At 38.6% G+C, this 72,089-nt stretch overlaps 1 protein-coding gene across 1 annotated transcript; it reads left to right on the plus strand.

The window, feature by feature from the left end:
- Nucleotides 1-3,995: 3,995 nt before the first annotated feature.
- On the plus strand, nt 3,996-38,163 carry LOC115336990 (hippocampus abundant transcript-like protein 1). The gene is made up of 12 exons (XM_030004848.2): nt 3,996-4,302; nt 15,239-15,334; nt 19,675-19,737; nt 22,044-22,171; nt 23,067-23,181; nt 24,987-25,205; nt 26,330-26,443; nt 26,995-27,066; nt 29,071-29,183; nt 30,133-30,230; nt 32,081-32,238; nt 36,532-38,163. The coding sequence occupies exons 1-12, from the start codon at nt 4,132-4,134 to the stop codon at nt 36,733-36,735; spliced, it is 1,551 nt and encodes a 516-aa protein (XP_029860708.1). The 5' UTR covers nt 3,996-4,131; the 3' UTR covers nt 36,736-38,163.
- Nucleotides 38,164-72,089: the final 33,926 nt, after the last annotated feature.

The raw sequence follows: 72,089 nt of genomic DNA on the forward strand, positions 1-72,089 counted from the left end.
AATGAATTTGAGCAAACCAGTAATGAATTTTGGCAGTGTACACAGCTAAATTGCAGGATGTGTGCATTCCACTGGTTTTGTTCCTCTTGCCTTTAGTAACACTAAGAAATTGAAGAGGAAAGATGGCTTGTTGGTTCTAAACTCTTCTCACCAGGAACTGTGATATATGGAGTAAGAAGAGGCTGTTTGTGGTCCATAATACCTATAGCTCACATTATTGTAACACATAGCCCAGACTGAATGCAGAAACTATAGCGTCTACCCTGCAGAATGAGCTGGCCCACCTCTTACACACCTTTGCTTCATTGATGGGAGCCTTCAAGTTGTTTTGATTGACAGCTCACCAAGGGAGAGGATCTTCATCAGCACCCTGCCAAGACAGAGCACTGTCACAAACTACAGGGATTGCTTTCTCAAGCTCTGCCTAGCTCGGCCCCGCCGACGACATCACCTTCTGCATTCGAATGATTCTGTAGTCCTTGGTATTTCTTTGATCAGTAACAATGATTATCAGCACTGGCATACAAATGATCATCAGTTTTCTAGAGCATATACACCCAGGGACACAAATGGGGCAGTTATACTTCTGTCAGACCAGCTGCTGGACACTTGCAAAGTTGGTCAGACAGTGCTATTGTGGTCCCTGTTTCAAAGACCCTGAGTCTGTAAGACTGCCAAGAATCAAGCTTTAAAGTAAAAGAGCAGATATGCAGAGCTATGCTAAACTTCCACCTATCCTGGTTCTGAGACATTAGTGTATGCTTACGGAAAGAGTGGAAAATATGAGCAGCAGCAGAGGGATCTTCCAACCAGCTCACCCACCTTCGTGCAGCCAGCAACTTCGGAACTTTTTATTGCTTAATAGCCCTTAATGGAATTTTATTCCACAAATTTGTGTAAATGCTGTTTAAACAACTTGTACTTCTGAACCAAGATATCCTGTCGAAATGAGTTCCATGATTTAATGACAATTTGCCTGGAAAAACACTTGCTTCTGTTTGTTTTAAACTTGTTACCTGACCATTCCATTTAGTGCCTCCTCCTCCTGCATTATAAGAGGATATCAAGTAATGATCACAGACACTTTCCCATACTGTAGTCATATGTTTGAGTTATGGCCTAACTGTGATGATCCTGCTCAATTTAGGGTTAAACATGATTCATTGTCCTTTAAGGACGACCTTTACTCAATAGTTTCACTATGTAGGCCTGGTTACTTTGTACAAACGATGCAACATCCTGCTCCAGAAGGCACTGCAGGCCCAATGATTGCCAAAGAAGCATGAACTAGGGGAAAAGAAAGGCAGCAGGGGGAGATCACGACCACCGACTCAATTCAAGACCTAAAAGACTTAACCCCCCACCTCCTTGAGCATGCGCTGTAGAATAAAAGAACACCGTACTTTTAATTTGAAGAGGAGAAAACCTTAGCCCAATAGAAATGGTGGCAGATAAGCGACTACTAATAATTATTTTGGGGAAGGATGTTGGAAACTAAGTGGGTGAATCTAAATTGCTTGTTTGTTTAACTGCAGGGCGTGCTAGCTTTCTGGAATTACCACCTAGCACCCGTCTTTGCACAAATATGAAATAATTAATGTCTCTCCTGAGTGTGTGGTTATTGGCTCGTTGCAGACCAGGTGACAAATCCACCTTCTGGACAGCAATACCAGTCAGGATTTTCTAATTGCTGTCATGTCATTCCCTTCCTTCAGTTCTCTCTCACATACTGAAGCCATTCCATGACTGCTCATCCTGGCCTCCACGTTCTACTTTTGTTTTTTTGTTTGTTTGTTTAATTACTTCCTTTTTGAGATGGGGATGAGAACAGCATACAGACTTCATGGAGTCATGATATGTCGACATAGTATTTTCAACTTTTTTCTCATCTAGTTATTTCCTAATATTTAAAAATTTCTGCTTTCATTTTTAACAACTTCTGAGTATTCAGAAAACTATCTATACTGTTTCTAGTATCTTTCCTAAGTAGAAATAGCTAATTTAGAGATCTATAAACCCAGTGACTAATTAGAATTCTTTTCCCCTAGATGACCTATATTCATTCATCAACACTTTCAGCTGACATTTTAGCATTCACTCAAGTTCATTGTATTCTTTTACAACTCTTTATTGTTTTGATCATGCTGAATAGCCTTCTGTAATAAACTTTGTACCTTTGTTATTAATCCCTCCTCCAGATAGCTTAAAAATATTGGTTAGGAATGTTCTAAAAAGCATAGAGCACAGAATTGAGAGGAACTGTACTTGTAACACCTCTTCATAAACCGAGTTTTTATTTATTCCTTGTTTTTGTTTCCAGTTGTCTGGTTAACCAGTTCTTAATAAATATTATATACCTAGCTCAGCATGTGAACAAAAGCCTTCCAACTTCAAATTCTGTACAGGACAAGGACATAATGACATAAAATTACTAGTAGTTGTCTATTGAGCCTCAATCAGAAGCCATAAAAGTTGATGGAAGACGTTCTATTGATTTGTATATGAACTGGATTAAATACTTAAGTGACATATGTAAATATTTTAATGCTGAAATGTTCAAAATACAATTATGATTTCAAGCAATACTTTTTACATGAACCTGATGTGGTAGCTAGAAACTTGTCTACCTACAAAAGCTGATATATTAGGCTATAAATTCATCCCTTTCTAACTGAAGAAGCTGTCTGAATTAAAAAAAATTCTCAGTATTTTGAAGCCTGTTAATTAAAAAAAAACCCAAACCACCCAAACCTGTAAGGGATGAAGAACCTTGGTTTTCAAGTCAGTAGAAAAATGCTCAAGACTTCACAGGAGCAAAAATATTACTATATTTCATTGTGGTGACTACTCTTGAAGAAATGAAAGGTTTTGTAAGAGTTTCTAGGCTACCAGAACAAAAAAAGCAGAAGGGATGCATGAAATTCTACACATGATTGGCTTGGGCTGGCTAGGAAAAGTAATTTTTAAGAATATGTGCTGATTTACTAATCCCTCTATAATAGGAAAGATAATTTTGCATATCCATTTAGTTCATGGTATCCAATGTTCCTCTTAAAATGCTGATGTCTACTTTAAACAAAAGAGAGCTTCAAAAAAAGTCACGTAAATGATTTCAAGTCAACACATGCCACCTTGCTAAATGAGAACACTTGTTAAATTGCTACGTAATGTACCATAGAAGATAAATTACAACATGCTCTATGTTTAGCAAGTACATAGCTTGTCATACACAGACAAAACAGACACACAGCAAATAGAAAATGGCATTTTAAGTTAACATTTATTATCCTAGCAAACTGAAAAGTTCTGATCCTGTGAACAGCTTGGTACTTAGCTGAGAATACCTGAAGTACCAGGAAAAACAATGGCTTGACCCCAGTAACACGTCGAGAGGGAAGGAAGCATTTGTAGCACGAAAGCCTCTCAGCGTTGGCCACGCACAGACGTTTTGAGCTCTCTGGTGAACAGCTTATTCTGGACAGGCAACCGGCCTGCTCTATTGATTTTCCAACAGTCTGTTAGTAGCCGTAATCTTTACCGTCAGCACTGCATTATCTCAAAGTACCCCGACTGTGCGCACTGGGCGAACTGAGAGGTAAGCAGCGCTACTTCTTACGGTAACTTGTGATACTTCTTACGATAACCGGCTGGCCTCGTAGCACTTAAGTGAGAGGAAACGGAGCTCGCAGTAACACCCGCCCGGGGACGAAGGGCCCAGCAGGGTTTAGCTAAGCCACGCAGGACGGTAGTTTGGAAGAGATTCACCTTCCCGAGGGAAGCCGGGAGCCGTCACCGGGCGTTCCCCTCGGCGGCAGGCGAGGGCAGGGCGGCCGGCGGCGCCCCAGCCGCTAACGGCGCCGCCGCGCGCCTCCATTCGAACTCGCCCGAGGGGCGGGCACGCGGCTTCCGGCCGGGCGGGCGGCCGCAGTTCCGCGGAGGGCGCGGGGCGGGGCGCGGCGCCGCCGGGTCACGTGACCGCGCGGCCCCGCCCCGCCCAGGCGGCGCGGCGGAGGCGGCGGCTGCGGGCGGGCGCGGGAGGCCGCCCGCCCGCCTCCAGTTCGTTCCGCACCCGCCTCTCCTCCGGCCCGGCTCGGCCCGGCCCGGCCTCGTCGGGAGGATGGTGGGAGCGAGATGAGCCCCGAGCCGGAGCCGCCGCCAGCCCCGGCCCGGGAGGGAGACGACGAGGAGGAGGAGGAGGCGGCGGAGGCGCCGCCGCCCTCCCTCAGCGGTGGCGGCGGCGCCAGGCGGGGCGGCTGCATGATGCTGGTGAAGAGGGTCGGCCTGAAGGCGGGCGGCGGCGCGGTGAGTGCGGGGCGGGGCTGGGGGACGCTGGGCTCCGTGGGGGGCGGCGGGCGGGCGCCGCGGGCCTTGGGGGCAACGCCGCGGTGCGGGCCGGGCCGGGCCGAGCCGAGCCGAGCCGGGCGGCCCGTGGTGGCCAGCGCCCGCCCCGGTCCCCGCCCGTGAGGGGCCAGCAGCCGCCCCCGAGCGTCCTCCGGGTGCCCCCGCGACCCTGGAAGCTTTCTGGAAGTTGGGGTGCGGCGGGTTGCCGGGCTCCCGCCAGCCGCGGCGGGCGGCACCTCGGGCCGGCCCGGCCCCGGGCGTCCCGGCGGCTGCGCCGCCTCGTCTCCGCCAGCCCCGGGTCTCTGCCAGCCCCGGCGCGTTCGTTACTGGTTTTTCCCGGGCAGAGGCGACACCTGTAAGCAGCTGGATGTAAGTAAGTTTCCTTTTAAAATATATAAATCCGAGGTGCCTGGACGTCAAGCTTAGTTTTCCTTTGGAGTTATAGGAGGTGCTTCTGGGTGAGCCGAAACCGTGGAGTTACCACGCCGTTTTAGTAACATGATGCTCTTTCGGTTTCGTTTCTTTTCACTGCATTAAGCGTTAAGATGTCTTTGTGCGAATAAAAGGAGCTGGAAAGGAGCGGTCTGTGCGCTCACTTGAAAGCATCTCTAGAAAGGTTGTAAGTGTGGCAGTGGTGCGTAATTGCTTCCTAGCAGAAACGTCTTCCGAGTGGCTTAAGCCTTTCTCTTTCTACGTGCATGCTCACAGGACGCCTTAAAAACAGACCTGAGATGACACCTCATGAGCTTTCTGCGCTGGGTGGGGACAGGTGATTTGTTTCAGGGAGGATGGTCCCGGCTGAGATGATATAACCTATCCTGTGTTGACGGTGAGCCCAGAGCACGAGGTGGGAGTAGGGGAACCCGGGGGAACACACAAAGTGACAAAACAGATGATCCTGTCATTGACAGTTTTTGAAGGGCTACAGATACAAAACTAGGCAAAGTCTGGCCATGATAAATCCCTTTTGGCAAGTTGAAATCACGTAAATTTTATTTGCAACCTCACTTGCTAGCTCTTTATGCTTTTTTAGACTACATTCATGTTTGGGTGTTCCTGAATAATGTATTTTAATATTAGTTTAATCACAAAAGTAGATATGCTGAAAGCATTGCTTATGCCAAAAGTTTTAAAACACTTACATTTGCGTCAGGGAGCCAACATCTCCTACATGTGTTGCCTACCCTCCCACAGATAAGCATCTCTACTATTGGAGAGAAGATAGTTTACTGTTTTATGTTAATGTGAAGCAAATGAATTTGTAATATCTTTAGCTGAGCATTAATAGTGTAGCATTAATGTGATATCATGGCTGGAGCTCAAGAATGTAAAAAAAATAATCTGGAAACCATCTGTTTGATATCAGTAGGCTCTTTGTCCCTTACTCATATCTGATGAAGGTGTTAAGGTGCTTTTAATATGTGATTAACCCAGAGAAGATGTAAAAAAGTGTTCTTCTATGGAATTCGTTAGTCAAGTTATTTTACGTAAGTTAATTCCGAGGTGACTGTTTCACGCTTCTCGTAACCGATCACTTCTGTATTCGAGTCTTTTCAGTTCTCTTTCAGAAATGGTTCTGTCTTCCAAAAAGCAGGTTGGACTCCTTCAAGAAGTGCAGCTGATGTCTGCTGTATGGTATATTTGCTGTTCAAGGTTTGTGTACAGCAGCTCCCATTTAGGACTCTAGATATGTATGATGCAGTAACCCAATCTGAAGTCAGAATAGGGAGGTTACTCTAGAAAACGCCTGTTAACTTTTTAGTTAAGAAATGTAAGCTTTCAGTTTTATCAGCATGGGTGACATGGTGTAAGAAATAAAGAGTGATGTCATTATATAGAAGAAAAAACAAATGAATTTATTTAAATATGAACAGAGGGTAGGAAATGGAGGGTACCGGTAGAGAAATTAAAAAAAATTAAAGAACTTTGATTTCTCTCTCTAACTTTGAAGAATAGTAAAACTCAAACGGAAAATAAATCCATAACCGATGAGGGTGCTCACCTGTTTTTTTGTTAATGGATGGAATATTTGTTGAATTTGGATTAAGGATTAAAATAATGCTTTTGAGTACTTAAAATATGCTGTTTTATCAGTTTGACAGTTTAGCTTCTAAATGACATATATTCTCAATTTATAAAATTATCTCAGGTTTTGCTTACTGGGTCGGTTTTTTGCACCCTCCCTCCTAGTTGTGCCCTTAAGGGATTTTGTGTTCCTGTAATGCATCTCCTACAAGAGAGAAAGATATGGGGCTCTAGCCTTATCTTCTCTATATTGATATGGCAGTAAAGCAATTATACTTACATCAGCTTAGGGTCTGCTTCACAATTCCTGACTGAACAGTCTGTTTCCTGCTTTGTTACTGCAGTTCCTGCGCTTCCCTGTGATTCTCATGTGGCTGTCATATTGCTAGAACTCTCTCTGCCTAGACTTTATTGAAAGAGCTTATTCAGACTAAAATATGAGGGGCTGGATCATCTCTTTAGATGTAATTGCAGAGATCTCCTTAGTATCAGTGGGTGTGCATCCTTGGCATTTGGAAGTGGAAGCTTGCCCTTTGGGCTGCTGATGAAGAAGTAAATACAGAAGTGAAATTTTGGTGAGCTGCTGCTTTGGTCTGTGAAGGATGTTTTAATTTCAATTTTTATTCTAATTGTTTTGTCACATCAGATTGGTAGTACAAAGTGGAAGAGTATGACCAAGTCTGTCAGGTTGCGCAAGGCTTTCTCCCTTTACCCCTCCAGTTTGGGAGTAAGAAGCTTCTGGTTTTTGATTTATCTGTAACTAGCTTCACCCTGTTGAATGCATTGGCTTCACTGATTCGAAGAACTAAAATATAAATGCTGAACAAATGACTCTTTATGAATTGAGTTACTGGCTCAAAGCTAATAAGAACAATAGTATAAGTAAATTCCACTGGAATTAAATCAGTTTCCGTTGGCTGTATTACTCTGATTTCAGTGAGCTTCAGAAATTGAAGTAAATGATGCCATGGACATTTTGTTACTGGTTGTGCAATCTTGTTCTATCTGAGTTCTGAACACTGGTAGTATAAACCTTTGCGTGACATTCAGAATATTCATACCGCATACTTCATTTCTATGCAACCTATTGTCAGTAAAATAATGCCATACTAAGGAAGCTTTTTAGGAAAATACAGTACTGTACTGTCTAAATAAAGTGCTCTTATGGGAGCAGTCCCCAAATGGGATATCTAAGGAGAAAACACACCTATGTACCTCTTTGAGAATTAATCTTATATTAGTTTCATGTTCTTGGATGCTATAAAATGCCCAACGCCTCTGTGTTTTTTAGAAATGAAATGTTAAAACTGTACATCTTGGAAGTTTGCCAGCCTTTATTCATTAAACTGTTTTACACAGCGGAGCAGAACTGGTATATACCCAAAGAATTACAGGTTTTTACCCTTACTGCTAGCATTTTTCTTTTTAATACTTGCGGTGGTGCAATACTTCGTAAAAAATACAGTATAGTGAAACTGAGGCAGCATGATTAAATGTTACGAGACTTTACTGAAACACCTTTGTCCAGTAAGTCGATTTCTTAAATTTCTTGCTTGTAGGATTTAGATTGAATCGCTGGTAGTAAGCACATTGTCCAAATTGGCAGTTTGAGTGTTTAGTCCTTTGTGGAGCACTATTTTCTTTCACACAAAAATTATTTTTCCTGTTAAATCTAAATAATTGGAGATAAACAGTGTTGCCTTCTCAAGGTTACCCGTGTTATTCTGAATCTTCCCATCATGTTAAATTAACACTGAGTCTGAACCATTACCAGGAGTGATTAGCTGCTGTCTTTAAAAATGAATCACTCTTGGTTATATTCATGCTGAGAGGGCACTTTTGCTGTTCTGAGTTTGCTGGTACTGATCCTCCAGGTTCTAGCAATCTGGAAGGTTTTGTGTCCAGAGAGAAGTATGCTAGGCTAGAGCAATAGAAACTTAATTACATAAATAAGACTGGGTATTTTAGTATTGAAGATCCAAACTTAACCACTGGCCAATGAGCTTGAGTAATTATCTGTCCCATTGAGAAGCATGTGAATTAACTAAGCAGTCTGTGCTTTTAGAGGAATTTCTCGGTGTCATACATCTTTCTACATTTTAGGAAGAAAACTAGAGCAATGGATAAATCAGCTTGCAATTTGGTATAGTGTAATATGCTTGTTATATATTATTTCTGTAAGAAGTAGTTCAATTAGACAATGCAGCACTGTCTAAAGCTGAGCTTTCAGAATGTGGCAGGGCATATGGCAATTGTTCTCTTGGATGCTTTTCCTACCCTCGATGGCCTCAGTGTCAAAGACTGAACCAGAAATAATGTTTTCATATTTTACGTTCCTCAGAAGATTCCTGCTTCATAAGCTTGTTCAGTCTACGCAGGAATGTGTTCCCAGCAGAAAAAATGATGTGGCAAGACATTTTAGACCCTGAGAGTAAACCATGTGAAGCGCCATGCAATTTAAACTTGCTGTCTTGCGTCCTGCTTTACTTATTTCTTGTATTTTAGTGTGAGAAGGCAGTGACAATTGTTCTCTCTTCACACCCTTCATCTCACTACCACTTCAATAAATCCCAGTGGTATCTTTTTGCAGATGTTTTGACAGCAGCTTGGAGGAACCAACTTCAGCATTCCTCCATACCTTCAGCAATGTTCTTTGTCCTTCTCTGGGCCTCTTTCATTTGTGCTTCTGTAAAATAGATTATTCTACAGTGTGTATTGCTTAAAGCTTCTGAACAAAACAAGCAGTCATGGGATAAAAGGGAGGATCTTTACCTAGATCTAATAAAAATGGTTAGAATGCTAGAAGCAGAGGGTTAGCAAGGCAGGCACATCACATGTTTATGCAGTAATATAATGATAATCTTTTTCCTAACAGGGTGTATCTTTGAATACACTTTTGTAAACCACTGCTGAATGCTAAACTGGTGTCTTTCATGGAATGGTTTTCTCCAGGATCACATTCCTTAGCAGTCATCCTGTATGAGGAATTAAAATTGTTTTTTCATGTTTGCATTAGTTAAATTTATCTACATTAATTTTAATCTGCCATTTAATTTGTTTTACTGATGCCATCAACTTCTGATGTTCTTCACCATTGCCCTCTGACTTTTCTAAAGTGAATTGCGTTTTGTCATCAGTGAACTTTGTCACTTTGCTTTCACCCTTTTTATAGCTCAGTTATGAATGTGTTGAACTACATAGGCCCCAGGACAGAGCACTGGGACTTGTCTGGTAACTTCCCTCTGCTGTGAAAAGATTGTTGGTTTTTTTATACTGTTTCTTTTTTTCTTTTTTACTTTTTTTTTTTTTTTTAACTTTTTAATTCCTGTGCAGAGTTTGCACCCTTTTCTGCTTGCATTAAGAGCCTTTGATGAGGGTCTGTGAGTACCTTTACTTGAATTTTCAGATGGCTTATTGATGTGATCTCCCTTACCCATACAGGTTCTTTTGAGAACTCCAGGATTTTTTTATAAGGCACAATTTCTCTTTACAAAATCTGTGCAGGCTTTTCCATTTGGAACTAGTTGTGGTTCTGAGACCTGTGGAATACGATTTAGCCTAGCTTTTTCTTGAGAGAGTGCATCACTATCTTACTGTCCAGTTACAGATCTGCTTAAAGTATTTCTTTTGCAATGGAAATACAAGTTTGAACAATGTATGAGCTGAATTAGTTATGATTTATATTTTAGCTCACAAGGCACATCTAAAATGCTAAAGGCTGTGCTGTTTGTGAAGTGCTTTCACTTGCGTTCTCTGTATTTTTTTGCACTGCATACAAGTTACATGTCTTAGACTGGGGTTTGTACACATAGTCGCTTGGTGATTGCTTCATGTGACAGAGGCAGCTAAGGTCTTCAGGGTGCTTTTTGCAGTTGAGTGAATTCTTGCCAGTTCCAACAAATGGGGCATTTATGGGAATTACCAGTTGGAATTAAGGTGGTTCCTAAGTACTTCCGTTTGAAAATTAGAAAGAGGTAAACACGCAATATGCCTAGAGAGCTACCTGGGTAATATGTGTGGAGAAAAGAGCATCCATAATGTAGTGAGATGGATTGGTAGCATAATATTTGTGCTAGAATAAGCTAAAATGATTAAATAGTGATGTATTGAAGCATACCAGGAAAAGTTTGCATTTGAAATGGTTGAATTTTGGGGGGAAACTAAGAAAATAGCAGTGAAGATAAATATGGAAAGGGAATGCACTTTATAACTTGGCATGAACTTCAAGGTCTGAATGATTCATACATGAAAGCATGTTTCTCAATGTTTTACTGATTCTCCTAGTTCAGTTCTTTGTTTTCTTGAAAACATGAGAGTTGACATAGTGAACTGCAGTGCAGGTGGTTGTGTAAAAAAAAAAAAAAAAAAAAAAAGTACTTGTAGCAGTTACATTTTGAAGGGGGAGAATGTTTCTGTAGATACTATTTTCAAAAGAAAGTAAGAAAACTCTTCATACTAATGCATTTGAATGTTGGTTTACATACTACAGAGGGACAGAGAGTGCTGTTTGCACCAGTCTTTGTACTGGTAGTAGAACAAGCAACTAGCAGGCTCTCCTGAGAGACCCTACTGCTTGGTGGGAAAGAATTTCCCAGAGGAGAGTGTGGGGCTAGAAAGGGGTCATTGTCTGTTCAGCAGTCCGGTTTGAGTTTGGTTGTTATCTTTGTGAGAGATAACAGGTTTATTCCACTGGGGAGGTACCAGGGAGATCTCTTCCTCCTCAGGGCAGGATCAGTTGTTAGGCCTGAGCAGGTTGCTTAGGGCTTTTCTAGTTGGGTATTGAAACCCTTCGAGGTCTGATAACATGTCTCCAGCTCTGGGCATGCTAGGGGCAATGGGCTCTGCTCCTTCACCCTCATGGGAGGAAAAAAGCATCCTGTATTTATCCATTGGAGTCTTTGTCTTAATCTGCCTGGCAGGACTATATGGCCCGCATCAAAATGTGAAAAGTTTGAAAAGGCGCTCTGGAGGACTTCAGGATTTGAACAGTGAGAAGTGGTTTTGTTCTGAAATGTGTATGTTGCTTAAGAGAAACAAACAGTTAAGCATGTTTGAAATTGGATGTTAAGGTGTTTTTGTAGCCATTCGAACAATTTTAATTGTTAAATTACAGACTTGAATTAACAGAGATAGTTACCTAAAAGTTATGCAAATAAATTAATACCGTCAATTCTAGGTTTGCTCTGAAGATTTGGCACTGGCTATAAAATTGCATCTTGCTGTGGAGTATTTTAGGGTGAATTGTACTAGCTCTCCTTCAAAATGTCTAAGATAAGATATTCTTAGTGATACTAAATTGCAATTTTTCCCACTTTTCTATGAGCATTTCCCTGCCAGCTGGATTTATGATCTTGACATCTTCTCATGGGTTTATTAATGTTCAACAGCTGTGTTCTGCTTTAAAAAAAAAAAAAGTTTGTATTGCACCCCAGTAGTTCTCCTTGTTGTCTTCAAATTAACTTTTGGGTTTATTGTGCCTCCAACAAAGGCAGAAGAAAAAATGGTTTTTTTTTAGAACTGGGTATGGGCGAAAAGAAGCACAGAAAAAGCAGAAGGGCAAAACTGGAGAAGTAGCAGATATTTTGTTAGAACTTCTAGGACTTTGGATTTATAATGATGGCCTTAAACTTTTATTGTTAAGCATTTGAGATTATGTAATGTTTTGCTCATTATTGATTATGCAAGTATAATAGCTTGACCAGCAGCTGCATTTGAAAACCATAGTAATGTTCATACATAGTTTTTCAGCCCACACACTGGGCTGTCATATGAAGATGATCTGTGTGGATAGAAAATAAGCCTGTAACAGTTTTTAAGACTTTCCTGAGGGCACTTCATTTTTAACATTAAGACTTTAAAATTTGGGGGTGGGTTGTGATGAAAGCAACTTGTATGTTGACCGTATCTGTGCTATTTCTGAAATTCTAGTTACATCTTTTTAACCATAAAGAATTCAGTAGGTCGTCCCCATATTGTCTAGTTCAAGAAGCCTAAAGCTCTTTGTACTTCAAGTTTGTAACTGTTTTTCGCATGTGTGTCTCAAGTTCATTCTTTATGTAAATTGCATGCAGTTGTGTTCTGTTGCAAAGTATTTTCTCAATATAGAAATGAGCCACAACCATTACTTCTGGGGTAGCTTCATCTTAAAATCAAGTGTGAAGTGTTTTTAGAAAGCTCTTTGATTTTGAAGTGAGTAAAGAGTTTTTGTTGCTTTTTTATCAGTGGTCCAGACTGTGTACGTCATCAGTCATAAGCTATTTTCTTTTCTTGAAAATAACTTGATGCTTGATTAAACATTGAAAGCTTTTGTGGTAAGAGCCTTTAGGAACTACAGGAAAGATGGGCATCCGGAAGTAAGTATCTGCATTGGTCTATTTGACAATGTCAGTGAATTTTCCTGTTTGAATTATTTTAGTTTCCTGATAAAGCCATTTCCACAAGTGTTCTTTAATTAATCTAGGCATTTAGGGCTTTCTCAGAAAACTGAAAATCATCAACTACAGTCTTATGTGGATCATAGATTGGTAGCTATTGGTATATCTGATGTCGAATGCTTGACTTCATTTTGACAGGTGCATGTTCCTTTCAGGATTTAAATTCTACTTTTCCAGGTTATGTCTTGAATCCAAAAGGCTATAGAGATTTATGGGTTTTTAGTACAGTGCAACTATCTGTAAGCTGCATGATACCGCCAAATGATTTGGAGACTGTTTAATCTCCAAGAAATACTAATTTAGGCTCAGTACAGCAAAAATACTTTTCTTCCACAGAAGTTTTTAAATGACTTCTGAGGAAAAAAACGTGCATGCCTTTTTGAATGTGTATGTACGTCATCTTTCTGGTGAACTATGTAAATCTCAGATCAAATTTGCATGTAATAAAAACATTATTAAAAAAAACAAACAAACACTCCAAAACTTCATTTTTAGTGGTGTTAGAACTGTTTGTTGAATACATACTAGAGTTTTATGGCCCGACATCACGCTTAGTGATATAGAGGTGGGAGGGAAGTAAAGTAGAGGCAGGAGAAAGGCTGGGGAGTCCCTTACTCTCTGCTGTAAAATTTGCCTTTTCCAGGGGAAGCTCTTGTGGAAGGGATCTTCAGACTTCAGTGTGATCTGTGTTAAGTGCTAGTCTGAGTGATATACATCTTGGCAAAAAAATACTCTTAAAATTGTTATCCCATTACATTGTGTAGAAGTACTTGAAGTCATCTTATATGAGAAAGATTTTTGACACACAGCCCCCACCCCAGTCTTTGGAATCTTTGCTATTTAGAGATAAAAAATTGCATGGTAACCTACAGAGAAATGTTAATAATGCTTGAAAGTTATCAGCCTCTCACAGATAATCTTTGATCTATGATATTATCATATTGTTTCCCAGGAGAAAGAGAACTGTTTTCTTCAAATCCTCAAGCTTTGAAGCAAGCTGCAATGTAGAAAATAATTTGAATCTTATTGGCTAGAAAAAATGCTGTCTGCATTACTTTTAGTTTGCTGCTACAGGTTTTGATAAACTGATAGATTTAAAAATTATTAGAGATCTAGGCACTTAGACTGTCCAGACAGTAGAGATTCCCTTAAAAATCTTTACTGTAGGCTGTTAGCTTAAATGAATCTTGTAATACAACTGTTTTCTAAACCTGTAATTCCTACCAATCTAGATGAAAGGTACTGAGTAGGGGACAAACACTACATGTGTCTCTGCTCTGCTCTTCGTTGTAGGCTGTCTTGACTTTTTTTGAGTTCACTGGGAGACCCTGAGTTTCATGTTCTCCATACTCTCCACCTGCTGAAATGACAGTCTGGTTGATACTTGTCACTAGATGGTATCTCTTCAACTGATTGCCCAACGTGCAACAGAAGTGTCCTTTTATATTTTGGGTAAACTTCAGGTGTGTATGGGAGTATCAGATCAGAGAGCTGTACTGCTCCTTCCTAAGAACTGCCAGCCCTGGGGGAGTGTAATGGCTTTGGATTTGCTAGAAACACTGAAAAACAATCTTCTACAGGGTAAGGGTGAGGGGAAAGAGTAATTTTAGAACCCAAAAACTTTGTAAAACAGTTACTGTGGCAAGGGGCATATAGAAATGAAAGAAAGCAGCAGTTCTGGTTAAATCTGCTTTATTCAAGGCTTCTGCCTGGTTCATCTAAATAAAAAGATTCTAGATCTCTCATCTGGGATCGACTTTTTGGGTCTTGAATGGCAGCAGTTTCAACAGCATTGTGAGCACTTCCATAGTTTGCTAATTCTTCCTGGCATTACTTACTGACCAGTAGAATAGCTCCTGGGTCTCTAGTCTATGGGCACACACGAGCTATGAGATCAGTTGGTCAGCAGTCAACAGAAAGTTGTACAGATGGCATAAGCTGCCCCTTCTTTTCTTGTACTTTGGGAGTTTCAAATACAAAAATTGGTGCTTTTCTGATTATGTGCATTGTCATAGTTTTGTTGTAATGGTGATGTGATCTTTATAAAGCAGATCTGTTTTGTTGTCAGTTGTGGAGGTAGCAGGGAGAGTTACACCCTTTGTTACACTGCTGTGGAAGGGTTGTGAATAGTGATCAAGGGGGAGTAAGCCTAAAGGCAAACTGGAGGTGGGAGCAGTACAGAGCACTGTCAGGAATGGGGAAAATAATTCTCTTCAGTCAGCAGGAGTTCGAGGGAACAAAATTCCTCAACTTCCCTGGAGATTTTTAGTTGTTTTGTAATAACTTTTCTCCACCCTTGTTTGGCTTATTATTATTCCCAATGGCTTGGTAATAGGTCATCCTGAAAGCTAGTTATAGTCAAAATATGTTTGTAAGAGATCTTTGCACATGTAATGAACTGGATGTGTAAAACCACTGCATGTGTTTTTCTTTCTTAGCAACAAGGTATTGGTCGGCCAAGCGTCTACCATGCGGTGGTGGTCATATTTCTAGAATTCTTTGCCTGGGGGCTCTTGACAACTCCAATGCTAACGGTAAGTATCAGCTCTCATCTTGGCAGTAATGACAAAAGTTAATTTGCTAATTCGTAGGGATCGGGGTTTTAATTTGTTTTACACTTCCTGTTTACCTCATTAACTGAATTCCAGGAGTCTTAACATTCAACACTGTGCAATAGTAATATACTACAGCTGAGATGTGGACAGCTGAAAGACTAAAAGATAGTGAAAAATAAATTAGCAAAACGCTGTACTACTCTAACTTTTATTTGCCTTCTATAGTAACATCAGTTTAGTGTACTGATGAAGGTCTCTCTGGAAGTTCTGGCTTTTTCTAAGGCTTCATAGTTCAATTCATCTTCCAGTTATAACAATTAAATAAACTATGCATCCCATAGTAAACTTTGTACGCTATTGTGGGCTGGCTGTTTTGCCAGCATGTAACTTGAAGTAAAATGTAAAGGCTTTCATGTAAGAAATGGATTTTATAAGTATTTAATCTGTTCTGGAATGCAGTTATTTTCCAGATGAATAGATAATTTGAGTGTTTGGTAATAGGATATGAAGCCTTTCTTCTGAAAACATGGGTCTTACTCATTGAAATCAGGCCTGCCTGAGAGAAGTCATCAAAAGTCTATTAGTCCAGTTTTTCATCAGATAATATCTGAGAGCGCTTTGAATACATGATGAGCAAGGTTTTGTGGGATTTATAGACCTTGGAGTTAATTATTTTCCTTCCCCAAACTCCAAATAAAATCACCGACATAACTCTTGAAAGGTGTTTTTCTAACCTTCCTAAAGATAATCACCAATCTTCTTAATGTACCTTAATAATAAAAAAGTCCCTATAAATGGTTAACAGATTTCCATAAAGTAAATGTCTCACTAAATGATGAGCTTGTCATGCTGTCTTGCTAGTGTCAAAATACGGGGAAGCTTAACTGGGTGGTCTTTCTTGTTTCTTTTTTTTTTTCTTTCCTTTTTTTCATAAATGAAATGCGCAACTTCAAGTTGCCCAAGCTTGACACATCTCATTTAAAGAGATAATGTGCAAATAGTAATTCTTACACAGTCTTCAAAAAAACCCTCACTATAATAAAACTATATGGTAGGTAGATCCTTCAATATTTCCTCAGTAGTGTACTCAAACTGAAACAGTTTCATATGAATTTTTAGTGTAAGTCAAATGCAGCTGAAATGTTAATTCACGAAATTGGTATTGTCGTGGTTTAAGCCCAGCTGGTGACAAAGCACCATGAAGCCACTCGCTCACTTCTTCCCCTCGGCTCTGGTGGGACGATGAGGAGAAAATATAACAAAAAGCTTGTGGATCGAGACAAGGACAGGGAGGGATCACTCCCCACTTATGGTCATGGGCAAAAGACAGGCTCAACTTGGGGAAAACACAAAATCAATTTAATTTACTACCAATCAAATCAAAACAAGGGTAATGAGAAGTAAAACCCAAATCTTAAAAACACCTTCCCCCCACCCCTCCCTCCTTCCCAGCTGAACCCCACTCCCAGTTTTCTCCACCTTCTCCCTCCACAGCAGCGCAGGGGGACAGGGGATGGGGGTTGGGGTCAGTTTGCCACACCTTGTGTCTGTGCCCCTTCCTCCTCAGGGGGAGGACTCCTCGCTCGTCCCCTGCTCCAGCGTGGGGTCTCTCCCACTGGAGACAGGCCTCCATGAACTTCTCCAGCACGGGTCCTTTCCACGGGCCGATCTTCAGTCACAGACGGCTCCAGCGCGGGCTTTCCCACAGAGTCACGGCCATCTTGGGGGGCATCCCCCTGCTCCGGCGTGGGGTCCTCCCCGGGCTGCAGGTGGGCATCTGCTCCCCCGCTCCCCTCCATGGGCTGGGGGGGACAGCCTGCCGTCTGGCCACGGGCTGCAGGGGCATCCCCTCCTCCGGCGCTCCTCCTCCCCTCCTTCCTCACCGACCTTGGTGTCTGCAGAGGGGTTCCTCTCGCATCCCACTCCTCTCCCCCGCTGCAGGTTCCCCTTCTTAAATATATTATCCCAGAGGCTGGTCCGACTTGGAGCCGGGGAAGCTTCCAGCAGCTTCTCACAGGAGCCACCCCTGCAGCCCCCTCCCCTGCTACCAAAACCCCACCACGCAGACCCAAACCAGTATTTATCATTGCACTGTGTCTAATGGGAGTGTATGAAATGCTTCTAATTTAAAGCTAAATTCTTATTTTGACTGAAATATGTGGATTCAGTACAGTCATGGTCTTGAATGTGTCGTATTTTGAATGTTGTGTTTCTCTCTTATGTGGTCTTGAATACTTAAGAGGCTGTTGCATGGGACTGAAAACTTAAATTAAAGCACTGAGTTACATATAATGGTGTAACTTACCTTACAGAGGTGTAAATGACTTCTGTGCTCTAGGGGCTGATCATCTTTATTTGTAATCAGCTTTGCACACACTGAAAGGCTGCCGTTTGTTTTAAATAATCTGAAATCTGGTTTGATACTTCGCACCCTTCTGTCTTGTAACGTACTTGTGGTAATTTACCTTGGCCTGGTGGTCAGCCAGCAGTACTAGAAGTCATGTAGAGCTTTCTTATGGGCAAGGTTCAGCCTTTGAACTGCTAGCTACCCACTTTTGCTCAAGCAGGTTTGTCTGGTGGGAAGGGCAGAAATGGAAATGTCTGGCCTGTTGATCAAAGCTCATGATCACTCAAATTTTTTGTGGCTGTGTTGTGATTCTCCCGGTCACTGTCAACATTAAATCAGATTAAAATGTGTTGTGTATTATCAGTCTAAATGTATGTATTCTGTGGTAGCTGAGATTATTTAAAGTTAATTTTTTAGATTACTTTTTCACTTCTTTTGACATCCATCAGCAAAGCTGTGGTGGTTGTTGTATGACAGTAAGAGAAGAAAAGATTTAAAGTGTTTATAAAGCACACAAAGGCTATTTTGCTCACAGACTGCCCAAAACTTATCCTCATTATTCTTATTTATGGATTTGTAAGCCAATATTAGTAAATCACCGTGAGCAATATTAATCACTTAATGGCATAGTCTGTCTTCAATATAATCTTTTTTTGAATATATAAATATTTCTATTGGTAGAACTTGAGTAAAGCAGCTCCCTCTACCAGTTTGTCAACTTGCATTTCTCTTGTCTATAAAGTAACAGAAATTAATCTCAAAAGCTTGAACCAATATCAGCAGTGGTTGTCTCCCAGGAAGAATACTGGAGAACACTTTGCAGAAGGGTAATTAGATGTGACTCTGTGAGCTTCCTGCTTGCTTTTTTTTTTTTTTTTTTAACTTGGAAGACATCTGCTTTTAGATCTCTAATTTGCACCCTAACTTTTTTTTCCTCCATTCATATCATAAGATCAGTGGTCAAACAGGTGCAAAATTGTTCTAAATATCTAAACAGATGATGAGACCAGGAAGAAAAGGGGTATAAATAAGCGGATTTATCTGACCAGTAGTTAACATGGGAACAACCACCTTTATTAAACCTATGATCTGAGAATCTGTCATCCTTGGAAAACGATGCTGATACTTTTCAGTGACGCTCAAGTATTGTGTCTCTTCAGGCTAGTGGCTTTCTCAATATGCATATAATTTTTGTAGTTGTTGGCACTTACCTATAGATAAAACCAGCAAACGAATTTGAAGTGCGTGTGTGCATACATGCTTTGATGGTTGCAGTATCTTTTTTAGTTGACACAGTAGCACCTGTGAGGCTTTTTAACTCTCTTGCATATTTATGGTAAATCTGTTTAGTATAGATTAACATGCTTGTCCTTGAATTAAGACTGCTGGTAAAGCACTTGAATTCATAGCTGTACTTAAAGAATACATGAAACACTCAGAACTGTTGCTGGTATTTATAAGCATCTACTTGTTCATCAGAAGTGTTTCTGTGTGACTATTGAATATCTGCAATTCATTCAGAAACAGTTAGCACACTGCCTTTTTGGGCTGTGGTGAATATAACACTGTTTATTTCTTGACAGAGTAAGCTAGCTGAATCTCATGTTCACTTCTAATTAGCAACAACTGAGTCAATCTTTTGAAGGAGTTACCTACCTCAAAAATTCTGTGATTTGTACCACATGGGGATGCTTTTTGCTTACATTGATCCCCTTTCTGACCAAAGTACCCCAAACCAAACTATTTCTGCAGTACGGTGCGATCTGTGCCAGCAGAGGTATTTATGCCAATACATTGATACTAAAACCTTGTCAATATTTTCTTGTGAAGACAATTAAGAGTGTAGTTCTGGGATAAGATACTTTTTTAACAAGTTCCAGTAGAGCTATCCTGTTCTACAAATCAGTTTTAAACTTTGAATCAACCTTCTCCTGTCTCTACTGATTCAAATAATGCTTTTTTTCCGTGTCAGGTCTTACATGAAACATTCTCCCATCATACATTTTTAATGAATGGTCTCATTCAAGGTGTTAAGGTAAGATTTTTTTTAAAACCTCTGACCTAGATATTTTGTGTGTTCCTGTATTGTAATTTGGCTCTCCTGCATTCTCCATAAGAATATACAAAACAGCAAGAATGTAATTAATTCTTAAACCATTTTTTCATTGTAATGGTTGTGTTCTTGGTTTCAGTTCAAGCTTTCCTGCTAAATGGTAGCATCTTGAAGCAAGTGGAATATTTCTCAGAAGTTTAAATTCCTCTCATTTGAATAGGTACCAGTTGTAGCTATTGTAATCTTGATAAGGATCCTTCTGAAAACGGAGCTAGGTTTTTAATGTCTGCTTGCTAATGTGAGATGATTTATATCAGAAGCAGATTAATGCAGCCATAATGATACCATTGAGATAAAAAATGAAGCACTTATACACTGTGATTTTGTCCAAGATGTGGTATAAAAGCTCATTTTCAGCAGGGTTGGTTGTGTGGGGTTTTTTTTTGTTTGTTTGTTTGTTTTTTTTTTTTTCCCTGGTCTTTTTTTATCAGTTTTTGAGCATTCTGTGATGGTCAAGGTATTCAGGGCAGCTTATAGCCTACTTATACCTCTGCATTCACACAGTGGTCATGCTGGATTGTTGCCACAAAAAAAGCTTGCAAAATTTCTCTAGCATAACTAAAACTTCAAAGTCTCTCTTTGCTAACTGTTGTACTGAGCAGCTTCAAATCACTTAGTGTAACTTGACTAAGTTAATTTATAGCACCCAGAAATTATTTAGCTTTGTATTCTGTAACAAATCTAAAGCGTTTTTTTAGCTGTAAGAACATGACATCTTTAGGATGGACTTACTGTCTTGATAACTTTCACAGTGGATTGGCAGAACACCATGTGCTAAGGATGTCAGGAAGTCTCAAACTGGAAGAGGAAGTTAACTTCGCACTGATGTCTTAGAAAAACAAAGTTCATGTTCCTCTTGGTGTTTTCTTTCAACTCTGTTCACAGTGCAGTGAACTATGAGTATCACTTAAACGTAGTGAATGGAGCGTTCTCCATATATTTTCTACAGAGCATATCTGTAGAAAAGTGAATGGTCTAAATGTATGTATTGCTCTAACAGGTGTAATACAGGGGAGTATAGACCAGAGTGAGCCTGGACTTCAGTGTCCAGTATTTTCTTTAAACTGCTGTTTATGAAATACCAAAAGGGTTTTGGGTGACAGTTAGCAAAACATGTTAGTTCATAGTCTACTGAAACCTGACTCTAAGGAGCAAAACCATTAATTTCAGCTGAGTAAGGCATTTAACTTTCCTAGCATCTGCTGGTGTGGCTTTATAGCTTTTGCTCTCAATTTACTTACTGAAATCATTGGATTCAGAGTTGTTTATTGGGACTTGGCAGAATAGTGATTTAGTACAGTAGTCTGTACACGTGTTAAACTTGAAGGTGACTATATTTGAATACCAGAGGTTACCTGAAGTTAGTTGGAGTAGACATCCGGTGTATTGAAGTGCTTACAGAACCATGTATTTACTAGTGTTTGGATTTATGGCAGAGTTGGATTGATGAGAGAGCAATATACTAATTAGGGGGAAGATTTATCTGTTCTGGAGGTTTTGCAGTTAACCTGTGAAAGGCTTTGCTTATTTTAATTCTTCTGTGTAATAGAGAACAGATTTGAGGCCTAGATTGTAGGACTTTATGAAATGCTTAAAAATCTAGTATTTGATCCTTAGTCAGTTTTCTCCATGACAACTGTATCTCTAAGTCTGACTTTTGCCATTGGAATATTATGGTGTTCCATTGTCTCAAATTGTCAAGCTTGCTCAAATGGTTCCCATAGCTCTTGCAATGTACAAATGTCCTGTACATGATAAATATGTAGTATAAAGCAGTATGTGTTCACCTCAATTTGTTTCAGAGTACAGTTATGTTACCCAAAACTCCACCTTAAGACAGTCCAAATTAGAGGGGAATTTGTGTTTGGCATCTAGTACTAAGTCTCGTGATGGAGGCTAAGAAGATGTCCTTTGTGAAACTAGACTGCAGATTTTAGAAATTTTTAAGTAGCTTTTGCAGTCTGTGGTACTTCTATATTGAATCAAATTGATCTTGAAAAAATGTTTTCCTTTTTTTTTAATGCACTCAGGTTTAATAGATTTGAAACATAAAACATCAGAATCACAGAAAAGTAGACTGTGGAAGAAATTGTGTACAATTTCAGTTATCTACAATTTTGTGTTTAATTTAAAATCAAATTTCAATTTTAGGCCTTTTTTATATTGTAGTTAAAGTGAAACTTGGAAATATAAATATAGACATATTAATTGTTTTTCTTCTGTCACAGGGTTTTTTGTCCTTTCTCAGTGCTCCGCTAATAGGTGCTCTATCAGATGCATGGGGAAGAAAATCTTTTCTTCTTCTTACAGTTTTCTTCACCTGTGCCCCAATTCCATTAATGAGAATAAGTCCATGGTAAGTGATACAGACTGCAGTAGCAAGCTGGTCAGTACAGCAGAAGTTCAATCAGAGGAGTAGGCTGGGGAAGTGGGAGAGGGACAATAAGACAAGAGGAAAGCCACTTTGCTTTCAAGTCGTGATTGCGTTATTCTGGAGCTTTTCTGTTTAAGAGGTATTAAAACTGTGTATCTTAAAAGTAGAAATTACGGAATGTGATGTAGTTGCTGTCTTCACACAAGTATAACAGTAATTGAAATGGTTTGATAGCTCTGTCTAGCTCAGTTTTAAGCTCAGCTGTTAATTTCTTCCCCCCGCCCCCCCGAGGGCTGACAATGCTGTAATAAACATATTTTTAAAGCTAAATGAGCCTTAGAATTTACTGACCACAGAAAAGTATAATTGCTGCAGATGAGATCTTTTAACTCTTTGATTAGGCAACTTTGAAGTCTTAACTGAGTGGAATTGACTTGGTTTCAGTTTTGTTTACATTCATCGTGAAACTTAGGAGGATTACAAAAGAACTTTGTGTACTCTGAGTGCATTCAGAGTTCAGCTTCTGAAACATTATATATGATAGTTTATCCTTTAACTGGTTGAGAAACAGTTCTAAGATAGTTCCTTTTTCATAACTTAAACTTGCTTCAGCTTTGAGAGTGTGAAAATGTATAGGTATCATGTCCTGAAGGGGCCACTTCTTTTAGACCGAGGTAAAGTAAACAGTAGAATATAAAAAAATCAAAATGCTGTTTTCCAGTATTTAAGTGAGACTCCACAATCAATCATTTCCAGTGAAGCTCTGCGTTAGTTCTTCAGGAACACTTCTCAGCTTAAATACAAACTTGCTTGATTAGTAAGAGAAAAGCAAGAGTTCTTAGCTTAAACTTTCTAATTGTTGCTTTTAAATCATTAGGTGGTACTTCGCTATGATTTCGGTATCTGGAATCTTTTCTGTTACCTTTTCTGTAATATTTGCCTACGTAGCTGATGTAACACAAGAACATGAAAGAATTACAGCCTATGGACTGGTAAGATACACTAAACTTGAAAAAAAGGTCTGATTATGACGTTCGTATTGAGCTTGTGTTTTGATGCACAGATTGTTTCCCGATTAATGTAATGAAGTTGATAGAGAAAGGAATGAACCATGTATCAAGGCACTGTGTTAGAGTTTGGGAAATCTAATTTAGACTTTTTACTACTGCACAGACTGCTCAGTGCTCATAGGAACAGAATAAGAATTTGACAACTTTACCTGCATAGAGGGCATGTGTGAAAAAACATGTTTTAAGTTGCCCAGGCAGAACAAGAAATGCTGTTAAAGGCAATGCAAATTATTTAATACTTGATTTGGCAACATCTTTCCACCACCTGTAAATTGCATTTTTAGTTTATGTGATTTCTTTTTAGAATAGAATGGCTTTTTCTATAGTCAAAACAGGCAGGAAGGGTGAAAATGCATAATGCAGTATTTTTAGTAACTTAGTCATGACCTTTCTTAATTAGCAAGAGAAGAGGAAAATAGTTCAGTTAGTACAAACTAGCCTTTCCAGTAATAATATAATTCCTGCTTAGTTTGCTTTCCTGAATATCTATATTGGTTTAGGTTTTAGAGGCCCATTGGTAGATGCCCTTAGCCTTTGAATGTCATTTATCCCTTCATCTTCTGTGCATCTGTTTTCACTATACAGATACTCATAACTTGATTTTTGGCTGACTGTACTGTGCTTCAAGTTGTTAAGGTTTCCTTTTATTTTTAGCATTAGGGACATACGATTCCTCAGATGTTGATTTAACAGTTAAGAAAATAAAGGACTTGGTTCTTTTGAACCAAACCTGTGTGTATAGTTGTAGCAGAGCACAAAACAGGTTTAAAAGTTCTGGAATTCGCACTTTATTTCTCCTGCCTGTGAAGAGGGCCATAAATATATTTAAAGCGTATATTTGCCTGCCTTCAAACAGTTTTTTGTTAACAGGAACAACTTGATCTAAAATTGTATAAAGTGATAGGCAAAAGTACAGTTGTTTTGATGAGGTCTGTATCTCTTTCTAATCAGTTTGTTTGTTACACCTTTTCCTTAGGATTTTTTTTCTAGCTTGGTATAAAGCTAAATTTCTAGCTTGTGTTCTTATCTATAAAATAGTTACACAGAGTATTTTGGGGACTGGAAAAGAGTAGTAATTTAAAAAAAACCCAACCAAACAAACTAGCTTTATTCTAACCTTTCTGGAGATTTTTGTAGTGAAATTTTACTACAGCACTGGATTTTTCATCATGTTCGGCTCTATGTGAATATAGTAAGTGATCTGTTAGTAGTTGCATGTCACTACAACTTAGCATGAAGAAATACAGTTGTTGTTGAAGTTCTTGTCACAGCTAACAATTTCCTAGTTTGCTGTGATATCCAGTGGTAGCTATGTATTTAAAATGCAAACTGTTAACAAAGGCATTATGGATTACTGTATGTATTACCCAGAGTGCTGAGGCTCAGTTTCACATAGGTAGGCATTTAAATGTGCTGACAACTTTTTTGGTGAAATCTCATCAAATTCATAATTGGAAAACAAAAAGTGTTTTCCTTTGAGCCAGACTCGCTTTTTGACTGCAAATCCTGTCTTGTATGGTGGGCTGTGGAAGAGGTTGGAGAAAATTTATTTAAAACCATATTTACTGTCATAAGTGATACTTTTTTTTTTTAACTTAAATTTTGAGTGGTGTTTTTTTTAAAACCACACTTCTGGGGAGGGGTGGTGGTGTTGAGCAAGTTACTTCATTTTTCTGCAATGGCAGAATAACCCCTTTGACAAGCTTGTAAACTGTTCTTGTGCATAGGTATCTGCCACCTTTGCAGCAAGCTTGGTAACTAGTCCTGCCATTGGAGCATACCTGTCTGCCAGCTACGGAGATAACCTTGTCGTACTGGTGGCTACATTGGTGGCCGTTGTGGACATCTGCTTCATCCTGCTAGCTGTACCAGAATCTCTGCCAGAAAAAATGAGACCTGCTTCATGGGGAGCTTCTATATCATGGGAACAAGCAGACCCTTTTGCAGTAAGATGCACTTCAATAAGTAATTAATAAATAATAATAATTAATTGCATTTTGTAAGCTTGAGAAATCTTTAATCTTATTGGTAGCGTGACTATTCAGTATACCATAATCTCTGTTCTCTGCTTTTGCACAAAAAGATATAGCTACATTTAAAAACCAAAACCAAACCAAACTTTGTTGATTGAGTGATTCTTGAATTGGAGACAATGTTTGGTGTGAAATCCAAAGGGAAAATGCTTTACTTTTCTAACTTACTTTCTAACTTTTATTGTAAGAGAAATGCTGAATTCTTACACTGCTACAGACCCTAAAACCTGATATTGTTAAGACTTTTCCATATTTGTTTTATGCTTTGTACTTTTGGTTGGCAATATCTCTCCCCACTGTTGAATTCCATTTTTGGTTATATGTGATTTCTTTTTAATACAGAATGGATCTATAAAGCCTGATTTTTCTACAGGCATATATAGGAAGGGTTAAAATATGCCATACAGTCTTCCTAGTAACTTGTTTACTTATTCATGCTTACTTAGCTAATTTGTGATTGTGTTACACCTTGATATCTTAAGAGAGGAAAGAGTGATTGTTCTTCACAAGATATGTCCTGCTGGGAACTGGTTGTGAATGTTGAGAGATAAGTGACGTGCCTGAAAGACTGCAGTTAAAGAATTTTTTTTCCACAATTTATTCGTTACTCAAAGTGATTCCTATTATGGGTGAAAAAGTATAAGAAATGTACAAGGAAAAATACTCTCATAATTTGGGAAGAGAAACAGTTGTAATGAAGCTATATTACTTGCTAGCATCTTTCAGAACAGATTATTATGGCGATCAATTAGAAGATGTTATGCATGTCCCTAAGTATGACATGGTGCTGTTTTCAGTGAATACTTGTAATTTGGCACTGAACAGTAGCTTCAAAAATCAAGCGGCAACTTTGCAGAAGAATCAGATATCACAAACTTTATATAACAGGGGGTTGTTTCTAACTTAATGTTCAATCTGTTTCCATGTGTGACTTAAAAATGGATTTTAAAAAAGTGAACCCACCTTCTGCGTTGTTTATGCTTTCATTAGACTTTTTATAAATGTTCCAATACTTGTTTTATTTCTTTGTTTTACAGTCTCTGAAGAAGGTTAGAAAAGATTCTACGGTTCTCCTGATCTGCATTACAGTGTTTCTCTCCTATCTGCCTGAGGCTGGCCAGTATTCTAGCTTTTTCCTGTACTTGCGACAGGTAAATGTTGGTGTCTTCATATCTTACTAAGGATGTTTAAGTATTCCCTGAGACCTGTTTCTTGTTGAAGACTTTGCTCAGAAAACTGCTTTCTGGCAAAATACAGCCTTAAAAAAATGAAGGCAGGGTACTCTGCTAAGCCAGGAACTGCATAACACTTGACTCCTAATGCATAAACCCTGCCATAGTTTAAGCATGTGTTCATAAAGTTAAGCAGACCTTTGTTTCCATTCAGTGCAGCAGTTTCTATGTCTCGAGGTGGGATCTTGCCTGTTGAAGAGCTATTGTGTCTGTGCGAAGGTATAGAGAACTTCAACTTCCAGATACATGACTTCCTCTGTCTCATTTTTTCAAGTCAGTTTTTTTTTTCTTGTATGGTTTACTTGGCAAGCAGTTGAATTAAGGATTATTCTTGAAAGTAGACACTTCCTGTATGGATTTAGATTATAAGCAGGGATCAGTGTTTTCTCTTTGAAGAAGATAACTCTTTGCTAGTGATTGTCCTGGATTCTGTTTGGCATTTGTTTTATGCATTTTCTGCTTCTCTTCAGATTATAGGTTTTGGATCCGCTAGCATTGCGGCATTTATAGCTGTGGTAGGCATTCTGTCTATAATAGCTCAGGTAAGCTTTATTCTTTCCAGTGTTTTATTAAACAGTACAAACTGAATGCTGAGGCACACTCTTCTGACTATTAAGCTTGTCTATAAACTTCATACATGCTCTAAAATGCCAGTGTATCTTGCATTCACTAAAGGTTATATTCATATATAGTCTGTGTAAGTGTCTTGCTTTAAATCTGCTTTCCTCAGAAGTACTGGACCTGGGCAGCAGAAAATGAAACTAAAATTTGCTAAGCTTGGATCAGTAAATTTACTGGAACTCTGGCTTTAAATGATTAAAATGATGTAGGAAATTGGTTACTTAATGCAAGGCCTTCTGAAAGGAAAACATTATTTTAAGCAAAAGTCATGCTACTTACACATATTCAACTGGCTCATGCTATCAAACTTGCATACAAACAATGCAGGTATTGGCATGGTCTGTCCAGGGTTGCTTAGGCTCAGCACGGAGGCTGAGGAACTGTGAGGCCTTGGTATATTGCTTTCATACCTCTTACGTGGCAACAATGAGCTAGTTTTTGGACACGTCCTTTATACTTTTTAGAAATCAAACAGTTTTTATGATGTGATCTTTGGTTTCTTTATGAGTACAGTTTGTCTTCCTGTTGTGATAACAGGAAGAGGAATGGCACATACAATGTGCTGTAATGTTTTTGCCATCCTTAGCAGAGTGGAGGTCTTACTGTTTTGATCTGAACAACACATTCCTCAGTGTTTACCAGTCTTATTGGAGTCAGTTGTGTCCTTCATTATCAATTCAACTCATTATTTTAATCCTTCCTTTCTGGTTTGTTCTGATGCTGTTACGTGCACTCACATTTGCCAATCATACTTGATTCAGACCAGTATTTTTGCTAAAAATGTCTAAAATGGCTGCCCTTCTGGTTCATAATTTCCAGTGTTAAAATGAGGGAACTCTGCATTGATTTTTGAACTCTTTGAAGAGTGCAGCTTATTGAAGTAAGCTTTGCTTCATAAATACTGATTTATGTTGGCATGTTGGATATCTCCAGAAAGAACTGATCACATGTGGATAGAATTACTGTATTTTTCCTATTTAGCTTTCAAACTAGCTTTGTCTACGAATGAGAAACAAGAAAACTAGGGTAAGATGTACATGAGAGTGGAAGTGTGCTCTGCTGTCCTTCTGGTTCCTTTTCTCTGTTTTTTTAGTTATGCATTGCTGAGTTTCTCATGTTAAAGAAAAAACGTGTGCTCTGTTAACTGAGTGCAGTTGTCCATATGGACTTTGCATTACTAGGAACAGTCTGCTTCTTGCCATGAGTATATTGCTGTTGTATCTGAATTGGGGCCTCCTTCCCCCTCAGCAGTAACACTTCTAACAGATGAAAAACAGTGGTCTTCCTTTAGGATTAGTTTCCATGTGCAAATAAAACCATCATCAGTGGTGTAAAGAGTCAGCATAAAATTAAAGATGCCTAGGAGTTGGCCTTGGCCAAATTTCAATGTGTGTGGTGAAGTTGGAAAAGCTGCAGGATTTACTTGTTGGTTTTAATTGTAAATTTGGATAGTAATTCACCTGACCTAAAGAGATTTCTTTTTTCCGAGCTAACAGTCTATTTTTTTGTCTAGAATTTGTAGATACTGGTAAATTCAACCCATATGCAGCCTCTACTATCTTAACTTGGGACCAGCATTTATTGTGGAACTCTCTAGTCTGTAGTGAAACAGAATTGTAGAGGTGGAAACAAAAGCCTATTTACAGTAGAAACAGACATTGAGGTAAAATGTCTGTAGGGAAGGCGATACATAGGCTTCTTGGTGTCCTGAAGCAGAAACCCTTTAATAGTTAAGAGTGTCTGTACATCAAATGTTGATATGACTAGTCTGCATTTTGGACTTAATACAGGGAAAGTAAGAGCATGGATAGTGTGAATTTCCTCAGCAGTTGAAAGGTGTTCTGAATTACTTTTTGTAGAAGGAGAAATTACTTATCAATCTGGCTTTTTAAAATAACTTTTGGATGAACCAATTTCTCTTGCAGACTGTGTTTCTCAGTATCTTGATGAGGTCTATAGGGAACAAAAATACAGTTCTCCTTGGCCTTGGCTTTCAAATCCTTCAGTTGGCTTGGTACGGTTTTGGATCTCAGTCTTGGTAAGCACACATTTTTGTAGGTACATACCTGTTAAGGAATTGAAAATGTTTTTCCAAGAAATTCTACCATTTAGTTCTGTGTCATGAGTCTTTAAAAGTTATGTGAATTAAGCATTCTCATTTGCATTACACTACCAAAGTTTGGTCTATATGTTGCACATGTAGAAATGATAGAATTTCTACATGTTATAGTGTAGTATATAGTGTACATTGCAGACTAACATCCCCTTTGAAAAAGGAGTCTGCACCATTTTAGTCCACTGAGTTTTACATCTACAAATGTGGTTAAAACTTTTTCTTAAACTCACAAGCTAGTAAGTAGTATGTTCTCTCCGGTAATTCCACTAGATCCGTTCTATCAAGCAGTTACTCGACCTCTACTTTTTTTCTTTTATTTTTTTCTAATGTCATTCTCTTACTATAACTATATTTGGTCTTGGAAACTAGAGCTTCTTTTGTTGGAAAAACTGCCTGTAAGTAAAGTGAACTAGAACTGTACAGTATAACAGCTTTTTTTTTCTTTTTTTTTTTTGACAAAGTTTGTCCTACTAACAGTGATGAATGCTTGTTCTTTATCAGAGCACTTCCTAGTGAGTTATACAAGTTAGAGAACTGCCTCACTGGGACACCCTGTGAAATTGTTCCCTTGTACAGCCTTTGAAGAGGGAAAGCCTGTGCACCACTTAACTCCCCTCTTTTCCTCTACTGTAATAGCTAGTGTAGAATCAAATGTGCTTCTGTTCCAACAAGCTCAGGGTAATTTGTGGGAGGGGAGCAGGAAGAAGGCCCTGTCCAGATAATTTCCAGTCTTTATCTATTTTAATTTTAAGAGTACTTTTGAAAGGGCATTAAGACTTAAACGAGGGTACCCTTGTGGCCCTTTTTTGGGGTGTGGGGAGTAATTATATGGGCAGTCTCATTTTTAATTCAAACTATGTATTTAACGCAGGATGATGTGGGCAGCAGGAGCAGTAGCAGCAATGTCAAGTGTTACGTTCCCAGCCATCAGTGCTCTGGTTTCACGAAATGCAGAGTCAGATCAACAAGGTGAGTATTGAATGAATTTCAGTTTCAGCATCAGGCTGCTTTCTTGGATGATTCTTCTGTCTAGAAAGCAGAATACTTGTCTAGGTGTACTTCTTGAATACATTGAGTAATGAGTTTCTTTGGTAGTAGCTGTGGAAGTCTGCCAATCTATGTAGAGAGAAAGGAGGTACACAAATTTATCAAATTTGCATTGCAAAAATACAGCTTCTGTCTGACCAGCTACTTCTGTTCTAGCTTCCTGTAAAAGTACTACAAAAGCAACAAAACCAGATGTGGTAACTTTCATGTTTTTTCCTTCCTCTTTTTTTATTAAAAGTAATATTCTCTAAGTAGATAGTGAGGATTATATGTAACAATACCATCTTTTTAATGGAAACTAAACCCACATCTTACCACGTTGAAATAAACCTATACAAGAAGCTCTGTCCTGTGTGGAAAAGTTGGCCCTATTTGCTATAATACTTCAGATTTTCAAGGAATAGAAAAGGAAACTTGAGTAAAGAGTTGATCTGAGAAGTTAGAAAAATTTATTTTTTGTTCATTCCCCTTCACATCAAAAATCAGAAATAACTCTTCATTTAAAATGAAGTGAGGGAAGGAGTTATCACAAATTATAACACTGGCATATAATAACTGAATTTAGTGTTCTCTTTAAAAAAATCCTGCATGTATAAATCATAGGTATCAGTCTTGCTTTAACACTGTACAACTTGAAGTTAGATAAGTGCAGTTAATATGGGAGCTACAAAGAAGGTGCAGTTCTAGGAGGCAGATTTGTATTGGGTTTGAAAGGTGCAAAAGACAGTATTTTACATGGCTTTTTTTATTCCCGTCTCCCCCGTTTTTGTTTCTAATAGAGACATTTAAAAGAGTTTTAAAATACTTGTTTTCTACTTAAGTCATGAAATGAGTAGTTTAAAGTTAAGTTGACGGAAGTCACTGATTTTTCAGTTTATATAGCGGAAACTACTATTAATAGCTTAGGCATAAAATAGTTTCTAGAGTGACGTTTTGCCACCTAGTGGCACAAAGATTTTAAGCTTGCATGTCAACCTATGAAGAAAAAACTTGGACAACTTTCTTTTCGGCATGTTTTCTTTCCTTCCATTTTACGAGTTACTGCCTTAAGAAGGAAGGGGATATGCAGACTACTAATATTGTAAAAATAGCATTCTGTAGAATCGTAATCTGCAAGATTGTTAAAAAACTTTTTACACTGTTGTCACAATCACTTAATGATGTTGAAACAGAAATACACCCATAGAACTGTGATTAATCAAGCTTTTAAAATAATCTAATGTAAAACTGTAACCAATCTAGTATTGTGAATTTACTGCAGTACTGCTGAGTTTACTGCCCCAAATAAGTTACTTGGTACTTAAATAAATCCTGGTTTTAGACTGGTGAGGGGAAGAAACCTGTTACAGTTTGTGCATATTTTGCCAATAACAACCCTTAACACATAGATATATTACTCTAAATTTCACTTGAAAATAAATAGAGCAGGTACCACACTTAACTTGTGCTTTCTTCATTGTAGACTTTGGGTGAGGGTGGAAAGACTCTAATAGAGAAAATTAGACTTGCACATAAATTTGGTCATATTCAAAACTTGTATTGCTTCTAGTAGCATGCAGGTACAGTGACAGAACTATGGTCACACGGAATATTATTTTAATCTAGCAAAGTTGTCTTCAGTGTGTTTCTTAAGATCTTAGTATGTAGAAATAATTGAGATGTGCTATTTTGGAACAGCCATTAGAATACACTCAGAGCTGTTGGCTGTGCATGTTTCATTCTTGATTAAAAAAAAAAATCCTTCTTCCCCCCCCCCCCCCCCCCTTCATTAGGTGTTGTCCAAGGAATAATAACTGGAATAAGAGGTCTGTGCAACGGCCTGGGACCAGCACTGTATGGCTTTATTTTCTTTCTCTTTCATGTGGAGCTCAATGAATTGCCACCTGATCAGACTTCTGGAAAAAAAGCAATGCAAGATCCCAGCGATGAGGTAAGTTTAAAATTTGGTGTGAAGTTTGCAGTGTAGAACTCATAAGGGTAAAAATCTGTCATTTTTTGTTGATTTAAAATCTTGATATCTAATTCTTGAACCACTTAATTCTCACTTGTCAGCTGCTTTGAACTGTTAAGATAGCTCATAATTTAAGTTTGATAGTAAATATTTAGATTTAGGGTAGTAGCAGCTTTGGTGTCAGTATTCTAATGGAACCAGTTAACTTCTTTTGATATAAATCTACTCAAAACACAGCTGTAATCCCAAATTACAGTGAAACATGAAATTTTGACAGTAAGAAGGTCACTTTTGGTAACTCAGTAAATTGTAACAAAGTTTATCTTTGAACCTCATAGCAATAGGTTAATTACTGATGTATACAGTAATTCAGTATACAGTTGAGAACTTTTGTTTCACACCCCCCCCACCCTCCCCCAGTGGCAGTAACAATGCTGTTCATCACCTTGGTGGGGGGGGAGAGAAGTCAATCCTATACAAGATTTCTTAGGAACTCCCTTCAGTCTTTTCTTTTATCCCTTCCAGCTTTGTTTCATGTCTGCATTTTTGTCTGCTTTGTTCTTTCCTATTTGGCTTCCAAAATATCAAATTTATGCTTACTAGAGTCTGGAGAATTTTATGGAGCCTTTTTTCATTTTAGCTTGATTGCTGTGACCTCTTCAGCTACAATTCCATTGCTTTCTCAAAATACTAGGAATGGACTTTTCAGACAGATTATGATTTATTAGCTTGTAATTAAGCTGGTTGATAAAGACAACAGATTAGCTGAATATGTAAACAACTGGTGGCTGTTACTGTGGAAACAACTGTTTCTTGTTCATCCCCCAGTCTGTGCATCTTACCAGGCATTAAGTGTAACCAGTGCTTGAAGATACTGCTCACTGCAGTACCTAAGGTGGGGTGCTTCATAATTTGCCCCAGCAAACTGAGTAGAGTTTTAGAGTAAGGGGGCAAAGACACTCTTCTTGTACAAAAAGGAAACTGTAGTAAAATACAGGAGAACCTTTATAATCGTGATTTCAGGTTTTCAAAAGCTTTGTCATGCTTCCACTAGTTAAAATTTCGCTCTTGAACTCTGTTTTTTAAAGCATCAAATCACATAAGCTTTTTCTTGGTTACAAGTACTTTCAGTATGTTCTGTTACTTTAAGCATATCCATGTATGTTTTTTGTTGAAGTACTCCAGAGGTATTTCAGTGCAGCAACTGTCTGTTCCAGTAAGTTGTGAACAAGTCAGAACTTCTGTTGTGGAGTTTTCTAAAGCTTGTGGTAGAAGAAATTTCTGTGCTGAAGCCTAACCTGTGAGCTTCCTTATAAAATAGTGATTTTTTCTAAGCTGTAAGTGTAAATTAAACCATTGTTTCAGACATACTTGTTTTTCTGAAAACCTGCTTAAGAGAATAAGTAGACATCTCTTAGATAGCAGTACAGCAAAATCAGTAAGTATTTGCATAACTAGGATTGCTTTTTATTCTGATTTCAGTGGGACAGCCCTTATGTTTAATTATGTATGTACTCATAAACTTTGTTAAATGTCTGTAACTACATCTCTCCCTGTTAATAGTTACCAGACACCTAACATGTAAAACTATAATTCAGGAAAATAACAATAAAATTTTTTTCCTACTATTTCTTATGTTCAAGCCTAATATAACAATGGGAAAGAACTCCACAATTTAAATATTATATAGCTTTAAAAATTGATCTAAGTAAAATGAGTGAAGTAAAAACCAGGGAATGTGCCAAGATTAGACAAGGAGATTGGCAAACGTGTGCGAGCCTAGTTTACAACACTGGTACAAGTACCTTGGATTTGCAAGGCACAAATGCAAGCTACCTTTCTTGATTTTGTTCAGTGTTTTAAACTGATGACTGGGAGTTTCTTTGCAGATATATGTAGTTTGAAAAACGTTTATTTTATTCAATGCTAATAAATGTTCACTAAGAAGCATTTTAATAACAAGTTTAAATGGTCAAGTACCTTGTTTTAAAAAGTTACTGGCTGTCTGTGGAACTGCAGTTAACTGATATGTGTTCTAGTCTGTGACAAGCATTGTTAAAATTTGTTTTGATGGTTGAGCTTGTATTCTATCCCTGCTTGTCAAAAGTTATGAGTCTATAGGAACTATTCCACTATATGGAACTCAATTGAGAATCCATTGTTCCTGTGCTGAACCTTGATCTAACCCAGTGTACTGTTGAGGTGAAATGAAAACAGTTCTTCCTCCTTTCTTTTCACTACTGTAATTCTGGGTGTTACTGCAACTACAGGAAATAGATTTTTAAGTTGCTATCAGAAATAGGTTATTTATATAGGTATTGTTAAAATTATTAATGTGAAGAATAAATTTGTTTGTGTAACTTTTGACACATTTTACTTTGAGAGAAAGCTGTCTTGTCCTGTTTAAAAAAACAAAACCATGTAAGTTTAACTTAACTAGTGAAAACTGATTATTGTCATAATTTAGTATTATACCTTTCAGATATAAAATATTCTGTGTTCACTGATGGACAGAGTACTAAAACAAATTGTTAGATATGATGGTTTTGTAAACCTCCATATTCAAACAGTGGTGACAGGAAAGTCTGGATGCAAATTTCAGTTATGTAACATGCAGAGTAAATGAAGGAGAACACATCCTAGTGGTCATTTCTTGTGTTTGTTTTTTTTAACAGCTCAAACTTAATTTTTTCTTTTTTTGACTTACCTTTAAGTACGCATTTCTGTTACTCTAAAGTACTTAAGAATAGGATTTTACTGAACATAACTTCTTTTTTTTCTCATCTAAGTGGGAGAGTTGCAACGTTACTACAGGTCACACTTGTGATTCTGTTCCATCAAAGAAATGATCTGATGCACCTATTCAAGAAAGATTGTGTATCTCCTCTGCAGGGCATAAATAGTAAAAGTTAAGCATATCTGTCTTAATTCCCATTTAAATAACTGTTTTCAAAACTAGAGAGCCTGAAGAAGAGAGTGAGGTTGCGTCATTATAATTATTCACATGGAGTTCTTACAGCAAACGGGGCGGTCAGGCTGTGTTTGGAGAGTAATAATATTTGGCAATGCAATAAGCAAGGACTGCTTTTCAAAGCTTCTTACTCCTTTCTGTAAAACTGCAATAGTGGGATATTCAAAAGCTGCTGAGATATATCAGCTGTTATACTACAAATGAGTATATTAATTTCTGGAAGTTTATTACATTCTTTAAGTACTGTGAGCTTACCACCGCTTGAAGATTTAAGTAATATTGTTAATATAAATTCTGTGAATATGATTATATCCTTTAAATTTAGAGACCATCAGCTGAAAAATTAGGCCTTTGGTTGTACCAAGTTGAAGCAAGGGAAATATCATGTTACTGTATGCTTATTTTCAGGTACTTTCCCACTTCATATTAGAATAACTTCCTGCATTTCATTTGGTAGAAAAAAAAGTACAATGAATTGACAAGTTTCATCTTCTGATTTTTATTCAGTTTTAGTTGACAAAAATACAGAAAAATTGTTTAAGATGGAAAAAAAAAAATCACTGGATTGCTCACACTTTCTTTTGTAGAGTATTGTCATCAAACTTAGCTGATTTAAAATTACAACCTTTCTGGTGCTTGTTTTTAATTGTGGTTATGAAATATGGATAAGTTGTATTTTAAATTTTAAAATAAACTGTGTAGCAGCAAGAGAGAATAACTCCAAGTACCAAGTTACCATACATGCCAACAACCTGTCTCTGCAGTGAGAACAGTATGTACTGCATAGCCTGCTGTTACTTTCCTCACTCACATATTAGTTTTTGGGGATGTTTGTTTATTCAGCTAACTTGATTCTAAAGTATGTCAGCCATGGAAGCAAGTGGAAAAAGTGAAGTTAAGTTAAAGACTTATGGAGCATTTGTACTTCTGGATGTTGAAACCTTATCCTATTAATCTCCAGAGGAGTCTTCCTGATTTAACAGGCACGTTGCCTAAAGGAAAAAAAATTACGAAGAAGCATCAGTCAATGTCTGTTTCATCTGCTAGGCAATCCTATTGCCAGTTGATAGTTTTGTGCATGTTTCTGTTTTTTAGATCAGTGTGCAGATCAGGTTAGGAATTCTTAGAGATTGTAGATGCAGAAAATTCATGTTGCAGTGCGCATATGAACTTGTTTGCATAAATGTTATAGTCACTGTAAATACGTCTCCCATTATCTCCTGCCTTAGTGGTATAGTTGTTAATGCAGAAGTCAATGTCTAAAACTTCATTAATTCTTTTATATGCTTGTTTCCCTGCAGAGAGCAATCATTCCTGGTCCACCCTTCCTGGTTGGAGCATGCATTGTTCTTCTGGCTCTTCTAGTCGCCTTATTCATTCCTGAGCACAGCAAAGCCAGCAGTACCAGGAAACACAGCAACAGCATCAGCAGTACTCTGAGTAACAACCTCGACCGAAGCAGTGAAGAGGACATTGAACCATTGCTGCAAGATAGCAGTGTATGAAGGCTAACTTCTGAGGAGTCTATGGAACAAATTCATGCACTGAATTGCAGCTCTGGAAGCTTGGTGGGTTGTACAGAGTGTCTGGCCTCTGAAGGGAAGGCAGCTGTGTGCAAGGGAAGGTCACATGCTGTATTGAGGTTGATACCATACTTCCAGGAGGTTTTGTTTAGCACGGCAGGTCACAACTAGGTGTGATTCTACGCAATATTGGACTGCAAATGCTATGTCAAATCCTGGTATTGGGTAGAAACCTGAATGTACAGACGTAATAGAATTTTTTTTTTAAAGTTTGAATGTTCAGTTCCCAAAGTTGTATGCAAAATAATCAGGTTTGAGGCAGAACAGTTTCTGCCACCGCTGTTAAAGGTTGTTTTGCATTTCTTATGCCTTTTGTCTGCATGTATGCCACATGTAGTCCTTACGATGTGAGAGGGACTGATCTATATAGTTCTGGTATCTGAAATAGTGGTTATCCATAAAAGTAATTGAATTTCCTGAAGGCACATTCTCAAATGTTACTTAGTAATGAGAAGTCCACTAGTTACCAGAAAGCAATGATGAAACTGAGATGACTTCTGAGCGTGTATGATCACACATGACAGTCATTACCCATAAATGAAGGTCATATTGAAGTCTTAAACCTACATTCCAGAACAGTCAGTTCTGACCAGTTAAAGCAAATCCAGATGGCACCTGAAAGCACTGGTCACATTAATGTTTTGCTGATAAAAAATAGAATTTTAATTATAAAATGAGCAGCATCAGGAATATGGACACTCCTGAATTCTGACGCAGGAAAAATAGTGGGTGCCAGAGTAGTTTACATCAAGAAATATGTATATTTATTGCATTTTGTCACTTTATCTGCCATATGAAATAATCTTTCCTATTAATTCTTTTCACCCCTGCCTTAACTGCTGCTTAGTGTTCAGTTATTAATCATATTTAGCCTTCATATCACTGTCTTACCTGCTGAATCTCATGGATATATTCATATCAAATTTCCTTTCTAAAAGATGCTTTAAAGGAGTTATGGCTACAAATGTGCTAATTTTTAGAGACATTTTATGAAAAATACACAGATTTATATGTATTTTGCTGCAGTGTAAATGGACCATTAAACCCAACTTTAATGAAGTACTCCTATGAATGTTTTATATGTATGCAATATATGTAGATATTTGTAAGGAGTTTTAATTTTTCCAGATGGGGTGCTGTGTAAATCATGTATTTATAAATGTAATGAGGGTACTGACAGATATACAGTTTTTTAAAAGGATTGTGTATTGACTGAACAAATTTTAAAAATATATATTTTGAAACTTGTTCCACATTGAGCAGAGATAACGAACCTTTTGTACTATGCGGTTTGGTTTTTAAGTTGATAAGCTTCCTAATGCATAATAAATCTACACCTTAAGCTTTCTAGGCTTATGTGTAAGCGTGTGTTTTTCCAAGTTCACTATTGTGCCTTCCCTGCTTCAGAACAGAAGTGGTTTAATCCTAGTGCTGGATTATAGTACCTGAATTCCTGTTGTACTGTTGTATGTGTGCCATCAAGCATGGTGAAAAGCATGCTTTGCTCAGAAGTCCCTTTTGTGTCTGACGTGGTGTCCACTGGGGTAGAGAAGTGGAAAGAGTGGAAGGAAGTCAGTTTAAAAAAAAAAGGCGGCATTGCTGATCTGAACAGTACTACAGAACTAAGATCCTTTTTCTGGTGAGGGTTAGATGTTTCTTTTACTTCGAACTACTTGGAATTCAAGCCTGGGCTTTTATGCTGGATATTTTACTTTTGCTGCAGGCCAGACTGCAGTCAAATAGGTTTTGCATGATCCCAGTATAGAATGTCTTAAACTTGATACGGAACTTAAGAGATCATACAGTATGTTAGTGTTAAAAGTAGCAGGTGTCAAATTTCTTACTGCTAATAGTATTCCAGCAATGGATCAAATTTGAATTTTTAAAGTCGAATCTCAGAATCACAGAATGGTTGGGGTTGGGAGGGACCTTTAAAGATCATGGGGCAGGGACATCTTCAACTAGACCAGGTTGCTCAGAGCTCCATCCAACCTGACCTTGAATGCTTCAAGGGATGGGGCATCTACCACCTCTCTGGGCAACCTGAGCCAGTGCCTCACCGCTCTCATCATAAAGGAAGAAATTTTTATGTTCAGTCTAATCTTACCCTTTTCAGTTTAAAACTGTTGCCTCGTGTCCCATCAGTACAGGCCCTGGTAAAACATCTCTCTGTCTTTGTTATAAGCCCCCTTTATAGATTGAAGGGGTCTCCCCAGAGCCTTCTCTTCTCCAGCCTGAACAACCCCAGCTCTCTCAGTCTTTCCTCATAGGAGAGCTTTTCCATCCCTCTGACCATTTTTGTGGCCCTCTGGACCTGCTGCAACAGGTCCATGTCTGTCTTGTGCTGGGGAACCCAGAGCTAGATGCAAAAAAATGTTTTGAGCATGCAGCCATGTATATATTTATAAATTATATACATGTACTGCTGTACTAGTAAAGTACCTTGTGAAAAATAAATACTTTTTTTAGATTAAATGGAAGTTCTAGTATTTTCTTCCTGCACTGCAGTGGATTGCCTTGCATACCCCTGGGGTGTTCACCCCTGGTTGGGAGACTCCAGAGCTTGTTTTATTGTAGTGTAACAGTGTGAAATAACAGTAAAACAGTGCCTCACTTCCGCAGGGAGGTAATGGGTGTGCTTCTTTAGGGCAGTTGCTGGTTTTCTTTTGTGTTGACCTGTGCTTCCCTGATCCTGAGAAAGTTCTAGTTGTTCTGGTGCAATGTATCTTTCTTCTTTTTTCAGGAAAGATCAAACATAGTCTTGCCCCCACAAAAGGAGGGGAGGGGAGGGGGGAAGAGAGATGAAAGATCTGGAAAACTATGCTTAGGAGACTTGTTGCCTTTTCCTCTGTGCAGAGATTTTGCACTGCTGTGTACATGCATTTATCACAAAAATATGATGCTACTGCACTTTGATTATAACATACTGGGACATTATAGTAAAACTTTGATCTGCGATTTAGTGTTTCAATGTGTGTTAACCAATCTGTTGCATATAGTAGCAGCAGAATGTCTTTTAATGAGAAGATAATTTGATTTGAATAGTTGTTAAAAAAAATCTCCTGCTCAGACTTTGCAGCTGATGTGGTCCAAAAGCCTTCACTTACAGGATCTTCCAAGCTTAATTGGCTAAGCTCAGACTCTTCCTAGTCAATCTGAAAATGTTTGGGAACCAGGTTGAGAAGACAAGCAGAATAGCCTATTTTTCATATGATTGAGGAAAACAAACATCATTTCTAGTCCTCTGTTTATTTGCATGCTGTCTTGTGTTTTGGGAGCTTGGTGGTGAGGAGGTTCACCCAAGAGTAGAGGTAAAGGCTTGAATCACATCTGTTTAAAGAACTATATTAAACCAGTTTTTTTATTTCTAGACAATTTCTCTTGAATAAGTGCTGCAGAAAAGAGGGTACTATTTGTCTTCTCTCATTGCCTCAAAAAAAGAACAGTCTTGCTCCGTTCTCTAAAAGAACACTTTGCAATAAGAGGATGGAAGATGTTGGGCAAGGTTCAAGATACGCTTCCAGGCCTAGCATAGCTACTCCCTGGCCCTTGCAGCCTGTCTATTTTGTCTTGGTATAAAGGTGCCTCTATCTCATGTACAGCATATTTAGCATCAGCACCTTAAAACAAGAATGTTAAAATCCTTCCTTAATTTGAAAGTAATTGCTGGATCAGTTGCTGAATCCCTGAGAAGTATAGAGCTGGGTAATGTAATACAGTGAACTTAATTACGTGCTGACAACTGAAGTCAGAATTTTTTATAAACCTTCATTTTGTTGGCAGGAAACAATGGCCACTTCTGATTGCATGTCCAAATGAGAATTTAGGCTTAGGGATTTCAGAAAGTTGTTTGCATCTGAAATGTCCCTTAATTGCTGCCTTATTATCCCTTAATGCTTATGTATCAATATAAATGTGTAAGAAACAGGCTGTAAAGGAAACTGTGCTGCTAGCTTTGCTCCATCTGAATGAAGGCAAAAATCTGCTCAGAAGGACCTTATGTAGTGATGATGCAACAAAAACTTGACTGAACAACAGGCAAGCAACATAAGCCATGTCAAACGACTTTTCTACACATGTGGAAAGTGTTGATGTTCTTCAAAACTTTGTTGTGGTTGTATTGTTTTGTCCAGAAATTCTGTCTTACAGGCAACTATTTTTCTTGCCCTTCTCCTCCTCCCAGTTTTGATAAAGAGGATTTTTGAGCATATTTTTTACGCTTTGCAGCAAAATACTGCAGTCTTTTCTGCAAGTGATGAGTTCTCTTTTGTTACAGATATGGAGGTGTCTGCTGCATGGTATGCAGATACCACTTTTGACAACTTGATGCCTTATATCCGAGCAGTGATTCAAACATCCCTGTGAAAAATAGTGAAGGAAAAAAACCATGACAAAACTGTTCTAGTAACAGACTGAAGTGTTAAGCGCTGAAGAAAAAATGAAACATAACAGGTCTAAGCATCCTTCCATGTTACTTAAAGCCCCAAAGCAGTTTTTTTTCTTGCTGTCTTCTTTATGCCTGCCTAATAACTGAAACATATTTTGTAAGTGCTAGTAGAATCCTTCAATACAATATTTAAAGAAGTGTACAAAAGGTGTCTCTTTTATAGTTAACACCGAGAGAGAAATAAAACTGAAAAGGAAGATTGAGGAATATAAACACTAGACTGTGCCACCTAAAGCCAATTGCTTTCTGCAGATCCTTGTCAGGCACGCATTTTGACCTCTGAGAGAGGTTGCAGGCCTCTGTGCAGTCCTTAGAGGAACAAGCTGTTTGCAGAGCTGCTAATTTGTGATCTTAACTGAGTGGTTAAGAATTTAATGTTCTTGGACAATGTGTTTCCATTTTTCCTCAAGAAGTAAGCTTTCCCTGCCAGTGAGTTAGCTTTCAATTTTCAATCATGAAGGCATGTTGGGGCAGATACCTTGGAAAACCCATATGGAACACTGAAAACTCCTAATGATTATGGAACCAAGTAAGCCACAATAAATCCAGATTTTTTATTTTTTAATACAGATCACATGAAAGGAGAATATGTGACAAGATCAGGATAAGAGTTCAATTTTTAGTGTTTCAGAATAATTCTGAAATTATTTATCTGTATATTAAATACATAGCAGCACCACAGCTGCCCTTCCTGAAGGTGAAAGAAAAGAAAAATGTGATAAAGGTCAGACTGTCAGGCAGCATATTATGAGCAAAACACTTTCCTGGGGTAGAGCCTCACCATGAGTAGGCTGGTGCTGCCCTGACATTACAGCATCTGTCAAAAGGAAAAACAACTCGTGACTCTAGGCAATAACTGAAGGTAGTAAAAACAACCCATTTGCCCTATTTCTCCCATCTCTAGGGGGGGGGGAAACGTCAAGCTACCATGTAGCAGTAATATTAAAAAGTTCTGCACAGGTGCCTCAAGCAGCTGGTTGAGGTCTTGGTCTTTTATTTTATTAGGGGATGGACAAAGGTAAAAGCTTATCTCCAAGTTTGTGGAATGAGCCCAGGGCAAATATCTTTGAATTTATTTGCTCTTATTCAGTGTTGAATGTAGTTATATTTGGAAAACAGACTATAAAAATGGAACAGGAAAGATTCCATGTATGTCTTTTGAGGTAAATTTTTTAAATTTTATTTTTAAATAGGATGTTTATTTTTCCTTAATTGCAAAGACTCCAAATTCAACCTGAGATTTTCAACTTATGCTGTTATATTTCTAACACAATTACCAGAAATGCTAACCCACCTAAGGTGTACGGTAAGTGTAATGAAAGTGCATTTGAGATAGTGTGTGGTTACTGAAGACAGAGCGAAGGAAAGAAAGCAGCTTGACTTCCTTAACCAAATGAGTTTTCCAACCCGATAAGAATCTCATGAAGTGGGCAAGCTTTATCTGGAAGTTGATACAGTAAAGATTAGTGCTGGTTGCAAGAAGTTTTTGTTAAAATCATTTAGTTAAAAAGTGCTTTACTTGTAGTAAGACCTAGCTTTGAAATGAAATATCTTTGACATCCCATTGATCAATGACTTTGGCCAAGGTTATATCTGAAATATATCTAGATTTTTAAAAATTAATCCTATGAATCAAAAGCTAGTAGGAAAACCTGCACACCAAACTTAGATATCTGAAAACTGAAAAACTTGGCCTTCAAAGAAGAGAGTTCAACCCCATCTCACAGAGCCATTTTCCCCTGATACCCTGGGTGCCACAAGCTTTTCCAGGAGTCATTTATCCCTTCAGAGGAGAACTTATAGCTTCAGGTACCTTTTTCTTTACAGCTGGAAGAGTCCAACTGCTGCAGTCTCAAGTGTCCATGTTGCAGCTGATTCCACTTCCTTAACTCCTGTGCTGTAAAAATGTCTTTTGTTTATTTGTTCATGCTCCAATATTTTTTCCCCCGAGATGACCATTCTTTTCTGACCATGCGGCTTTTGAGAAGATTTCTAGTAGTTGGTATGTGATGCTGTTTAGCAGCAGATAACCATGCTTGAATTGGAGTGTTCAGATGCTTGTTGTCAGAGGAATGCTAATTAATGCTTTCTTGTGTCCTCTTTGTCCTGCATAAAAAAGATCTAAAAGTCTAAGGAAAGGGTCACACAGCAGTGCTATTTAGAACAGTGTATGTGCTGGTCACTTAAGCCTTGACTGCATCCTTTCTTTACTAGCCAAGGTTCAGATGATTAATCCCGTTGACAGCAGGAACTGGAAGTGCCTGACACTGCTAGTTGCAGCTGTCTAGAAAGCCTAGTGCTAGTAGTAAAAATACCAGGAAATCTTCACTTTTGTTGTAGTAAAAATACCAGGAAATCTTCACTTTTGTTGTCACAGTGTAAGCCTTCACATCATGGTCTCAGGAGTACTTTAAGGTGTAGATGTCTTTGTAAAAAGATTGTACCATTTTATTCCTAAGTAGAATTAGTCATAGGAGAAAATCTTAGCTGAGGAAGTAGTACATCCACCCACAAAACGCAGTGTGTTGTTTGAATTAGAAAGTGCCTTAAGGCACTGAACTTCAAATGCTTGTGTAAAACATCACACATACTTCTTGGATGTTAGTCTGAGACCTTCTTGTCAGCTCTTTTAGAAAATACAATGCCTGCATTATAGCAAAAAGCTCTTGAACTGTCTAAAAAAATTCTATCTGGCATTGCCCTTCAACTCAAAGGACCACAAAGAGCTTTACCAACTGGATGCAAACTTTGTTTCTAATGCTACATAAGACAACCCCCAGTAAAGGACAGACTGAGGGAATGAAGAGTCCTTGTTGTGCTGATCTATTTGAAAGTGCCAGCTATGAAATCTGAGATCAGTTTCATTGATGCATTTTGTGAATGGACTAAAAATCCTCACCTACTCATGCACAATGCATGAGTTGTTCGTATCTCGCAGAAGTTTTAGTAAGCTTGAATAGTTGTCCTCTGTCTGTGTACAGATTAGTCTGGATTTCACTAAACTGAAAAAAAATACAGTTTTTAAAAAATAATCACCCTCTGTGCAGTAGAAATGTATTTGCTGAAGCAGATGATGGAAAACAGAACACATTCCTGTTTAATAATTAAACGTGGCAAATAGCAGGATACCTTTGGCAACAGTCAGCTGTTGTGTTGAACGGCCTTGTGATTGAAAATAGTTAGACACAGGAGGAGCCATGCCTCTGTGGGGTTAGATGGCTAAGTTAGTGAAAAACAAATGGAAACAAACTAAGATAATTAATCTAAAGAATGTATAGAGATTTGTACCAAAAATATTAAGACTGGTATGACTGAAGTGTGAACAGAGGAGTGTGTTAAAGCCTTAGAAACAGTCAAACAATGGTATGGTATGTGTTAATTGCTATAGAACACTGTACATAGTTTCATTCATATGACTTGATAGCAAGAAGAAAAAGCCTGAAATATTGATGCTGTCAGGTTGAGAGTTCTGGAGCCATAAAATACTCATACAGGAAAACAAAAGAACCACAGGTCTCAGCCATTTTGCTTGAGGTTTACAAGGGGTGGGGCAAGTTACAGAGGTGAAAGATCCCAAGCAGTGCCCATGCGGAAGGATTATAAAAAGCACATCCCCCACTCAGTGTGTCATAGTCAACAAAAAAAGAAATCAAGATCTGTGAGAGCTGAGTAGACAGCTTTGCTTGTCCTCCATCTCATGCACAAGCGATCTGGCCAGACTGCTTAGTTGCATGCCTTGCTGCTTGTTAGTATGCAACTGCATGCACAGTATATCTGAGATCATTTTATTAAATGAAATCACCTTCCTCTTCTGTAACATCCTGCATTAAATTTTGCTACACTAACTTCCCACAAATAGAGGAGTGAGTTGAAAGCCCTGCTGTGATTGACACCATTTTAGTAGAGTGGGTGGTGGCTGGAGAGTGCTTTGCTCTGTGCCCGCAAAAGCAAGTGGTGCCACCAAGCAGGAAAGCTGTCAAAGCATAATTTCCTTAGTGGCAATGTCAGATCTGAAACAGTTTGGTTTTAGTGTCTTTCCATTATCTCAGGCAGATGAGCTAACTGTGCAACTGCATTACAGAAAATTTAGGAATGCAGCTCTGTGCAGAAGTGAAGCCTACATCAAGAAAAGCTCTAAGCATAAAAAAAGAAAGAAAGTACATGCATGTGTATTGACGGCACTTATTGTTGGAAGGAGGAAAATGAGTCACTGATCAGGTATTGGGTTGTGTGGGACAGAGGGTGAAAACTGGAAGTTGAGATCAATGTGTCTTTGGCACTCGAAAGTTTTTGCGCTGAAGAGAGTGAAGGCTGTAGAGGGGATTATATAAAACATTGTAAAAATTGGCCAGTGCTGGCATAGCATAGTGTGATCCAAGAGGTGACAAATGTGCTACTCTTTGTAGAGTCATGGACAGCACTGGAATGGTGTGACTATTAGCCTGAAAGCACTCCTCCGCAAGCTGCTCGTAGCTGCACAGGTTAGTAACTACCAAGTTAGTTAGAAAAGTGTTGCCAAGATCTTTTAGCAAGCAAACTAAAACATAAACTTCCTGTAATTGAAAAGGGGGAAAGAAAACATGAGACATACAGCTAGATCACAGCAAGATGGAGGCCACCAAGTCTGACCCAAGAGGGAAGTTGGAGCTACAGAGCATCCCTGGGCTGAAGGAGAACCTATGTGGGACACTGATGCAAGTGCCTGAAAATGTAAGTTAAAAATAGGCATTTCCTAGCAGCTGAATACTTTTGCAAATATTTAAGGAGAGTCTGAGATCTTGAATGACATGAGCTCCATGGTGCACTGTGATGATTAGCAAAATCTAAGTCATCCCTGGGCACTTGTAGGGATGGCGATGGCCCATCTAGAATTATTAACTTCGCTGCTTGACAGCAAGTCTGCTCGTGCCTTGGGAGGCTTACAGATGCATTTCACAGTACCTGATACTGCTGAGGCTAACTAAATAATCTGCTAATGAACAATGTTTGTGTGTGTTTGAAGATCTAAGTTCTGTCAGTAGTGACTAACAATGTAACAGGAGCTTGGCTTTTTGTTGTTTACACAATACATTTTGTTATATCTACATTAGGAGGTCATTTGCACAGTAGAAGGGGATTAGTAGTTGGAGGCTGGTCCTGGACTTCTGTTTCTGTTTACAGTGGTGGTTCAGGGGATTTACTCTGAATGACATCTATCTTGGTCCCTGGGCCAAAAGTCTCCATCACACATGTGGTTTGGAGATAGCTAAAGGCAAAATGTTTAAGGGCTGACTGGATGTTCTTGTGTCAGAGAGACCTGGTACAAGGCCCAAGGAATCTGTTCAGTGTACAGGAAAACCACTCTGAGAAAAGAGACTGTTAAGTAGAGACAATTAGGGGAAGTACTGCAAAACTCCTCTGAACTATGTCACTGGTGCAGATGCATCCCGAAGGGAACAAATTTTCCTTTGCCTGCCTTAATTGCTCTCTCAGGGTAAAAGATGAAATCTGCCTTCTCTCCTGTTTCTAAAGACACCTCCTAAATTAGGGCTTCCATCACAGGTAGTAGACAATTTTAAAGGATTCTGAGTTTAGGACAGATGTTCTGTCCTCAGCAGTAGCTCTGTGCCTTTATTGACAGATCTTTTTCTCTAGGAGTACTCCTCGTATGAATTTTAATGGCAGCACAATTTTCCAGACAACTGTGGACTTGAGCCTCAGACTCAGTATCTCAATTTGCACCTTGTACTTATCCTGGCTATCAGAATAATTTGTAAAGATGCCTTCTACGCCTGTATTTATCCATGCTGAGTAGTCCTGCTGAAGTCAGAATAAAATTAAATGGGTATGTAAATCTTTGCAGAATGGCGTCCTGAGGTGGGAAGGACCTCAAACAGATTATTTTTTAGGATATGTTTGCTCGGTCCGTTACAGGCAAAACCAGATTGATCCTGCTGGTGCTCCCTGCCAATATGAGTTTGGTGTCTTCCCACTCTGAGCCGGCCAGACCCCATAACCACAGCTAGCTCAGAAATGAAGCCCATACAGTAAATCTGGCTGCAAGGCGAGATGAATTAACACTGATTTGTGGCAAGGTAATGGTAGTTCCCGATCCTGGTTGAACCAAGTGTGAACAGAGCACGTTTAAAACTGCTTGCAAATGGTGGCGTGGATATACCCTTTAGTGTACTAAGACAGTATTAATCCCAACAATGCCTTAATAGAACTGTTTGGTGGTAACTATTTATAGCATCGTAGTCTTGCCTTTAAAATTTTGTATCAGTTGTAATTTCTTATATAATTTCCTACAAATTCCATTTTTCTTATGTTAATCTGTAGGAAATGTCTGCTTCCAAAATGTGTATTCTGCTCTGTGACCTTTACATCCTGACATGCAAATGCTGACAGCCTTAATTTTTACAAAGGTAGCGTAGCCAGTCAGGCTATCTATAGAAACAGAGCTAAGCATATATGTTTTTGCAGGACATGACATTTACCTTAGGATCTGTTCTTTCCATTCCTTTACTCTGTCTTACCATGTATTTTGCATTACTTGATGCTCATGTTTCTTTATACCCTACTTCACAAAACAGCCTGTTTGACGCTAGACCTTAGATTACAGAGAGAATTCAGAAAGATGCATCATTAATATTGTAAGTGTAATTATTATAAATGCATGCCTTATTATAAATGCATGCTCCTGGATTTTCCTTGACACTTTAGCATCCATTTCATGTTTGTGTTGCTGATGTCTGTGCCTCTGTGAAAGTCTTTTAATTGATAAATAGTATTTATTGGCAACAATCATAATAAAAAAATCATATTATTATCTACGTGTCAGAATGCATAGCTCAGAGATGGCACGGACAGTAAAATTAAACATTAGTTAAGCTGTAATACAGTTTCCTACACTGTGAGAATCAGTGCTGTTATGATCTTAAAATACCCATTTACTCTTGAATTGGAAAACTAAACATAAAGGCAGGACTAACATATTCATGAACTAAATGTTACCTTCATGCAGATTTTTAGGTTCTGATAGCTAAGCTACTGAAATATGTTTGTGATTTATTTGTCGTCTTCTTAAACTACAACTATAAAAGATTTTATTACGTTTCAAAAATATTAAAACTGCTAGAACTGAGTTATTGTGCTCTGAAGTCAAGTGACCACTAGCTGGCAATGTTATACTGCTCTTCCTGTTGCAGATTCATTGCATAATATATCATGGTTTGACTCAAGACCTTTAATTTTAAAAATAGAAAAAGAAATTGGATTTCAGTGGGGCTGGGCACTTCTGCATATTTCACCGCTAAGGCTCCAGTGTAGATTAGCAAGAAAATAGGAAGGACAGTGGACAGAAATAGTTTCTGAAGTAATAACCTTTGCTTATAGGATTTCTTTTGTTTCTCCAGTTCTATGTGTTTAGTTTTAACTTTGATTTTAAATGCCTTTTACTTACCTCCAGCCATCCAGTGTGTTGAAAATGAAGTTTATATAATAATTTCATCTGCCAATAGCCTGGACAATACTAGCAGCTCTTTGAAACTCCAGTGTAGATGTCCTTCTTTGCACTTATTTCGAGTATCTTTCCTTCACCTTCAGATGTCTTAAAACTGTATCCTTTCCTGGCTATCCACTATTGTTTGTTTCCTATGGCATCTTTTCATGTGTTCATCAACATCTAATCAAGGGAGACAAACAATGGGAGCTACTCCAAAGTTCAGGACAGTGAGGATGGGTACCAATAACAGCACAAGATGACCACATTTCTAGCCTCATGCGCCTGATACACCAACTGCCATTATTCACTACTCTTTTATTGCTACCAAGTCTCTTACCTGCAAGTAGGTAGAGACTCACACTTGTATGAAACTCAGTGGTCAGAGTCTATAATTTCTTAATATGAAGAAAAATGTAAGAGAATGAAACACTGAGGCAAATGAGTTTAAAAAATTGCTTGCAGTATTTTGTACTGTAAGGTCATATGTTGTATCCTGGAAAAGACCAGTGTGAGGAACAAAAAGGTGGGATAAAACCCTGCTTTTAATTCTAAAGGGATGCTGGAAGAGAAATCATGCTCATGACTGAATATATTTTATCTACATTTATTACATGTAGGGTTTTGAGATTCTTATATCTGTAAGATTTTTGGAAACAGGTTGATTCCCATTTGTTCACTTAGTGAATAGGCTTGTGTACACTCAATTCTCACTTTTCTTTCTCTAGTCAATGCTTTCATTTGGTCCCTTCAGAATTAAGGAGGAGAAGAACAAGGCCCTGGTAGAGAAAAAACCGTTACAGGGAAAAGAAGAAAATGTGACTGTAAATCATTTAAACAGAGGCATTTAGGAGGCAGATGTGGTGAGGGGGGATATCTTGAAGTCAGCTTCAGCATGGAATAGGTTCAGCATAGAGAGCTGATCATATTCTTTGCTGGTCCAAGTGGTGGCTGAGCACCCTGTAAATGCTGCAGAAAATCTGGGCCACTGTGGCTGAAGTCAGCTACTAAAGGTCTCTTCTACACACGAAAAATCCCCTGCTTTGAGAAAATTGCTATCTTTGGAGTGAATGGATATGTGAACAGCACAACTGTAGATGTAGCCTGCTTTTATCTAAAAATAAAAAGCAGCTTCCAGCCAGCTGTTTGCCTAGTGGAGTTTGGCTATGACTTGGATGCTAGCAAAAAGGTGGAGTCTTTGGTATGTAATTACCTACTTCTATATCTCTTAGGTTTTCGCACTATTGATATCTGCCACCTAGTCTTTAATATGAAAGCTCTTTTGATCATGTACCCTGCTTTGCTGATCTTTTATCTTTTATCTGAAACATGCTTTCTCTCTTGGGAGAAACTCTTCACTTTACAAAGGTTAATGAAATGTTTACTTCAGGAAACTGTTTAGTCAGTAGATGTCTTTCTGTGCTGGATATGTTTTCAGATGATGCTCACTGGTAAACAAAGGGAGCAAGCTGGAGCTCAACTCATGTGAAAACTACCCTTGTTTTCCTTCATAAACATTCATTAAGGAGGGATGCTTTTTAGTGCAATGATAGAAAAGCTTGCTTACTAATGAAATATAATTCTATTTATAATATTAAAGATGGGCTTAATTTATAGTAATTACAAAGATTATTCTGACACCAGGATACTGGAGGGAAAAATCCTCTCCGTTTCTTAGATGCTGGGATTTGTCTTATGTTTTTTTTCTGAGTGTGTCTAAGAAGATCTATACTAATGATCTCAAACTGCAGCAACACTTGAAACTGAGATGCATCCTCCAGGTTTCTTGAACTTAAAAAAAGTCTGTTCTTATGCAACAGGCCACAAACAGATCAAGACTAAACAACACCTTGCTAAATTACACTCTTAAAGTGATGCACTAGGCAAAAATTGGTATTATAGGCTAGAGGAGTTTTATATCATCAGAAAATGGCAAATCTATTCATCCTTTGATAGCTATACTCTAACATATGCCTTCTAATTGGCTTCTCTTCAGATCACTGCAGCTGCAAAGAAAATAACTAACTATAGTTTAACATGCTGCATTTCTATTTTGACTCTTCTGCCATCTCCCTAAGGCAGCACCTTCTCTGAAACGGTGACACTGGAGCTAATCAAGAAAGAGGTTATTAAAAAACTTTGTTTTGATGGGTTACTGAAAGAATAGTGTTTGCCAGAGGTAGCTTAGCAGAGATGACACAGTTTCGGCAAAGAGCTGGGCCGATAGGCACAACTGAATAGGTGGAATTGTGGCAATAAAATGTTGATTGCTGTTACATATATTTGTAATAAATGTCTATTAGTGTTTTGACACCAACTGTACTGCTCCACTCTTCTGTGGCAATGGGTATCTTTTTAATTTCTTGAAGAATCTGTGGAGAACTGTTTATCCAAAATTTATCAAAATCACAGAAAGAAGATGTCCTCTATAGCTGCCATTCTCAAAGGAACCCGCATTATCAGTTTGGTTCTATTTCCACAATGTTTTTGGATTCAGTCAGTTTTATTTATTAACTGGGTTTATTATTATTATTATTCAGTTCATTGTAAGGGTTGTCTTGGAAGGGCCAGCGAATGGTAGAATAAAACAAAAAAGGCAGTTCATTTCTGTGTATACCTCTAAACCTTTTTGTCTTGCTTACTGCAACATGAATTTAAACAGATGCAAAAATTATGTTGAATGCTAGCTTGCTGGATTTTAAAGTGTTGTGTAGCTATATAACTTGATGGAAGACTCTTTTCTAAAAGGAATCATGCCATTTGCACATTTGCTTTATTGAGATACAGACCTCAACAGTAGGCAAAGGTTATGTAAGCAAACTGGTTCAAATGTACAAAACGATGTCGTGGTTGTCATTTCTGTGAAATATAATTTGTTCAGATGGTCTTGTCATTTCCATACTCTGCTTGGCTGCAGATGATCGCTTTCTGAGTAGATTTTAGTAACATAAAATCTTATTTAAAAATTTTCCTTTGCACCTCCCTTGCAGTTAAACTATTTGCTGTACCTGGTAAAGAGATAAGATTTTTCTTCTTGTTCTTTCTATTTTGAATGTGAAAATGTGATAATTGGAAAATGTAATTTTTGTGGCTTGAGGCAGAAAACTTACCAGCTAATAAATTACTGGAATTTTTTAATGATGTCTTCAGATATGACTACCTAGTTTCTATTTTATTTATTTTCAATCTGTTCACCATGTCAAATTACATAATATTTCCTTCATGCTTGTGCATTTCTAAGAAATGTTTTGTTTCTTGCTTGCAGCTAAGCACTCTGTGCAGTACAATAGTTCTTTCATTACTCTATACAGTGCGTCAGATTATCTTGTAAAGGTCAAGAGTCATATCATGTTAATGATAGACGTGTTTTGAGAATAGCTGATTTATTATTTTCTTAGTAAGATTATTTCCACAAAAAGGAAGTCTTCAAAGTACCCGGCCTATTTTTAACATTTTTTTGCCTATTATCTTTTCTTTATTATCTGTGAAACTTGAAAATGAACAAATTATTAGATAATTAGAGTGTAAAACATCATTTTAATACTACCTGTGAAGTACAGTTCATACTGATTCTGCATCAGATTAGTACTGACACGTTTGATTATATTCCCCTAATTATTATTTGAACTAAAACATAGAGTATATCAGGGATTTATGAGTAGAAAAGCAGAAGATAGGATACTTTTGTATTTGCCTCTAGAGCACCTTTTCTCAGAAGCTTGGATCATTTCTGACTGTCCAAAATTCAAGATAGAAGTTGAGATTCAGAGAAGAGTTGAGTGAGGAGTTTGCTGTAACTTGAGAGACTCCAGGAAAGATTTGGCTTATCAAAGAGAAAGGGAAGGAATTATGATTTACAGGCATCTGAGAAGGGACAGACATCTGCTAATAAATATGTGAGACGCAGAGATTGAAGTTATAAAAGAAGACCCAAAGTCTGGAAGTTGAAACTCGATGAATTCAGATTTGAAATGAAGACACTCACCAATGGCAATAAGTACTGGAACTACTGGAACAACAGCAGATTTTCTGTTCAGTCTGTTTGAGATTTAGGTTTTTCAATGTTCTTTAATTCAAGCAAGAACTTAGGTTCATGGCCTGTGCTGTTATGTAGAAGGTTGAAGCACAGCAGAACCTTTCAGTAATTCCTTCTGCCATTCTACTCTAAAATTTCTCATTAATAAAGCCACTACTCCACTCCTCAGAGATAAGATTTAATATGGCATTATCTTCTGATTTTTTTTTTGCAATAATACTGCCTATTTAGTGTTAAATTTTAAAGGGCTGATATTGATTGCACTTTCAAAAATACATCTCCACATAGTGTGATATACAGAATAAAGAAAAGAGTCTATAATTTGGGCTGTGTGGGGTGAAGGTATATTTTACTGAGCTGTGTAATCTTTTTTTACAGCTTAATTAAAAAGTCTGTGTCAGCAGATTGAGAGCATAAAGCGCAAACCATATGAACCCAGGAGAACTTGTTTCATTATTACTTGTTTCATTATTCATTATTAAATGTAAGGGTCAGGTTTTTCAGCACCTTTGCTATCATCACCTCTAAGTTATGATGAAGGAATGAGCACAGACCTGCAGTGTGCAGGAACAAACAAGCTTTCCTGAAACTGTGTCCGCCTAGATTGTGTGGAGTGGCGGAAGGACTGGGCAACTTATTTTCTCTTAGGTAACTTTTCGGCTTCACTGGTGGGTCTTATGTGAGAGACTGTGGCAGCTTCTAAGTGGAGGATTTTTCCCTCTGTGACCTCCCCCAAGGGTAGAAAATTGCTGAATCCATAAGATCCTTCACACTGATTGCAGTCTGGTCCCTGGGTTGGATTCTGTGGCTATTAGCCATCCTATTTTAGGGGCCAATATCCTTGAATAACACAAAACCATAGTTAACAAAACATCAGTTTATTCATAGCTTTTCCATTGTGACAAACAAAATCTGAAGATCTGGGCTTCCTGACAACCCTGAGGTAAAATTCTGGAAGAACAAGGGGTGGGGAGAGGTCTCAAAAGTTTTTCACATAGGTAGGGTAAAGATGTAATTCTACATTGTAATAATAAGTGTCCTGGTTTTGGCTGGGACAGAGTTAATTTTCTTCCTAGTAGCTGGGTACAGTGCTGTATTTTGTATTTAGTGTGAGAATAATGTTAACACATGGATGGTTTAGTTGTTGCTAAGTAGTCTTTATCCTAAGTCTAGGATTTTTCAGTTTCCCATGCTCTGCAAGCAAGGAGGTGCACAAGAAGCTGGGAAAGAGCACAGCCAGGAGAGCCGACCCGAACTAGCTGAAGGGGTATTCCATATCCAATTGGCTGGGAGGGGCCAGTCACTGCCCGGGAACTGGCTGGGCATTGGTCAGCGCGTGGTGAGCAATTGCATTGTGCATCACTTGCCTTTCTTGGGTTTTCTCTTTCTCTCTCTTTGTTATATTATTTTTCTTCTTCATTATTATTATTGTTGTTGTTATTATTATTATTATTATTATTATTATTTCAATTATTAAACTGTTCTTATTTCAACCCATGAGTTTTACTTTTTTTTGCCCGATTCTCCTGTCCATCCCACTGCAGGAGGGAGGAGTGAGCGAGCAGCTGCATGGTACTTGGTTGCCGGTTGGGGTTAAACCACAACAATAAGGAGGGCAAAACCCCTTTTACCTCCTTCTGGAAATGTTGACTTTGGTGGCAAAGTTTTTTGAAGGTCTGGAAGGGCTTTGCTTGTTTCAGATTTATTAATTGCTTGCATCTGTATTACTGCTTAAATTTTATTTGCTGAATTTACTGAAGTGATCAAAAGTAATTTAATTTATGACTGAAAACAGTCCATTGTTGTTACCTGTAAAGTAGGTATTTCTTTTTTTGTTTTGTATTTTCCTTGTGCTATTAGTCTGCCAAAGATTTCCTGTAATTATTTAAGGGTTATTGCCTGTGGAAATTGAATTTTCAGAAGCACTCATTTTAAATTAATACTCTTTCTGTGGAAGTCAATGGTGAAGACAGCATTGATTTATTTGGGAGCAACTGGGGAGATATTCTGTACTTTTAATAATCCCAATGAAGTTTGTAATTGGGAAACCCTGGGACATGTGAAATTGGTGCTTACAAAAAACCTTGTACTCTTCATGGCCAGCTTTTTGAAAGCTGGTTCTTTACAGTGCCTAGAAAAATGCAGACATGCATTCACAGTTGAAATCAAATGCAAGAGGTCATATCTATTTGCCTAATTACTTACTTCAGTGTAAATTTTGTGCAAACAATATTTTATTGAACTCTTAAGCTCTCAGAGTCATTAACTCGAGTGAAAGTATGAATACTTTAGGACTCTTGTCTGTCAGTGTACATCTTTAACTGTTCCAGGTGAAAGTCTTCTATTGTTCCTTCTAGTGCAAGAGATGTACTGAAATGAAAGCAAGGTGGAATTCATCTTGAAATGAAACAGTAAATAGCTTTGTACAAATTGATGCATTTTTGCTTTTGATTATAACTATGAATATTAATTCTCTGATTTTGCATTGTAAAAGTAGTAATTGTTTTGTTTTTGATCTTGTCTTCAGTATTTTTGGTAGTTAGAGGGAAAATTAATTCTATAATGCATCTATAATGCAGTATTTTTTTGACATTTCTATAGGATTATAGCTTTAAAACCTGCCACAGTCACTGCATTCATGCCTCATGAGATTTCAGTGATATCAGGGATGAATTTGGTCATTGTGATGTAAATTTTTAAGGCAAAATACAGAGAATAGCATGTCCCTTTGTCCCTAGTAATTTTCTTTTGTAGATAGGGAAAAATATCCTTTTCTTCCTTTCAGTGAAGCAAGATTTTCTGTTGAATTTAGAGTTGCATTTCTAGAAATTGTGATCAATAATCTACAGGGTAGATTTTCTGGTAGTATTGTTGTGACATTTGTGAGAGATTACTGTCAACCTTTAGCATCACAGAAGCTGAAAAATAGCTCTTTTTGCCTACATTAAGGTCTGCTTTGTTCAACCTAAGCATCATCAAAGATTAGGAAACCCAATTATTCCTTGAGCTTTTCTGCTCAACATTTCTGCTCATCTTTCAATGATTATTGAAAGAACATGAGGCAAGTTGGCTGGAAAGACAATAAAATGGAAGGAAATTTTCTCATGTTTCTAATAATAAAACCTAAATTTATCATAGTTATAATTTTGGAGGAGTATGTTTTCATAAAATCATAAAATAACTAGCCACTGAAATGCATATAAAATATTTTCTCTGTCTGGTTTCCAAATTAGAATTTTTCTGTAAGCTGCTCTTTGTATAACATTAACTCAACTGCACAATGATAGAAAGAAGAGAAAATCATTCTTGTTTCCTGCATGTACTGGAGAAAATGGTAATTTGATTGACAGTAAGAATGACATTGGGATTTTTGAGATTTTTCCAGGTCCAAACAGACTGTCTTCCAAAGTGACCAATGCACCATACATAATCATTTGCAAGAGTATCAACTGTACTCCTTTACTGCCTGTATTATTCTTGAACAAGAGAGAATACACCTGTGAATGAATCTCACACCAAACCATCAATCTACACAGTCTTTCCCAGACTGCAGAGTGTCTTTTGTATTGATTATTTTTTGTCTGATTTCTACAGGAATAAGCTTTTACTGTAGCTGTGAGAAACATAAAAACTGGTATGTGTTCTATTCTGTTTTGAGTGAATTTGATGGTATTTTTCTTTTTCTGAGAACACATACAAATCTAGAGGGAGATTTTCTGATTTGTTCAGAGGATTAGAATCCTGGCTTTGTACCAATTTAAGCCAAAAGTGAATTTTGATTAGTGTGCTCTTTCTGGAGGGCCATGACTTTAGAAAGGAGTTGGAGCTGGTTTGGGAAGTGATTAAGAAAAACCTTGCATTTTGGGCTTGGTGTAGCTACTGCCTTTAGAGCAATTGGAGAGTGGGAGAAAAAACGTTTTCTTCCCTGACTGTAATAGGCCAGCTTTCCCAGCTGCACCCCAACTTTTCCATCCAGGGTGACAGTGGCAGCCAGACCGCCTTTCCAAAACAGGGAGGCCATGACTGTTTAGCTCTCTGGAGATACCTGCTCCAAGCAGCTATTGACTTTGTCTGTGGGCAGAGCCTGCTCTGTTATCTGTAATGTGTGGATGAATCCCTTTCATAAATTCCAGTTCTGGCAGGTAAGAAAGAGCTTAAGGAAAGTGGTCAGCACTCTTCTGTCATCAGAAAGAAAAATAGGAGATCAGCCTTAATTCTTAGCACCCCTATTAGTTACTAGTTAGAAAATCTGAGTGATTTCTAATTAGTGTTTTAACTTTAATTATAAGGAAATACACAGGTTTAATTTTTTTTTTTTTTTTCCTTGGGAATTTCCTTAGGCACATTGTTGTAGGATACTTCCCTTTATTTGGAAATACCATTGATTCTCATGGGTCTCACAACATTTGTGGAAGACTTTTAACCTGATATCCTGGAACTGGGTTTTGATGAGATAACAACAATCATGCAGTCAAGAATGAAATGGGTTTTCTTCCCTCAGACTCTATTCTTTTTGTCGCCAGAATCATCCATAGGATATGGAAACCGATATCTCTCAGCTGAATTCACCTTTCTAGAAACTGCCTTGAAACAGCCTTCTTTAAAGATACTGGAACCTGAAAAGTTAAATGCAGGAATATGAATCTGATCCTGAGGAGGAAAAAACAGGGGAACATTTTCCATGCACTAATTTTTTCTGTGTGCTTTCTGGCAAAAATATTGGTCAGCTGGACTTCACAGTCTTACTGGAAAGTACCGAATCACAGGGACCCCTAATGAATGAAGAACTTTTTTCTGGCCTTTTATGACAACATTTTTCATAGTCAGTTGAAAGCATTTACTTCATTTTGGGAATATGTTGGTGTTCATAGACTTGGCTTATACTTGTATTCATAGTGTAAATTCCAGTATAACCACGTTTGCTCCCCATGTATGTTTTGGGCTATTATTTGATACCTGCTAAAGATCCCTCTCTTGGCTTTCAAATTTTCTTTTTAAAACTTCCAGTTTTGTTCAAAGGTGGCTTTATATGTGCAAAAGATGCTAAATATAGAGCCTGAAGAACACTTGAGGGAATGAGCATGGACCATTTGTAAGGAAATCATCTGCAGTTCAGCAGTATGTGAAAGAGATTTAGATAATTAACTTGTTTCTAAGGTTTTGCCCCTAATCAGGAAGAGAATTGTAGGAATCCCTTTTTGCTTCTGCTCTTGGGCTGTGGGGGTCTAATATCACATGGATTGTTATTTCTTAGCATGACATTCTACAATCAGTGTGAAATACCTTATATAAGTTTCTCTCTAAGTGAAAATCTTCACATAGTTATCTTTGGTAAGGGAATAGAAAGACTCATTCCCAGAGGTCTCTTCCATATTTCTTTAGCTCTTTAAGAAGAAGCAATCAGCAATACCTAAGTATGTCTGCAAGGCACTGAAGGGGGAAAAATCTCCACATTTTTGACCCCATCTTTTAAGTGGAAAATAGAGAAGATGGAATTGCTTTAAAGGAATCAGAGAACACCATGCTGTATTTTTCTGTCAGAGTCTCTTATTCCTTCAGCATTTTCACTTCATGTCAAGTCTTGCTCCCATCATGCATCTTAGACACCTTTGTGAGGCACAGCTTAATTGGAGTGCTAGTTGGTTAGGAGTATTTTTGACAAAATGCATTTTCGTGGGACTGTACTAGGTGTGACTAAACTTTCAGAAAGAAAGTTCAGTCTGCCGGATCAAAATCACAAAAAAGAAAGAGGCAAAGGTACTTACTTCATATACAGATTTCAAGTTTGAATCTTACCTTAATTAAATAACTATCTGTAGAAAGTGAAATGCCTCTAACAAGAAGATATTAAAAGAAACTCACTCCAGGATAGACAACATATGAGCGAATGGGAAGGCCAAACTTGAATGGGAATGTCCTAAAGGCCACCTGATTGCTCTAACTGCTTTTTAAGAAAAGATTTGAAAAGTCTGTTTATTTCACTGCTGGACAGAGCAGAAAAACTTTTGAAATCTCGCAGTTTGGGATGGGCAGATGGATGGTTGTCAGGGAAATAATTTCCTGGAAATCTGCTTGGTATTTTTAGAATTTGGAAAGACAGGTCTATTCCCAGTGTAAGAAATGAACAACCCTTTACCACACTGTACAGCACAAATAGCAGTGTACTTGGAGGAACTGAAACATTTGAACACTTCTCTTCACTGAGAGAGACCTTTAGAAATCTGCAGAGCAACTGCAGATATAGCCTGCCATTCTTCAGTGGTTTGTAAATGAAAGTGTGGTCTTCAGTCTTCAGGCACAGTAAGTTTCAAACCAGTTCTCTGTTTCCATCATTTGATGCATGAATGTTAGTGATCTGTTAATGATCTTCTGCTCCTGTCTCCTTCTGAGACTTGACTCCCTCCAGGCATTAGACTACCAAGATACCTGATTACCCAGCCAAGTCTTTGGTATGCACTGCATTCAGCTATTTTTCTTGGATATTGTTTTATTCCTCTTCATATTATTGTACATGGAACAATCCCATTAAGAAGCTGACAGTTGCATCTCTTCCATCTCTTCTCACTGTGTTCAACTATCACCCTGGGTTTTACCTAGCTCAGATTTTATTTCTTGTGCTTTGCTGAAACTTAGCAGAAATGTATACTACAGAATATGTTGATGCAGTCCAGACTAAAAACGATTTTTCTTGTACCCAGTACCCATGAATTGACGTCACAGCTTATCAGACTTTCACCTATGGAGCACAGTTTGTGGCTGCAGCTCAAAGTGCTTATTACTGACAGGTGGGATCAGAACTGGTTCTGGAGTCATTCCTATTCTTCTACATCTGGAGCTGTGGTAGTGCACAGAAAACTAATACAGAGCTAATACAGCCTTAAAAGCTTATAAATTAAATTATTTTTTTGTAACCTGAGTATTTAGACTTGCATACTATCCCTGGGGTTTGTACTGTCAGCCAAAGTTATGCACATACAAATAACGTATTTACTTTCTGCATATAAAATTGTGTGTATGCACAAGTTTGGAAATCTTGGAGTGGTTGAAGTTGAGCAGGATTGTCTTGAATAATTCAGATTATTTCATTTCCAGTGAATTCAACTGTATCATTCCTTGGGAGACGTGCCAGCCTCAAAGGAAATAGGAAATACTCTATAAACTCCAGTTTTGGGATGAAGTATGGAAAGGGCTGACTCACCAGTGTGAAAGCAATTCAAACCAATAAATACTGGGGGTTCTCTAGCCAATATAAAACAATAAAGACAAATTCTATGCACTGATCCTAGAAACCATGCCAAAACAATTCTTTTGCTCTAAGACTGAAACACTTTCATACTGCCCCATAGAATGTTTACCATCTTTTACAAAACCTAAACAGTAATTTTTTTTCTTTCCTACTCCATAAAATCTTGAAAACTGGGATCTTAGCCATTTTGAACTGAGATAGAACCTTGGTCTTCTAAGATTTTTCTTCTCAGAAAAACAGAAGGAAAGATGTCTGCAAGAGACTACTGATGTAACATATAAGAAACCCAGGCATCATTCTGCTCTTCCTGACTGTGGCCAGAAATTCATACCCTGTATTGCCAAACCCAGGTAGATGCTCTGACCAGCTGCCTGTTCTGGACTCATGTGCTCCTGCTTTGATTACCCAATCCATCTTGGATCTGGGAGGTATTTCCCAGTCAGTTTGGGTCTGCAACTTCCATTTGTATTTCCACATGAAAAAGCAGCTAAAAGAATTCCCAACCAGCTCCATGTTTGACTGGGATGCTGTTTTGGCAAAGAACTTAACATGTGTGCAAAATTTAAACCTGAGCAGGCCTGGAGTTTTACAGTCCATGAGGAATGTTGTACTGTCATGTATAATACAGGTACTGCAGAATGTATTGTATATACTTCACAAACAATATAGTTTAGTTTATATACTAAAAAATTTAGAAGCTAGGAGCACCTGGGTTGGTGGTGCTCTGGCAGGAACCCTGCCAGGGAAGCACATGGAGGAAAGAAGGGGTGAGCAGCGCCAGGGAACAGCTCAGGAGAGGTCAACTTTCCTCATATTGTCACAACACAAGTTACAATCAAAACCACTGCTGAACATTGGGTTGCTTTCCTTTAGCGCACAATTTGTGCTCATTGTGTGAAAAATATGATAATTACTCTTTGGGTTTGGAGACTTCAGCTACCAAAGTTTAATTTTGTAATTTGTTAGCTGGCACGTTAAGGGAGTAATGACCAGTTTGTCATTACGATAGCAACTGGGTTTAGTACTGTCATGGGGGAGCTGGCTGCCAGAGGGTGGGCAGAGGAGTGCAGAGCTGCCCAGTCAGTGGCTTGCCATCACCATCTGAGGACTGGGCAGGTGCTGGATGCCTGGCATGGGCTTGTTGCTCCTGACCATACTACTGCTGACAGTAATTTTTTCTTAAATTTAGAAGACTTGTGTTTAAAACAGCATAAAAGGTCAGATTGACTCAGTTCTTGGTTTGTTTTATTCCTGATGTCCCTAATTGAATGTTGTGAGAAAGGAAAGTAAAATGTTTGGTGATCTATGCCATTATGCTTAAATAACCCTACAGAAGGAAAATGTTCTGGGCCGGGTTTCTCACACTAGTGAAAGGTAACATAGACTATCTCCATGGGGGAGTATTAGCTGCCTAGTTCTTCTCCATATTATGGAAACCAAGTCTTGGTTTATTAAATATTGCAACAAGCTGTCTTGACAACATGGCAATTCTTTTCTTCAGATGGTGTGTCGAAACAGGTCTGGAGACAAGCTTGGCCCATCCAAATTAAGTACTGGTGTCAACATTGACAGCTATGCTGATGCAGTGGCTGTATATGCCAGGGAAGACATTGGCCTTTCAACTCTGTCAAGCTTGCTTGTTGACTTAAAGAAAAAAATTTGGACAGGGGTTGGAAAACTTGCTATAGGGGGAGAATAAATTCTGAATTAACATGTCTGTGAATAAAATCTAGAGTCTCTCTCTGTTAGGCAGAACAGAAGAGAAAGATGAAAACCAGTCTAAGAAAGACTCCAAACCTTTCTATTTTAGATGCTAAATAGAATGTAGAAAGTTTTACTGTTCTTATTTTTGCTTGCCAAAATGCCTCTCTTCTAAGGGGTGATTTGAATATTGCAGACATGAGAAAAAATAATCAGGTGCAAAGGGAGATATGCTAACTGAGGTCCTTCTTATGCAGGTATTTTTTGTGCATTTAAGACTGGCCAGATATGCGGGAGAAGAAGATGTTGAAATAAAAAAGCAAAGAACAATTCTACTCTGAAAAGTGACAGTAACCAGTATTTCTTGTTTCTCCCTAATTTCCATATCTAACACTTTCAATTTACAAGTAAAAAGATGCGGATTTATTTTCCTCCAGGACAGCAGTACATGTTTATCCTGGATACCAAGTTAGTTTCTTTGTACCCCACCCATCACTGCCACTTGGACACTGCAAGTAATATAGGTAACAGCAACTGCATTAGACCTCGCTTGCTGCATTGTAGCAGGAGTCTTCAGTATGCTCTTCACGGTGCGTGTTCAGCCCTTTACTGAGCATGCAAGTATAATTCACCGGATTTAGTAATGCTCAGAGAGGAATGAGTGCCAATGCATATAGCTAGGTCTGTGGGGCCTGGTGGAATGAAATGCTTGTTGCCAAAGTCAGTGCATGCAACCAGCTCCAGTAATATGTAACGTTGAAATACATATTTTATATAGCACAATTTGCTGTTTTTTTCCAACCTATTCACCAATACCTGAAATGTAGATTAAATGTGCTCTAGGAGATTTGACTTTTTTTCCCTTTTTTTTTTTCTTTTTAAACTTTTAGTTAAACTTTCCTAGCCAGCTCCTCAATGCTTACGCCCTAAATTATCAGTTTTTCAGAGTTTGTCTGTCTTTGTGCAACTTTGCAGCCAGGTAGCTGTAGAGTCAATCACTTGTTTACTTCCTGCTTTTTATGCCCAGGTGGTGCTGGCAGCGTGTTGGTGAGCTGCTGTCTGAACTCTTTATGTTACGCAAAGGAGTGGTGTTCAACAGCTGAACTTCTGCTGCACGGTTTCTTGTTTGACAGCCTTGTGCTCACTGCAGGGAGAGATCGAACAGAGGCATTTAAACTGTTTGCATGTTTCTTCATGTTCTCATTTTCTGCCTCAAATATTTCCTCTTGCCAAATGCCCTTCTCAGTCATTGCTTCCAAATCCCGGAGTGCAGCTCCTCAGACCTGGTTTGTTATCCCTATAGCCAGCTGACAAATTCTCTTGCAATGATACAGTCCCTGTTACTTCTCCCACAAAAAAATTGCCTTTGGCACCCAGGAAAAATGGCTCGGGTCAGAAAATTCGCATACCTCAAATTTTTGTAATGCAGTGTGGGTCCTTTTTCTTGAACTATAGGGTTTTTTTGTGAACATGGTATGTGAAATGGGGTTACTGTTAGATAATCTTTAATTTGTTTCTCAAATAGCATGCAGTTTGTCACTGAAGTATTTGCATACACTTCTTCACTCTCTGTTTTTCTAGGCAACTGAAGCTCAACTGCTATCAGGACAAAAATCGGAAAGCCTTTGAGTGTTTACTGTCGTGAAATTTCTACTCTGATGTGCAAGCAGGTGTATGCCTGAATCCACAATTTGCAGTTTTAACTAAGCAATTTGGACAGTAGCCTTACATGGAATTTGCTCATCTCTACCTTGAACTCATTATGATACAAACTAAAATGTACTTCTCTGCAGGATGTTGCTTAAAAGCCTGATTCTAAATGTGCACCTCATCAGAGAGGATTTGCAATCACCAGTGTTGCACAATATTTTGTGTATGAACAGCTATATAAATTAAATTATTGCCTTTATTAAATTTGGATTAAAGGTTAATTGCAGCTATTTTAGAAATAGCTGAATGCAGCTGCTTAATTTGGGCAGAACTACACAAAAATACTGTCTGCTGTGATATTTACTCTTCCTTGCTTGGATTTTAGATCAAGTTCTTAAATATTGTACTGAAACATATTTGACATACAAATATTTTCCAATGAAAAATGGTCAGGAATTAAATGAATTATTTGAAGTGTTATGACACTGATGTGAAGATCCTTCAGTCTTTATACCTTATTTAGACACAGTTCCAAATCCCTGGGCAATTCTTTTTCAGTACAGCAGACTATTCCAGCAGGTTGTGTATGTCTTTGCAACTGTCAGGCTGTTTGAATAGTAACTGGCTTCTCTAGCAAAGCCTGGAGAGTTTGATGCCAAATCAGAGCATTCACTGGATCCAACAATCTGAGCAAGGAGCTGTCTTAGCTAAGCAGTAGAGAATGCCAAGGAGGGGAATAAAACTGTGATTTCTGTTCTCCACAGATGATTAGATAGTTAAGCCTAAAATAGAAGGAACCGTCTAACGCTGCTCAGCTGTAAACCCTCTCCTAAAGCTGGGGTCAATCCTATGTCATGAGAAAAAACAAAATACAAAGATCATCTCCATTAAACTAGTGGTTAGAATGTTCAAAGGGGTACATTCTAAAATGTCTGATTTGGAGAAGCGAACTAATCCAATGCACTGTTATTAGGTACTCCAGGCTTGTGTTTTTCCTCCTGCGAAGTTGTTTCATTTCCTGTTAATATTTTATGGAGCTGGGGTTTAAACTATCTAGGTGAGTTCTCTAACAATTCGATTAGCTCCTCTATTTCTTCCTGCCACTTGTCCTGGGAATATCTCATTAGCTATATGAAGTGTAATGGCCTCAGTTCGAGAAATAGAGAAACAGTAATTCCAGGATATGGTGCAATTCAGGCGCTGTCCAAGGATGTGGAAAATTTATACAAAATTTTGATCTGAATCAGGCTGAGTGGAGGATCAGATTCATTCTCTGATCCACTGGATATGCCAGAGAGCATTTCCTTCCAAAAAGTCTTGGCAATCACTGCCTTTTGCACAAGGTTTAATTCAGTTTCACACCCTAAAAACACCTTTGTATCAAGACAAGCATGCTGGAGGAACACCTACTCATGTTACTGATACTAGGCATGAGTCAAGACTCCTGGTAGATCAATGGCATCAGGCTGTAGGTAATATCACGCATAGCCTCTTATTTTAGCATGCTGAAATTTTACTAGAGGTGGATATGGTTAAGTGGGAGTAGTAAGGCTTGTAAACAGTGGAGTCCTTTGCAGAGGTAGCCTCCACATTACTGAAGAGTATTTGGCTTTTTATGCGGTGTCCTGGTTTTGGCTGGAATAAAGTTAATTTTCTTCCTAGCAGCTGGCATAGTGCCATGTTTTGGGTTTAGGATGAGAATAATGTTGATAACACACTGATGTTTTAGTTGTTGCTAAGCAATGTTTATACTAAATCAGGGGCTTCTCAGCTTCTCACACTGCCCTGCCAGTGGAGGCTGGGAGCACACAAGCTGGGAGGGGACACAGCAAGGACAGCTGACCCAAAAGAGCCGAAGGGGTATTCCATACCATATGACATCATGCCCAGTATATAAACTGGGGAAGTTGGCCAGGGGATACCACGGCTCGGGGACTGGCTGGGAACCAGTCAGCGGGTGGTGAGCAATTGTATTGTGCATCACTTGTTTTCTATAAATTTATTATTATTATTATTTTTAATTTATTATTATTATTATTTCCCTTCCTTTTCTGTCCTATTAAACTGTCTTTAACTCAAACCATGAGTTTTGCTTTTGTTTTCGACTCTGTCCCCCATTCCATTGTGCTGTGTGGTACTTAGTTGCCGGCTGCAGTTAAATGACGACATGCTGCTAATTGCATTTTTCCAGTTGTAATGATTGGAAGTTATGAGTTTTTCTTGAAGATGAAAGACGTACTTGAAGGTTGGAAGATTCTTTAAAACTGGAACTTCTCTAAAATTGGATTCTTTAAAATGGGAATGGTATTCCTCCCCTTAAAATGACTTTCTGTAACTAACCCTACAAGTTCAAAATCCTCTGTTTCATCTGTCTCCAATCTTGCTTATATCTCTGCTTTCTCTCATTGCTTCACCTTCTCTAATTTACCACTAAGCAAGGCATTTTATCACATGCATAGCAGATGAGAAAGGAAGCTACAGACACTAGTGCAAAAATCCCTAAGAAAACAGGTACTTTAATACTTATGAAGAGCAGAAAGAACCTTGTTTTCTTAAATAGTAGCCACAGCTGCTCAGCTGATGGAACCATCACTATAGTTCATGACATCCAAAAATTATTATACTGATATTTTTAAGGGACTTCAAAGCGATATAAAATGCTTTTGCAGGCTTACACATGTAAACTAGGTATGAACATATATTGTCTTAGGCATAGAGTTTTGAAAATAATTTTCACAACTTTTTAGATAAAGATAAATGCATAGTGCTTATTAAAAATGGCCAGCAGGTGTTTCTCCTTGATTTTAGGAATTTCTTATGATTAATTTGTTTTTCTTTTTAATTCCCATTGTGCCTATCTATATGTCTAGGTACCAGAATATCTTTAAAATACATAATCTTCAACCCATCGATATAGTAGTGAAATATGTGCCACTTAGCTTTTCCCTCTTATTAGATTCAAATTTACTTCATTTTTCACCTCACACAGACCTTGCATTACTGAAAATTATTTACATAACAAGTCCTAAGTCATGATAGTAAGGCTAATGAAAAATGTGTTCTGTATTAAAAAGAAGATAACTTTTGCCTTATTTCAAGCTGCCTGCAATTCTCCCTTTTTCTCTGCTTAACCTTAGGTAAAGTTTTTGGCGCAGATTTGAGTATCAGCAGATTGAGGGGTGACATCAGAATAGATAAATACACATGCTAGATAGATTTCCATCTTTGCATCTGTCTTGCATGCTAGTACCTAGATGATGTAATTCCATTTAAAGCATCAAGGAAGAACAGTAGATCTTGGCTAAGGCCCCAGTTTAGCACAAGATTAGCGTGTAGTTCACAGTTTTGCCACAAGCATCCCCTGATATTTCTGAAACTGTGGGTGCTGATACTACTTTTTGCATCAGATTATGAACTCACTGGATTGTCAGTTTGCCTTAAATTAAATGTACTTGGCTGGTATCTAGAATCATGTGTCCTGACCTTGTTTGGAATCTTTAGGGAATTCTGTCATTAACGTAAATAATACATGATCATATCAATAAAGCAGAAATGCATTTACAGTCTACTCAGTCTTAAGGTTTGTTTCTAAAATAAAATGTACATACTGGAAAGACAGACAGAAAATGCCTTCTCTTGCTTGGGCCATAATACTTGTGTTTCTTGTCTTCTGTTGCCCTGAAGCTAGTGCTCCAATAACCTCTCTCCAAAAATCTTGCTGCATTTCTCTGGAAATTGAATTACCCTGACAAGCTAAAATAATTATTTAATATCACTATTTCCTATGTTGTTACCATAAACTATGTCAACAGGTACCACATGTTAGCTTCTTGCTAAGATATAAAATAAGCTGCTTTATTCTCATTACTCCTCTCAGCATACGTCCTTCTAAGCACTTATAGAAAGGAGTTACTCTAACTACCTGTGAAGGCTGAAGGATTTTTGGAACTACAAAGTTTTTCTGGATTCCTTCTCAGTTATTTCATCTTTCGTTGATCTGGTCTTCTGTTTCCTGGGATTGAATGGCATCTGAGAAAAATGCTCAAGGAAAGGCTTTCAAAGGCGCTGAGTGGATCATAACAGGTTGCGATTTCTTGTTACACAATAATGGCTGCTACATAGTCTTTCCTTTTGATTATCATCACAGGTATGTCAAGCCATCCAGAAGTAATTAAGATAGTTGGAAAACTCTCCTTTTCCTCTGTACTCAAAGTATGGAGAGAGGAGAGTTTGTTCATGTCCCAGCCTCTGAAGATGTAGGACAAAATGCTCACTGTCAGTATCTTCTCTACTAGCTTTTAGCCCCTCTGTGTTCAGTGCTTTATTTCCCACTGTGAAGTTCTGATTCAGAGATGTATGTCTGTGCCTTGATGTAGCACAATGCGATACCATGGCCCACAGTGTAAAGGGCACCACTCTTTCATTTAGTGTCTTGAAGCTGGGATTGAGCTGGACAATGTGTGCACCTGGAAGGCTTGATGTGAGTTGGTTGGCTGGCTGTGGGAAGCAGGTAGTTCTTACAATGCAAGCAGTGACTTCGGGGGCTCTGCTGTCTGCACATCTCCATCTATTGCATCGGTATTCTTATCCCTATGTGTTCAAGATTGGTTTCTATAGAAAGCAAGAGAAGTTGATGGGCAAAGCGTGAAAATCATAGTGCTTATGTACTTTTTTATAGGTTTGGAAGCAGGCAGTATGGAACGACTTGGCTTGTCCTTCCTGTAAAGCAGCGAAGAGACTGTGGTCTGCTTGTCCCCTGGCACAGCCAGCTGGATTGGTGTGACTTTGAAACAGACTCCAAGCTGGGCTTTGTTCTGAGTAATCCACATATCAGCTAACAAAACTGCGCCCAACTTTTAATGTCTTTTTATAATTCTACCTACTTTTTTTTTTTTTGTAAATTATAGAGGAATAATTAACTCTCTTAATTAGCCATAGATCCTATTAAGAAGATGGGTTGCACAGAAGTCATTAGGCCAAGGAGGGATGTGTATATTGTCTGCTACTATAAAGTCAACCAGCAGAGGGTACTAATGACTTTCTTTGCTGACTCTCCTGCTTATGTAAATGTTAATATATTCAGTGCTGAAATGTATATTTGAAAACAATGGTGTACTACCAGTTGTAAACAAAAAGACAAGTTTGTCATCCAGTCTGCATTTCGCTGCCTGCATTTGATTTCCATCTCTTCAGTGGACATTTCAGATGGTCCTAGATCTGGGGCATCAGTTAGCTGAAAAGATACAGAAGAGAGAGTAAGTTACCACGATGGCACATGCACACTTGAAGACTATGATATGAAGAAACGTATAAAGAAATATCCTAATTTACCATCTATATGTGATGTTGTTATTTTATAGGCAGGTGGATCCTTAACACTTTGGAAAATCTGCTTGATGCGTACTGTAATCACGATTATGATTTTATGAGTACCAGGCAAAATTTTCTAAACACAGGGGTGCACCAGAAACTAGGGAGGACTAACAAATCTAGGCTTTATTAGCAGTTTTCTTTGAGCTTGGCTCCTTGTGCCTGGGGCTGGGGGGTGGCAGGCCCAGGCGGGTGCCCAGCTGAGGGGCCTGCCGGCTGCGACCCACTGCGGGTGTGCAGGGTCCAGCCTGCGAGGGAGAGCAGGGGAGACAGCCTGGGCTGGCGGCAGGGCCCCCCGCAACGTGGGTCGGGTTAGGCTGTGGGCCAGGCCGTGCCGGGGAGCTCGGTACCAGCTGCAGTGTCCCAGGTAGGCCGGTCTGGCCATCAGGCCCTGCTAGGGCCGATCAGGCCACGACTCAGGGCCCTTCTCACCGCTGAAGCCTGAGGTCCGGCCATGCCAGCCCAGCAGTGATGAGCAGCTTTGCACTTCTGAGTTATTCCTGTGTTGTGCATTTATTTGCTGTGCATTTGAGCCACGTTTTTTTTTTCAGAGTGCCCTCTGCTTCGCTTCCGCTTCACGTTCAAGTGGCTTTTTGCTTTTTAGATGCTATGGGAAGTGCTATATGTGCCCCTCTCCAGGGTGTAAAGTGGGCTAAGCAGCAGGAGACAATCAGGAGAAAGTGAACCTTAATAAATAAATGAAATACCATCAGTAAGGCAATGAACAGCGAGGAGCTGCTCGGTGAGGTCTCCTGGCACTGCTACAAGTAAAACCTGTCAGTCAGCACGTTGTCTGCCGGCAGCCCCCACGGTCGTCCCAGCCAGAGGCCGTTCCAGCCTCCTCATTGCCAGCAGCACACACATCTGTGGTGTCGATGGCTTTGACTTTTTTTATATTCATAAGTTCCTTTTTTTAAGTTTTTTGCTGGTGGTATGATTACTGTGTAGAACCATGTGTTTTAAAATCCAGAATCTGGACCGACGGAGCGCACAAAGCAATGTGCTAAATGATGGCCCAAAATTTAGAAGCAGATGGAGCTCCTTCCTGCCTACATCTCTGAGACAGCACCACAGCATTGCTAGGCTGTTTTTGAGATGATGCCTGCAGGGAGGGTCCAAGTGCAATTTGTCTCCCTGTGTTTTTTCTGGAAAGGCATGGAACATGACATGTTTGTGCACAGGCACAGGCTCTGTCTGCCCCAGACTTTTTGGGAGCACACCAGTTACGGTAAGTATTACCAGTGATGGCAGGCATAACTCGCTCTGTGTAGGATCCTTTGAACTAATAAGGAAAATTAGAAAAAACAGAGGTAACCAAAGGATTTTGCAGATACTTTCCAAAATTACCTTTTAGTATGAACTCTAGAGCCTTTATCTGAGCATCTACAAACATTTGAGAATATCACCTTGGACACCTATGTTAAAAAACGGTGCTATGTTTCCTAATACTAGTTACTGTAATAGTAAAATAACTTGCACAGAGCTTTTTTTCTATAGCAAAAGTTTTTAGAAGCCCAGATTTTTGAAGTTTATATCTTTTCCATAGCAGAGAAGTTTTCTTTAGCTACAAGATAGACTTGTGTCACTTCTGGTAGTCAGATATATAAAGGCTTCAAACCAAAACACAAGCAGAGAACACAGTGCTTTCGAAAAGTCCCCGGACATGGAAACCTTATTTTCTTCTTTACTGCAAGCGTTCTATCAGTCAGATGTGCCAGGAAGTTCAAGACATGTTTATTCAATGTATTTAATTCAGTAACGGTATGGTTATAGTTGGATAAAGAAATCCTCAAACATACTTACAAATAGTTACTTGTATTTGCAAATCACTCCTGAGATGTTTCACAGTGCCTGCAAAAGAGCAAAGGTTTTTTTGGTCTGAACTGGCAGCTCTTGCTGCAGCAGTACTGTATTTTTTGTATATTTTCACAAGGAAATGATTTTGCAACAAAAAAAGATTTTAAAGCAAATTAAATGTTTCCTACTTTGTAAAACTGCTACTCAGATATGCAAAATAACCATCGTTAAGGAAGGAAATACACCATACTTTGTTGTCAACTCATAAAAATATGATTTATTTCCACTACTTGTCCTGGTAAGAGAGATTGTAGGAAGTTTTTCAAGAAGAACTTCAAATTTAGTGTTCAATTTTCCCTCCAGATGTGTAAGTCTGCTCTCCATGCATTATAACTCCCTTGAGGCAATGCTTCTATCTCAAGATTTTTTTTTATAAGTTGCAGTATAAATAAATATTTACTAGTCTGTGTGGACTAACCCACAGAAAACTAGGTTCACTGATGCTGTGGCAAAGTGCAGATTGTACCTTCATATGTTAGTGGGAGTACATATGTCCCATGGTATCTATAATTCAGAAAGGAAAGGCAGAGTGAATGGTGGCGTTAAACTGTATTAAGTAGTCCACAGCTTTGTCAGACAACGCACTGAATCACTTCATCTCCTGTTTCTGAGCTAATGCCTCTTTTTTAAGATGGTTCTTACAGGAGTGTATTGCCCCACCTTTGTGCTGCAAACAGTCTCTTTCATGGCTGACTTCCCACTAGGAAGATGGAGCAGTGGACTCGAGCTTCAGCTTGATTCCCATAGTAAAGCTACCAGATTAATTTTGAAGGAGTTTAAAAAAATGGGCATACGTAAAATTGTCTCCCACAAAGTTGCTGAAGGTGTGCATCTCAGCTGACTCAGCTTGGTTTTTCCTGTCTGCATTACACAACCACCATTTTCCAGAAGAGTTTTCTGGAAGAGTTTTCCGGAAGAGTAAAAATGTTTGTTGACATGCTGCCCCATGAGAGTATATTAGCCAGCAGGTATCTCTGAGGGAATTGGTGGCTGGGAATCCTACCAGCTCCATGTCTGTGATGAACACGTGTGCTGGAGGCACAAGGCAAAAGATCACTCCCTATTTTCCTTGCCTCAATTTTGCTTGCAGGCATTTTGAAACACTGGGCCCTAGGAAAAGCTGGATTTCCTCTCAGTAAAGTGACATTTTATTGTGGACAAGCATTTAATGAAAGAAAAATAAAACTAACGATGACTCTGGAGTATGCACATAGGACCATCTTGTCCTGCTTGGTGGCTCTAAAGTGTCTGATGTATTGAACACTACTTTGGGGTAAGCATAAGTTCTGGCTTGAACAGAACTAAAGTTTTCGGGTTTGTCTTGGGCAGGATATTAAAACCCCAGACATTTTATTGAATTCCTAGAGAAAGCTGGGGCCATTCTGGTTTTTTTTAATATCTTTTTTGAATCTTCTCTCCACTTGTAGCAAGCCTCAAGTGACCTTTGAGACTTTTAGAGGCCAATGTAGAAATCTGTCTTGAACTCATC

Source organism: Aquila chrysaetos, chromosome Z, assembly GCF_900496995.4.
Source record: "Aquila chrysaetos chrysaetos chromosome Z, bAquChr1.4, whole genome shotgun sequence".
NCBI classification, from domain to species: Eukaryota; Metazoa; Chordata; class Aves; order Accipitriformes; family Accipitridae; genus Aquila; species Aquila chrysaetos.

Coding starts and splice junctions, on each gene's coding strand:
- LOC115336990 (XM_030004848.2), top strand. CDS start 4,132: ATGAGCCCCGAGCCGGAGCCGCCGCCAGCCCCGGCCCGGGAGGGAGAC. Junction 22,172..23,066: donor TTAATGAGAATAAGTCCATG/GTAAGTGATACA, acceptor TTAAATCATTAG/GTGGTACTTCGCTATGATTT. Junction 29,184..30,132: donor GGTTTTGGATCTCAGTCTTG/GTAAGCACACAT, acceptor TATTTAACGCAG/GATGATGTGGGCAGCAGGAG.